This window comes from Musa acuminata, chromosome BXJ3-6 (genome assembly GCF_036884655.1).
Source record: "Musa acuminata AAA Group cultivar baxijiao chromosome BXJ3-6, Cavendish_Baxijiao_AAA, whole genome shotgun sequence".
Taxonomy (NCBI): Eukaryota; Viridiplantae; Streptophyta; class Magnoliopsida; order Zingiberales; family Musaceae; genus Musa; species Musa acuminata.
This window is the reverse complement of record NC_088354.1, coordinates 35,949,572-36,021,660: the sequence shown is the minus strand read 5'-3', so window position 1 is coordinate 36,021,660 and position 72,089 is coordinate 35,949,572. Positions and strand designations below refer to the sequence as shown.

The 72,089-nt window shown below is 37.0% G+C and overlaps 4 protein-coding genes across 13 annotated transcripts; 1 reads left to right on the top strand and 3 right to left on the bottom strand.

The window, feature by feature from the left end:
* Positions 1–14,042: 14,042 nt before the first annotated feature.
* On the bottom strand, positions 14,043–15,171 carry LOC135640301 (probable carboxylesterase 18). The gene has a single exon (XM_065154609.1). The coding sequence runs from the start codon at positions 15,128–15,130 to the stop codon at positions 14,054–14,056; it is 1,077 nt and encodes a 358-aa protein (XP_065010681.1). The 5' UTR covers positions 15,131–15,171; the 3' UTR covers positions 14,043–14,053.
* Positions 15,172–16,218: 1,047 nt separating this feature from the next.
* Positions 16,219–18,011, bottom strand: LOC135639938 (two-component response regulator ORR3-like). The gene is made up of 5 exons (XM_065153962.1): positions 17,846–18,011; positions 17,389–17,468; positions 17,064–17,141; positions 16,916–16,986; positions 16,219–16,637 (listed from the first exon to the last, which is right to left on the bottom strand). The coding sequence occupies exons 1-5, from the start codon at positions 17,991–17,993 to the stop codon at positions 16,406–16,408; spliced, it is 609 nt and encodes a 202-aa protein (XP_065010034.1). The 5' UTR covers positions 17,994–18,011; the 3' UTR covers positions 16,219–16,405.
* A 9,093-nt stretch (positions 18,012–27,104) lies between these two features.
* Positions 27,105–35,417, top strand: LOC135640448 (histone H3-like centromeric protein CENH3). 6 transcript variants are annotated; one of them, XM_065154891.1, is made up of 8 exons: positions 27,105–27,305; positions 27,413–27,453; positions 27,555–27,588; positions 27,695–27,816; positions 28,078–28,152; positions 32,838–32,913; positions 33,290–33,400; positions 34,972–35,417. In XM_065154891.1, the coding sequence occupies exons 1-7, from the start codon at positions 27,137–27,139 to the stop codon at positions 33,298–33,300; spliced, it is 528 nt and encodes a 175-aa protein (XP_065010963.1). In that variant the 5' UTR covers positions 27,105–27,136; the 3' UTR covers positions 33,301–33,400; positions 34,972–35,417. The 6 variants fall into 6 exon arrangements, with proteins under 6 accessions (XP_065010963.1, XP_065010964.1, XP_065010962.1 ...); XM_065154892.1 differs by having other exon boundaries at positions 32,819–32,913; XM_065154890.1 differs by lacking the exon at positions 33,290–33,400.
* Positions 35,418–37,036: 1,619 nt separating this feature from the next.
* LOC103989368 (uncharacterized) lies at positions 37,037–54,894 on the bottom strand. Of its 5 annotated transcripts, XR_010497746.1 has the most exons (9): positions 54,736–54,893; positions 53,621–53,678; positions 51,621–51,812; positions 50,492–50,662; positions 49,268–49,480; positions 45,729–45,818; positions 44,855–44,974; positions 37,566–37,740; positions 37,037–37,349 (listed from the first exon to the last, which is right to left on the bottom strand). XR_010497746.1 is itself a non-coding variant. In XM_065156933.1 (8 exons), exons 1-8 carry the CDS (start codon positions 54,888–54,890, stop codon positions 37,696–37,698), a joined length of 1,044 nt encoding a protein of 347 aa, XP_065013005.1. In that variant the 5' UTR covers positions 54,891–54,893; the 3' UTR covers positions 37,402–37,695. The 5 variants fall into 5 exon arrangements, 4 of the variants coding, with proteins under 4 accessions (XP_065013005.1, XP_009406467.2, XP_065013006.1 ...); XM_065156933.1 differs by lacking the exon at positions 37,037–37,349 and having other exon boundaries at positions 37,402–37,740; XM_009408192.3 differs by lacking the exons at positions 37,037–37,349; positions 49,268–49,480 and having other exon boundaries at positions 37,402–37,740; positions 54,736–54,894.
* Between the last annotated feature and the right edge of the window lie 17,195 nt (positions 54,895–72,089).

Sequence of the window (72,089 nt, the reverse complement as noted above, 5' to 3'; positions counted from 1 at the left end):
ACTTCTCCATAAAGGACTTAGGGGAAGCATCCTATATCTTGGGGATTAGAATCTATAGAGATAGATCCAAGAGGATGCTTGGCTTGTCCCAGTCCAGGTACATAGAAACCATTGTCAAAAGGTTTGGCATGGAAAATTCCAAAGGGCAAACATGAATATGATACCTTATGCCTCAGCAATAGGGTCTATCATGTATGCCATGCTATGTACTAGGCCTGATATAGCGCATGCTCTGAGTGTCACGAGCAGGTATCAGGCGGATCCAGGCTTGGAGCACTGGAAAGCAGTAAAGTGTATCCTTAAGTACTTGAGAAGGACTAAGGATCTTTTACTAGTATATGGAGGTAATAGCCTTAAGGTTGAAGGCTACACTGACTCAAGTTTTCAGTCTGATGTTGATGATAGCAAGTCGAATTCAGGGTATGTGTACACCTTGAATGGAGGAGCAGTGTGCTGGAAGAGTTCCAAGCAAGATACCACTGCTGACTCGACCACAGAGGCGAAGTACATTACTGCATCAGATGCAGCAAAGGAGGGAGTCTGGGTGAAGAAGTTCATCACAGATTTGGGAGTCGTGCCAGGTAGCGAGGAGCCGATCTCCATATATTGCGACAACAACGGGGCGATTACTCAAATAAGGGAACCCGGGTCTCATCAGAAGTGTTCTGAGGAGGTTCCAACTTATCAGAGAGATCGTAACCCGAGGATATGTAGTAGTGAAAAGAGTTCCATCCGAAGATAACATTGCAGATCCACTGACAAAGCCGTTGTCTCAGATTGTCTATGAGCGTCACAGGAGTCTGATGGGGATCAGACACATAGGTGATTGGCTTTAGGTCAAGTGGGAGATTGCTAGTCATAGGTGCCCAGCAAGCCAATCACGTGAGTGATGGCACGTGTGACTTGATACAGAATCTTTTTGCTTATTATATTTTGGCGTATATCACTTTATAACTATTGCATAAATGTATATATATATTGTGATGTCCTTGGATTTGTGCAATGGGAATCGGATCGTGATGAGATCACGATAATGAGATCGATTCACCTTTAAACACATATCCTAAATAATCCCGGTCATAGGTTACTTGAGAGGGACATCGTGATAACCGGATAGACTGGTGTGCTGTATACCCGTCCATATGATGGATGCAGCTGGTCTCATAGCTGCTCGTGTAGGGACACTAGGGATACAGTACAGGTGCTCATTGGAGAATGAGTTCACTGATTGATCCGCTTACGGAATGCTGGATGGTTGATGATGCCTTATTGTCAGACAGTGATTCCGTAGTCCTAGTGGTGTATCTGGTCCTTAGACTTGAGACACCAAGGATGTCTTGTATGAGTGCTCCACTCTTTGATACCAGACTTATAGGTTTGGCTGTCCCCAGATCTAGTACAGCTGGTCATTGGGAGTGGTAGTCGACCTTACGAGGGCTATTGAGTGTCAATAGAGGATCATCCACTCTCGGCGTCATGAGAGGAATATCCTATGTGTTCTTGCTCAGACAAATCCCTGGCCAGGGTCATTCGGGTTGAGAGAGAAAGAGTTCTCCGGGAGAATCCAATTAGAGCGAGACTCGAGTAGAAACCGTATGGGTCTGACAGCACCATGCTCGATATACGGTCTCTGGGATATTAGATGGATGAGGGACTATAGGTACATGGTAACTGAGGACAGACAGGTCTAATGGATTGGATTCCCCTGTATCGTCTGGGGACTACGGCGTAGTAGCCTAGTACGTCCGTAGTCGATGAGTCGAGTGAATTATTACAGAGATAATAATTCACTGAGTTAGAAGGAGTTCTGACATGTATGACTCACGACCAGCTCGATATTGGGCCTAGAGGGTCACACACATATGGTAGGCATTGCGATGAGTAGAGGTTTGGATATGAGATATCCGACGGAGCCCTTGTCTTATTGGATGCAGATCCAATACCCACTAGGGAAGGACCCATTAGGGTTTGACACGGGATCTCTATAAATAGGAGGGATTCACAGCCTCATAGGCTAGAGTCTTTGCTTGCCTTTCCTATTCTCCTCTCCCTCTCCACCTCAGAGTAGGCCTGGAGTTTTGAGGAGCGTCGTCGCAACCCTGCTGTGTGGATCACCGCTAGAGAGGAGGACGCTTGACCTCCTTCACCCTCTCCTAAGGATCTGCAAGGAAACAGGGATATACGATCTCCCTAGGTAACACAATCTCTATATGCAGTTTTGTGTTTTGCGGATTTTTGCGCACCAATCTTCGCACGACGACGAACATCTTTTTGGGAATCGGGGATTTTTGTTTTCTTGTTCTTCCGCTGCGCATATGATGTCGCCCCCCAATGATTTCCCAACAACTTTATGCCGTGGCCTCGGGGCCGACGCGGCTTGGTTCGGGTCCGAATGTGCTGGGATCTTGCACGGCGTTCCTCGAGACTACTGAGGTGGCCGATTACGGTGGTCCGGTCGGGACGTTGCGTCGGGAGTGAAGCTTTTCCGCAGCGCTGGGACGATGCAACCCCGCCCTTGTACCTGTTAGGATCGAGAGCACTAAGAGGGGGGGGGGTGAATTAGTGCAGTGGAAAACTTTCTGCGATTAAAACGAAACTGCGTTCGTTTGATAAAAACGATTTCGATGTAAAAGCCGATTCTAAGATTACTTTAACATAAGATTAAGCGAGATGATGTTAAAGTAAATATACGAAGGCAGTTTGCAGTTTATGATGAAAATCAGAATGCAAGCGCAAACTGAAGTGCGACGTTCGTACGATAAAACAGGTTTACGTCTAAATGCCAATTTTGAAGATACTGAACTTTGAGATATGTTTTATAAATGCGCAGAAGGCAGTTTGCAGTTATGATTGAAATCAAAACATAAACGTAAACTGAAATGTAATGATCGTACGAAAAAGCCGATTTACGTCTAAACGTAGATTCGGAAAGCTCTGAACTTAGAAACTCGTTCGTAAAAGCGCAGAAGGCAGTAGCTATTTAGGAGGTTTGCAGTAAAGATAAAATGCTCAAAGTAAATGCAAACCGAGATTTAGAGTGGTTCGGTCAATCTGGGCGGTGCCACCTATGTCAGGGGCGGTTGCACCTCTCTGCCAGAGCACGAAGACCGAGCTCAGGCGGTTGCACCTCCTGACTGGGGCGGTTGCACCACCTGCCAGAGCTCGAAGACCGAGCTCAGGCGGTGCTATCTCCTGTCAGGAGAGGTTGCACCGCCCAGTCTCGCTTGGAGACTAAGCCCAGGCGGTTGCACCTCCTGGCTGGGGCGGTTGCACCGCCCAGTCTCCCTGGGAGACTTAGCCCAGGCGGTTGCACCTCCTGGCTTAGGCGGTTGCACCTCCCACAGCAATCAGGGTCCGAATGGGTAGATCCATTCGACCCAAATTGGGTTTTTCAGGGGCCCAATTGCCCCAAGATTAAGCTAATGGGATCACCTCCCATTTCCAACTTAATCATTGTGCTAACTATGATAAATCCTAAGACAATTTCTGCAGCTTGCTCCGGTGCGTCAATCGCTTCTTCCGGCGAACTTTCGTCGATCATCCGATGAACCCTCGGTGATTCTCCTACGGACTTCCGGCAAACTCCTGGACTTGCGACGAGACACTTGGCGAGTTCCGACGAGCTTCTTTGGCAAGCTTATGGACTTCTCGGATTTGTTCCTGCAGAACTTCCGACGACAGTCCGAACTTCCGTCGAACTCTCGAACTCCCAACGTGATCGTTATCTTGATTCCAGTGCAACTCCTGCTGCATGTCTTACTTCCATCATAATTAATCTTGCACATGTAAAACAAAACTTTGATCGAGACAATTAATCCTAAGCAATTAACCAAGTTGTCCGGCATGTCATTGGTCCCTCGACGCTTCGTCCGATTCTTCGGTGCATCGTCCTTTCCTGCAGCCTATTGCCCAATCGGCCAGTTGACTCCGCAACTCCGATATCCTTGGCATAATACCTGCTCTTCTTGGCCCGATGCCCGAGTCCACGACCCGAAGCCTTCTGTCGATACGTCGACCGATCCATCGGCCCGACGTCCAATCTTTTGACATGTTCCTCTGGCACAACATGATTTTCCTGCTTTAATTGTCTCATCCTGATCGAAGCATCCTGCGTCACTCAAAACGCAGATCAAATCATAAACATATATCAAGTAGTTTCATCATCAAAATACGAGATTCAACAATCTCCCCCTTTTTGATGATGACAACTACTTGATGACGGAGTTAACCTTAACTCCCGGAGTTTAAACAAACTCCCCCTATCAATATGTCATATTGATAGAATCTTGAATTCAAACTGAATTTAAGTCATTGCAATATTCATCATGAATACTTGCAACACGTCATCATGAACTTATGCGTAAACTTATGCATAACATGTCATGTTATCAACATACTTCTCCCCCTTTGTCATCAACAAAAAGGAGAAGTACCACAATCAAGTGTTTGTGATATTGGTTCAACTCATTGCATGAAAGACATAATATCAAGTTTTATCATCATGCAGTTTTGAAGCTAGAAATTTTAGCAAATGTTACATCATGCTTAGAACATTCAAGCTATCAAGTTTTAGATATGCAAGTTTTACAACATACAAGATAGCACTTTTAGAACATGCAAGCTAGCAATGTTACAACATTTTAGAACTTGCAAGCTAGCAATTTAGAGATGTTCAAGAAGGCAACTCTTGCTTCTTGAAATATGCAAGTTGCAAGCTAGCAAATTTTTACGATATGCAAGTTTTGCTTCTTGAGATAGGCAAGATAGCACTTTTGCAATTTTTGTTTGGCAAGCTTGTGATGTTCAAGATAACAAGCTCTTTCTTCTCTTTTGAGAAGTGTCATTTTTGCTTTCTTTGCAAAGTGCAAGCTAGCAAAATGCCAAACTAGCAAGAGATAATGTTTTACATGAGGCAAGCAAACAATTTGGCAAGTGTTACATTTGCATCTTCTCTTTAGAGGAGTGTAATTTTTGCTTTCATCTTGAATTGTGTAAGCTAACTAGTTTGCCTCTTTTCATGATGTCCACACTAGAAATTCTTGCTCCCCCTTTGTCATTGTCAAAAAGAAGGGAAGACCCTTTTTTCAATTTTCAGATTATGACAAAGGTAAGTATCAATTTTATTTGTGCATCATTATATATTCAAATTAAAACATACACAATTTCAAAAGCCTTATTTTTCATGCACGATACCGAAAAATAAATCAATCATCATTAATGGGTATATCATACATGATACTCAAACATTAAAATTTTTAAGCATTTATCAACATGTTGATCATGATACCAAACATTCATCATTTAAAGCATTCATGATACATATCATATGCAATACATTATATACATCATTGTCATAAGTATTGCATGCATCATTTCAAATTCATGAATATTTCATCATTGCATGCATCTTGCCAAATCATAAAATATACAATCATCATTAATGCATGATTCCTAATCATCATTTATTTTACAACATGATGGTATCAATTTTGTCAAATTATATCCTACCATGCATAATCATTAACTTCTCATTTTTATTTCATGCATTATTTCATTTCATCTCATAAGGAATATCAAGAAGAGTTATTGGATGATGAGATAAATATTTTATGAATACACGGAATTGTATAAAAATCATATCATAAGTGTTTCATGTATTCATATTATCACATGAAGCATATTATCATGAATAACGTTATTACTATTTCATCAAAATCAATTTCGAGATTCACACAATATCATGAAATCATTAATCTCGATAAGATGGGAAAAGCATTTTCTTTTTAAGTGATTCTTTTAACACATCATAAAAAACTCATTCATAATTCAAGTGATTTACAAGATATCATAAATGAATTTATCACATGTATTTCATCAAAATCGAGAACTCTAGAGATAGAAAATGATTGAAGCATTTAACATGATTGAAGCATGATTCATATTTAAAGTGTATCTTATGTCGTAAATACGAATCAAGCATTTGTCAAATCTGAAATCATCCTCAAAAATTACATTCAATAAATTCATATATGACAAGCATAGATTTACTGAAAAATCAATAAGATAGAGGATTACATTTCAAGTGCTCATCAATTGTAGCATTTCATCATATGGTAAGATATCAATGCGTAAAATTACGATACAAGTTCTTGATATCTTAACGCATGATGCAAACATGGCATAATGCAAATTTGGCAATCATAGCATCAATTCATATAAGCATTGCAAATATGGCAATCATATCAATTCATATATCTCTTGATGATGCAAGCATGGGATAATCATAGCATAGTGTTTATAGCATCAATTCATATATTTCTCCCCTTTTTTAAGTGTTTCATCTTAAGTGATCGATTTCATGTTAGCATGCCTTTTTATTTATGTCAAATGAAAACATGCATCAATTTTTAAAGCCACTGTTATTATCATGAAAATTGATAATCCATAATTATCAAGAATCATCATACATAATTTCAAAAATATATACTCATAACTTCAAATTAAACATGATTTAATATACTCAAAATCGAGAAATAACAATGGACATCAACATGACACACATTATTACTTCTTAACCATGATTTCATATTTTCAATCAAAATCATTTTGTTTGTTTATCATAAAATATGCAATTTTATCATTTTCGAAATTACTAGCATGATCATAATATATAATAATTTTTTTTAAACATTAATTCTAAACTAAAAAGAAAATACATCATGAAAGCATCAAGTAATTTCAAAATAAATTAAGGGGTTTTCGATTACCTCATCATTGAAAGTGGTTAAGGCGTAGTTTGCCACCTCGCCTTTGTTGATTTTCTCCTCGTCTTCGGAGGAGCTCAATTCATCCCACTTTGTGTTCTTCTTCTTTGGCCTCTTCCTTCGTTCAAGTTTATTGTTTATTTTAGATTTTTGTTTAATAAACTTATTAAGATTTAGTGTTCGAAGTTCAAGTTCATCATTGTCCTCATCACTTGAGTCATCGCTCAAGTGGTATTCATTTGTCCGGAGTTTCAAATCCTTCCTGTTCTTTGGAAGGTGATTTTGTCCATCATGTTCATCATGTGCATTGTGCACCATTTCATATGTTATCAATGAACCAATTAGTTCTTCAAGTGGTAAGTTGTTTAGGTTTTTTGCTTCTTGTATTGTAGTTACTCTTGAATCCCACTTCTTAGAAAGAGAACGCAAAATCTTGTTTACGAGTTCAAAATCCGAAAAACATTTTCCAAGAGCTCTTAAACTATTGACGACATCCATGAAACGGGTATACTTGTCGCCTATAGTCTCGCTTGGTTGCATTCGAAAAAGCTCAAAATCATGCAATAAAATGTTAACTTTCGAGTCTTTGACTCTACTAGTTCCCTCATGTGTGATTTCAAGTGTTCGCCAAATGTCAAAAGCCGTTTCGCACGTAGAAATCTGATTGAACTCATTTTTGTCCAAAGTGCAAAATAAGGCATTCATAGCCTTTGCGTTTAAAGAAAAATACTTCTTCTCCAAATTCGACCATTCGTTCATCGGTTTAGAGGGAAGTTGAAAACCGTTTTCAATGATATTCCATAAATCCAAATTCAAAGAAATCAAGAAAACTCTCATTCGAGTTTTCCAATAAGTGTAGTCCAATCCGTTAAACAACGGTGGACGAAAGACCGATAAGCCCTCTTGAAAGCCTTGAAGAGCCATTTCTCTCGGGTGTAAATCCGAAATGAGAAATACCCCGCTCTGATACCAATTGTTAGGATCGAGAGCACTAAGAGGGGGGGGGTGAATTAGTGCAGCGGAAAACTTTCTACGATTAAAACGAAACTGCGTTCGTTTGATAAAAATGATTTCGATGTAAAAGCCGATTCTAAGATTACTTTAACATAAGATTAAGCAAGATGACGTTAAAGTAAATCTACGAAGGCAGTTTGCAGTTTATGATGAAAATCAGAATGTAAGCGCAAACTGAAGTGCGACGTTCGTGCGATAAAATCGGTTTACGTCTAAATGCCAATTTTGAAGATACTGAACTTTGAGATATGTTTTATAAATGCGCAGAAGGCAGTTTGCAGTTATGATTGAAATCAAAACGTAAACGTAAACTGAAATGTAATGACCGTACGAAAAAGCCGATTTACGTCTGAATGCAGATTCGGAAAGCTCTGAACTTAGAAACTCGTTCGTAAAAGCGCAGAAGGCAGTAGCTATTTAGGAGGTTTGCAGTAAAGATAAAATGCTCAAAGTAAATGCAAACCGAGATTTAGAGTGGTTCGGTCAATCTTGACCTACTCCACTTTTGGCTTCCTCCACCGACGAGGTCACCGACGTCAACTAGAGGTCTTCCTTCAATAGGCGAAGGCTAACCACCCTTTTACAGTTTCACTCCTTTTGACGGGCTTAGGAGACAACCCTTACAAAATTTTCTCTCCTCTCTTTACAACTCAGAACTTGGAAGAACAGAGGGAGAAGAACTTTTGGCCTTTACAATAATTTTGAGCTCTAAGAATCACAGAAAGATATCAAGATTTCGAGTGTGAGTTGCTTCCTTTCAATGCTGAATGGGTGGGGTATTTATAGGCCCCAACCGAGTTCAAATTTGGAGCTCAAAACTGTCAATTTTCGGAATTCCGGGATCAGGCGGTTGCACCTCCTGACTGGGGCGGTTGCACCGCCTGGCAGAGCTCGAAGACTGAGCCTCTGGGCGGTGCCACCTCTGTCAGGGGCGGTTGCACCTCTCTGCCAGAGCTCGAAGACCGAGCTCAGGCGGTTGCACCTCCTGACTGGGGCGGTTGCACCACCTGCCAGAGCTCGAAGACCGAGCTCAGGCGGTGCTACCTCTTGTCAGGAGAGGTTGCACCGCCCAGTCTCGCTTGGAGACTGAGCTCAGGCGGTTGCACCGCCCAGTCTCCCTGGGAGACTTAGCCCAGGCGGTTGCACCTCCTGGCTTGGGCGGTTGCACCTCCCACAGCAATCAGGGTCCGAATGGGTAGATCCATTCGGCCCAAATTGGGTTTTTCAGGGGCCCAATTGCCCCAAGATTAAGCTAATGGGATCACCTCCCATTTCCAACTTAATCATTGTGCTAACTATGATAAATCCTAAGACAATTTCTGCAGCTTGCTCCGGTGCGTCAATCGCTTCTTCCGGCGAACTTCCGTCGATCATCCGATGAACCCTCGGTGATTCTCCTGCGGACTTCCGGCAAACTCCTGGACTTGCGACGATACACTTGGTGAGTTCCAACGAGCTTCTTTGGCAAGCTTATGGACTTCTCGGATTTGTTCCTGCAGAACTTCTGACGATAGTCCGAACTTCCGTCGAACTCTCAAACTCCCAACGTGATCGTTATCTTGATTCCGGCGTAACTCCTACTGCATGTCTTACTTCCATCATAGTTAATCCTGCACATGTAAAACAAAACTTCGATCGAGACAATTAATCCTAAGCAATTAACCAAGTTGTCCGGCATGTCATTGGTCCCTCGATGCTTCGTCCGATTCTTTGGCGCATCGTCCTTTCCTGCAGCCTATTGCCCAATCGGCCAGTTGACTCCGCAACTCCGATATCCTTGGCACAATACCTGCTCTTCTTGGCCCGATGCCCGAGTCCACGACCCGAAGCCTTCTATCGATACGTCGACCGATCCATCGGCCTGACGTCCAATCTTCTGACATGTTCCTCCGGCACAACATGATTTTCCTGCTTTAATTGTCTCATCCTGATCGAAGCATCCTGCGTCACTTAAAACGCAGATCAAATCATAAACATATATCAAGTAGTTTCATTATCAAAATACGAGATTCAACAATCTCCCCCTTTTTGATGATGACAACTACTTGATGACGGAGTTAACCTTAACTCCCGGAGTTTAAACAAACTCCCCCTATCAATATGTCATATTGATAGAATCTTGAATTCAAACTGAATTCAAGTCATTGCAATATTCATCATGAATACTTGCAACACGTCATCATAAACTTATGCATAACATGTCATGTTATCAACATACTTCTCCCCCTTTGTCATCAGCAAAAAGGAGAAGTACCACAATCAAGTGTTTGTGATATTGGTTCAACTCATTGCATGAAAGACATAATATCAAGTTTTATCATCATGCAGTTTTGAAGCTAGAAAATTTAGCAAATGTTACATCATGCTTAGAACATTCAAGCTATCAAGTTTTAGATATGCAAGTTTTACAGCATACAAGATAGCACTTTTAGAACATGCAAGCTAGCAATGTTACAACATTTTAGAACTTGCAAGCTAGCAATTTAGAGATGTTCAAGAAGGCAACTCTTGCTTCTTGAAATATGCAAGTTGCAAGCTAGCAAATTTTTACAATATGCAAGTTTTGCTTCTTGAGATAGGCAAGATAGCACTTTTGCAATTTTTGTTTGGCAAGCTTGTGATGTTCAAGATAACAAGCTCTTTCTTCTCTTTTGAGAAGTGTCATTTTTGCTTTCTTTGCAAAGTGCAAGCTAGCAAAATGCCAAACTAGCAAGAGATAATGTTTACATGAGGCAAGCAAACAATTTGGCAAGTGTTACATTTGCATCTTCTCTTTAGAGGAGTGTAATTTTTGCTTTCATCTTGAATTGTGTAAACTAGCTAGTTTGCCTCTTTTCATGATGTCCACACTAGAAATTCTTGCTCCCCCTTTGTCATTGTCAAAAAGAAGGGAAGACCCTTTTTTCAATTTTCAGATTATGATAAAGGTAAGTATCAATTTTATTTGTGCATCATTATATATTCAAATTAAAACATACACAATTTCAAAAGCCTTATTTTTCATGCACGATACCGAAAAATAAATCAATCATCATTAATGGGTATATCATACATGATACTCAAACATTAAAATTTTTAAGCATTTATCAACATGTTGATCATGATACCAAACATTCATCATTTAAAGCATTCATGATACATATCATATGCAATACATCATGTACATCATTGTCATAAGCATCCTGCGTCACTCAAAACGCATATCAAATCATAAACATAAGCATCCTGCATCATTTAAAGCATCCTTCTGTCGATACGTCGACCGATCCACCGGCCCGACATCCAATCTTCTGACATGTTCCTCCGGCACAACATGATTTTCCTGCTTTAATTGTCTCATCCTGATCGAAGCATCCTGCGTCACTCAAAACGCAGATCAAATCATAAACATATATCAAGTAGTTTCATCATCAAAATACGAGATTCAATAGTACCTGCACACAGGTCAGGTCGGAAGCTCGTCCCGACCCCTCCGACGATCAAGTTAGACGATGTGGAGGGAGTTTTTAGTGAAGAAGTGTCCTCCCCCTCATTTAGAACTCGGGGGTATTTATAGGGCAGTTGAGTGTTACCTGACGTGCCTACCTGCAGGAGGCAGGATCGTACCTCTGATGGCGTCTGACATCGCCATTGACGTTGCATGGAGAACCGAACTGCCGCAGGGTATGGGCGTGCCTCGGTGGTCGTTCTCCTCTGCCTCGGTCGAGCGCATTGGGTCAGACAACGATGAAGTCGTTGTCTGAGAGCGAGTGATGTTAACGCACATCGCGTCGGCATTATTGCCCTCTTTCGGGCAGAGTATCGTCCGGTCATGGCTGACGTCGTAGTGCGTCATGTCGCCATTATTACCCTCATCAACATGCATATAAATTCTACTAAGTAAATGATAAATATTTGTTATATCTTTTAGCTCCCTAGGAAACAATGCATGGGGTTAGCTCACTTTGTTAGAAGCGGCAAACATCATACCGTCAACCCCTACACAGGCAAGCAGAATGTTGGGCGATTTAGAATAGATTCACACGAGCAGAACAAGTTTGACGAGTAGGACTCACATCAACAGACAGCCACTCCTTAATCCTCATCGTCAAAACGAGGACTTTTGTATCTTGGGAGGCTGCTATGGCCTCCGTTTGATTGATTATAACAGCATATGTCGAGCTTTCAAGAAGCTTAATTTGAACAGCATTTGAAGAGCAAAGCAAGAACAGTTGAATAGCAGATGATCCATCTATTTGATAACATATAAAGATTTTCCCAATTGCACGAGGAAATCTCGTAGGATAGTTAAGGAAAATCCATCCTTCCCACATGTATAAATAAGCCATTGTACTCAACTATTCATAAGTACCTTTCATCATTATAATTCAACTTATCATGGTATCAAAGTCATATTGCCTTAGAACAAGGTTTATCCTTCTTTCTTCACTGTCCGCTGCTCCATCCTCCAACAACTACAACTCCGGAGCTGCTGTCAAATCCACCGCTCAAGTGCAGCCCCACAAACAACTAGCCTTTTAAGCCATAGCTTAGACAACGAAGCCATCAGACGACCTTCAAAGTCCTCGAGCTCTATCACTATTGCACCAGCTCCAAAGCTACTATCAAATCCACCGCTCAGGTGCAGCACCACCAACATCTAGCCTTTTAAGCCATTGCTCAGACGACCTCCAAAGTCCTTGAGCTCTACCACTATCGCACTAGCTCCAACGAGCAACGACGCAACTCCTCTCCGCCTATCATGAAACTCAACGTCAACTCTACCTTCCTCCTACAATATATTGTGATAATATTGAAGCTACCTATCTATGTGTCAATCCGGTTTTCTATTCACGCATGAAATATATTATAATCGATTCTCATTTCATACGAGATCAAGTTGTTAGACATCAACTACGTGTTTCTCACGTCCATATAGCTGATCAACTAGCAGACTCACTCATGAAGCCTCTCGCTCGTAAACTATTTTCGTTACATCGTTCCAAGATTGACATCCTTGACAGGAGTTTAATCATGCGGAGTACATGATAACAGATAAAGATTTCCTTAACTGCATGAGGATAGGAAAATCCTCAACTGTATAAATAAACCATTGTATTCAACCATTCATAAGTACTTTTCATCACTACAATACAACTTATCACCACTAACACCACAAGCAAACAAACTCACTCGAGAACGCGTGGTGGGCATTATATTGTAATTACAATATGAGAGGCTTCCTATGACGCTTGTTCGATGCCGATGATTGCTATCACGCCATCGCCGGCCCGGTAAGGCGCGGCCGTCGTCTTTCCGAGCCACCGCGTCCGCTCTCAGCCATCAACTCGCTTGTCATTTTCCTCTTGGTGCCCGCCTTGGCAGACGACGATGGCGGCGGCGGCGGCGGTCCTGTTCGAGCGTAGCTTCTCAGTCTCAGAACGTCATTAGCTTGGAGAGGTTTGATGATGAAATCCTCGGCTCCAATAGCTCGGCACCTAATTTGAACACACACGCATGATCATTTAGTTTTGGAGAAGAAACATATCGTCTCTCCCGGCAATAGAATGGGCACATCTCATTCAGCAATGCACAAACCATTGGTTTCTTTGACCAGGAAAAAGAAAGAAATAGAAGCAAGGCATGAAATATCGGATGGATGCCCAGACAAGACTAATGTTTGGTTTGTTGACAGCTTAAATGATGATGGTGCATTCAGCAGATTTCATCTTTGCAGTGAACGGCATCGAAAGATTACTGCGGAAGGAAGCTACAAGCCTGTTGATTCTCTGTGGCTCGTTTTCTGATGACATTACGATCACAGGAATGGGTTTTTGGCAGCTCTGTTCCTGAAGTGTAAGATGTAGACATGATTAGCAGGAAGATGAGGCAGAATGCAGATTGTTCTGCACAGCTTTCATACCATGACAGCCTTTAGGAGGTCATAACCAGTCATCTCCGGTATGCAGTAGTCTGTGAGGATTGTGTCTACCTTCTGGTCCTACAATTATTGTCATTGTTTCAGTAACACAAAATTAAAAACCTTTTTTTTATCTTTATCGACGACTGATACAAACACTCGACTCACATCTTTCTGAATCCTTTCATCTCGTTTATATCAAAAACAAAAAAAGAGATGGTACCAATTAAGTTTGTTCCAATAAATAAAATTTTATTTTTGTATAAAAAACCAGCTAATATTTTTTGTACATATTAAAAAGCATTGTGGGATATGGCACATACAATAACCAAATACTGTGCAATCACAATTACTGTTATCTACACTCAATAAACAACTACCACTCTTCAATATTACTGTGCTTGTCACCACCACCACTTCGTTCTCTGTCCTCCTCCTTCCGAGGTCGGGGCCTGTCGACGAAGCTCTTGATCTCCTCCATGAGCACTGTGGATTGCTTCAGATCAGGGAAGGAGTAGAAGGAGTGGAAGGCCTCCGGGTACTCCACCAGCCGCGCCGACTTGCCCCTCGCCCTCAGCCCCTTGTAGTACCTCCGCTGCCAGTCCTGCAGCGGGTCGAAGCCCCCTACCACCACCATCGCCGCCGGCAGAGCCTCCTCCAGCTCCCCCACCGCCCGCGGCCCGAACACGTTCGACGCCTCGTGGTCCCGGTCCGCTCCCTCCGGAAGGAACGCCCGCCACAGCCAGTCCGTCCTCTCCACCGACACCAGCGGTGCACCGACCAGCCTCAGCTCAGCCTCTGTGCGCTCCTCGCCACCGAAGTAGGGCTGGATCAGCACCATTCCCGCCAGTCGCAGCCTCTTCCACCCGCCGTCGGCGTCCGCTGCCCAGCGCCGGGCTACGTGGTGGACGATGTTTCCGCCGGCGGAATCGCCCACGAGGAAGCAGCTGGATAGGTCGGCAAGATCTGCAGCGGAGGGGTCAGCGTACAAGAGGCCGCCGCCGTCCAGGAAGCGGAGCACGTGAACCCCGTCCTCGTACTGCGCCGGGCACCGGTGCTCCGGCGCGAGGCGGTAGTTGACGGATACCACGAGGGCGTGGACCGTGCGGCAGATCCGGCGGCACACGTCGTCGAAAAGGTAGGAGTCGGGGGACAGGAAGGCGAACCCGCCTCCGTGGAAGTAGACGATGACGGGAAGCCGTTCGCCGTCAGAAACGGAAGAGGGGACGAAGAGTCGGAACCACAGATCACGGGAGAGGTCAACGGGGACGTCGGCAGTGCGGACGCCACGAAAGGGTTTGGCGGAGGCGGCGACCCGGGCGTCGAGAAACGACACGAGGCGGCGGTTGACGGTGCCGTCGGAGCGGCAAGCTGCGTCGTTGATAGCGGAAACGGCGGCGATGACGAACCGCTTGGTGCGCGAGAGGGGGGGAGCCACTGCGGCGGGCGACATTTCTGCTGTTTAGCCGAGCTCGTCTCGGGTGAAGGGCTCGGGAGCCGCGAGAGAGCGAGTTGGAGGAGACGGGAGGAATCGAGCACCGATATATGGACTGCGAGATAGAGACAGACTGCGAGAGCACTAACGAGGTGACGTCACGTGTTACACGAACGTACGAAATCCGACGCTTATATAGTCAAAATGATAACAGAAGTATAATACATTCCGTCCCCAACAGCGTGACATCGTCCCTCTCTCTCTCACACACGTGGGGCCCCCGTGAGTTATGTGAACCCGTCCGCTCCGTCTTCGACGTCACACACGTTACCCGAGTGGGAAATCGAGTAACACGTGGTGGACCAACCGCGTCTTGCCAATCCGTCACTTGTACGTGAAGTCTTAGTAGTGCCGTATGTATACCGCACAGGATGAGGAAACATTCATGTCCATGTCTTCCAATTCATACGACAAGTCGCCACCCAAGTCGGTAAACTACTCGTGTACAGCTGCCTCGTTCGTGGTTGCATGCGGAAGTGACGGCAAAGTCGGCTGGAAAGTTCGGATGCGGTCGTCGATTCCGTATGACTCCATCACAGCATTCAGAACGGAACCTTCCTCGCCAGTTTGACCCAACGAGCAGCAAATGAAACCGTGAGATCACTGCAATGCACACGAAAAACGCAAAACCAATTTTATGTGGAGGGACAAAAAAGTTGTCTGTTCAAACGTTTTCTTTTCAATGGTTGTTCTTAGAAAGGCCAACTTCTTGACTTTGCCAAACCATCGCTCCACCATTCTCTCTCGTGTTTTGGTTTCATAAGTCTGACCATAAATACGTGTGATTGAATGTATCAAGTGGCTAAATAAACGAATAACATGCATATAAATTCTACTTTGTTAGAAGCGGCAAACATCATACCGTCAACCCCTAAACAGGCAGGCAGAATGTTGGAGGATTTCGAATAGATTCACACGAGCATAACAAGATTGAGTACGACTCACATCAACGGACAGCCGCTCCTTAATCCTCGTCGTCAAAACGAGGACTTTTGTATCTTGGGAGGCTGCTATGGCCTCGGTTTGATGGATTAGAACAGCATATGTCGAGCTTTCAAGAAGCTTAATTTGGACAGCATTTGAAGAGCAAAGCAAGAACAGTTGAATCGCAGATGATCCATCCACTTACACCGACAAGCAAACAAACTCACTCGAGAACGCGTGGTAGGCATTACGTTGTAATTACAATATGAGAGGCTTCCTATGACGCTTGTTCGATGCCGATGATTGCTATCACGCCATCGCCAGCCCGGTAAGGCGCGGCCGTCGTCTTTCCGAGCCACTGCCGCCGCTCTCAGCCATCAAATCGATTGTCATTTTCCTCTTGGTGCCCGCCTTGGAAGACGACGATGGCGGCGGCGGCGGCGGCGACGGGAGTCCTGTTCTAGCGTAGCTTCTCAGTCTCAGAACGTCATTAGTTTGGAGAGGTTTGATGATGAAATCCTCGGCTCCAATAGCTCGGCACCTAATTTTAGCACACACGCATGATCTTTTAGTTTTGGAGAACAAACATATCATCTCTCCGGGAAATAGAATGAGCACATCTCATTCAGCAATGCACAAACCATTGGTTTCTTTGACCGGGAAAAAGAAAGAAATAGAAGCAAGGTCTGAAATGTCGGATGGATGCCCAGACAAGACTAATGTTTGGTTTGTTGACAGCTTAAATGATGATGGTGCATTCAGCAGATTTCGTCTTTTCAGTGAACGGCATCCAAAGAAGTGTGGAAGGAAGCAACAAACCTGTTGATTCTCTGTGGCTCGTTTTCTGATGACATTACGATCACAGGAATGGGTTTTTGGCAGCTCTGTTCCTGAAGTGTAAGATGTAGTAGACATGATTAGCAGGAAGATGAGGCAGAATGCAGATTGTTCTGCACAGCTTTCATACCTTGACAGCCTTTAGGAGGTCATAACCAGTCATCTCCGGCATGCAGTAGTCTGTGAGGATTATGTCTACCTTCTGGTCCTACAATTATTGTCATTGTTTCAGTAACACTAAATTTAACCTTTTGATCTAACAACGAAAGGAAGGATGGAAAGTGATCAGAAAGTTTAGACCAAATGCAGCCAAGTAAATGCAATAAAAAACACATTTCCCTCCACTAGATTGTCAATTGTTTTTTCTTCACAAACAAAAACATTTAGCATTATGGTGACAAAAAAACAAGAAGCAAATGTGACAACAAAAAAGGAGTTCGAAAAGACTGCCTTACATCGACAACAGGAGACTTGGTCTTGTCTTCACTTAATCCAAGAACTTCCATTGCCCTCTTTGCACTGTCAACAGATGTAACTGAAGGAAAATGAATTGTTCGAGGAATTAAGCATTAGAAGCCATTCCAGTAGAAAACTTCGAGTACTAATGTTAACAAAAACTTGAAGACTGGAGATATTAGAAAAGAGAAAGATGTGTGTTCAGAAGAGAACACCACCGAAGAGTCACTAATACTAAGAACAGAGAGCATAGTCACTGGGGAGATGAAACAGAGGCTTGTGGTAATGGAAGTTGTAACAGAGCATTTTGTTTCTTCAGGTCAGCAACAATTGACCAAACTAAGAACTCCTCAGGAGGCTTAAAAGCTAAAGATTACAGCAAAGCAGAGTGATTACTGGGAAAAAGAATGAAAAGAAACTGATGCGCTTCAATTTGTGTGTGTATTATAGGCTCACCTTGAAACATGGCTCCACTCTTCTTGAGCAAGACCTCCACCATCCTCCTGTCCACCGGGGAGTCATCCACCACCAGCACCCTCACCTCCACCCCACCTTCCAACATGCCGTCGTGACTCTCCTCGTCTCTCTTCTCCACCTCCTCCATGAGTTCCCCGCAGCAGCAGCCAGAGCTGGGAGAGAGCAGGGGGTGAAGCTCTTATAAGGGAAACGAGGCGAAGGAAGTGCGGGAATGGCGGGACCCACGCGCGTGTCGTGAGCCGTGGGGCCCTGCAGGAAGGAACGGAATACTTTTCCATAGATTTTGTTGTCGGGAGAATCTATCCTGCCATGGGATTCGGGACATTGACCTCGAAGCCCCCCTCACATCAAGCCCACAGCCATATCTATATTCTCCTTCTCGGGTCTCCTGCGTATCCATCTTCTTTCTTTCACACTTGAATCATGCTTTAGACGATGAAGCCAATTGCCAACCTTTATGATTTTGATGTTGCACCTGCAGTTTTAGAGAAGCATGCTTCTCGAAAGCTAAATAGGATACTTGGATCTTTGTTCTTAATTCTACTACATAATCTCTTAACAAAACAAAGGCATAATCAGCCCACAGTTTCTATGCAAGCCATGACCGACTCTTTTCCTTCTCTTTATGTCTATCGTTCTGCGTTTTATATGCTCAGTCACTGATGTCCTCCAAGAACGCACAACGTCGTATTCGATTAAACTGGGGAGGATCATCAACGCCAGGATCTGCACTATGGATTGTATCCCGTGCTGTTCTGTGCTGCCAGAGGTGGTTCAAGCAGCGGCAACTTTAGATGAGTGCTTGGATTGCGATATCGTCCTTTGCTGTACTTTTGGCTCATGAGTTGTGTGACCTGATGGTGGATGATGGTTTAAAGAGGTGGCAGGGTTCGTACACAGAGGCATAATTACTGGGTTTTGAGGGATAAACAAATGCAGAAGTATTTATGCTGCTCATGAAAGTGTTGGGATTCAAATATAAATCATATCATTGCCAATACTTGATCTAAAAAAACTCGAGATATTCTAAAAACTCCAAGTAATTTATCCTTCGGATCATTTATTTAGATGAAAAATTCAAAATACTTAGCCGATTACATTAATGACAGATACTGAAATGCTGTCTGCTTTCTGCGTTCTTGCGGTGAGACGATGGAGAGAGAGAGAGGGGGAGAGATTGTGTTGCTAGAGAGAAGACTTTTCCAACACAGAAAGGAAGATACATCTGAGTGGTGGGAGTGCAGTGGTCACTTCTGGCACTGTTGAGGAATCACAAAATCTTAAAAGGGACACCATATCTTGCATGCATCTCTCTCTCTCTCTCTCTCTGAGCCACTGCCCTCTGAGAGTTGCAGCTCAGGTCACGGTGATTCAGATGATGACATCTTACATCCACTTTTTATTTCTTTAAGCTTCACATAGATTCGCTTTCTTCCTTCCTTGATGTTTAGCGATCTCGATGATCAACGTGCGAATCATGAGACTCGTCATTCTCTTCTAAATATGAGTTATTAGTCGACTCCTCCCGAGGAAATGAAAATTAAATTATTTGTTCTTTATAAACCGAGAGATACTTTCTGAAATTTTAGTTTTTCTCTAATAATCGAATACTAAAAAGGTCCAATAAATTTATTTATATTTTTTTGTACCATCAAAAGCATTTCAAGAAAATAAAACAATACAATGACCAAATGGAAAGCTACTTTTGAGGGCTTTTCAGCAATCCACTTAAAAAGGAATCAAGCCAACCAAAATTATATTGAAGTGTTCATTATATAAAGCTATTGCCTGTCGTGTTGAATTCTATATTTAAAGATGGAAAAGTCTTATAAGGTAGATGACAATCTCTTCTACATTTGAGAATATTTGGTTTTAGGAGTCTTAATATGCTGATAAGTCCTTCAAAATTAGACTAAAACATATATATATATATATATATATATGAAGATTATTGAGATTCTTTACAATTAGGGTTACATATTATATATCTGTGGAAAGAACGACAAAGAGACGTGAAGCAGTTCGTGAAGGCACGCGTCTCTCCTGGCGATAAAAAGCTAAAGCGGCAAAGTCGTCGTACAGATCGCAACCCACGCTTCCTCCATCAGCCCATTTGCTTCCATGTATGAGAAGCAAGAAAAAGAAGTCATGTCACAGTCCCAACCAAAGCATGCATATTATTCACTCTTGGAGAAATGTTCATCGAGGAAGACGACTTTAGCTTTATCTCTTGCGATTTCTGCTGAGCGAGAAGGATTTGTGTCGAGAAAGGTAGGGAGAACTGTTATCGAAAGTACTTCAGGCTTGGATTTAGATAGTCTTTGGTTTCAGGAAGTAGAGAGACATTTAACAGAAGGTGAAGGACTTCAGGTAGATCAGTGCACACAGGATAAGGCTGCTGTCAATCTTTGGTGATCACTGTGCTAACTTTTGCAGTCGCTGGCCAGATGTGATTAGCTTTTAGCAGCCAACTCTCATCTCTCTCGCACACTTTTGTCCTGCCTTTGTTTTTGTTTTTTGTTCTCGCATCTGATCCTTCTTGTTTTCCAGAAAGAAGGCCACACACCGGATTGGAATCCTATGTACGGTGATGTGTCCAAAGCATGTAAGAAAGGATGCCACACACACCGAAGCTGTAACTGGATTCCTGCAGTGTTCATTGTTGATCCAACAAGCACATAGAAAGTTGCCAAGAAGATGCTTTAGGACAACACTTGGAACTGTTGAAGGGGATAGAAAGTTGCATTTGCTTGCACCACACACTGCATGATGCTTCACCGAGATATCGTGGCAAAACACCATGAACAGATGTCAAAGCTAACGCCAGGAGAGCAGGTTGGTGTGCACTTCACAAAGATGGGCAAGTTGGCCAAGCATGCATCAAAACTAAGGAGGAGATCCGAGGAGGAGGAGGAGGAGGAGGAAAGCATGCAGAAATGATGCAAGCTGTGTGGCATGCAGGCCAGCCCTTGACTCGTGAACAGAGATATGATGAGCTATTGTTAGCCCAAGCAACGACAGCATCATTGTCTTCTCTCTTTGTTCGTCGAATGGGGACCATGCTGATGTTGCTGCTCCAGAAAGGGCTTCTCTTCTTCATGACCTGACAGCCTTTGCCTCTCCTGGGAGCTACACCTGTGAACCCCTTGAATCTTACTGATGAACACATCTGCGTTCAAGTGGAACAGGTGCACTGAATTCATGGATTTAAAGGAACCATCAGTGCTCTAAGACCAATGCTCTCCATTCCTTTGCATCAACAGTATATTGCATACAAACTGATCAGATCTGAAGCAAAGTTCTATCTAGCTGATAGAGCTAACCTTCTTAGAGGATGAATCTGCTCTTCAGGGTTGATGGAGGTAAGCCCAACCACAATGTTGGCTATTAGTTGCAGGCCCATCAACATAAAGTCCATTCAAAGGTAACCTTCTGCCCGAACTTTTAGGCATATATCATTAGCATAACAATAGAGGAAAGGTAATAAGAGAATATGATTAGTATAAGAAGCATTTAGGTATATATCAAAGGTACAATAATATTTATGAGCATATCAATGACATACGAAATATTTCAGAGCATATCAAGTGAACAAATAATAAACATAAGCTTATATGTCATACCTAATATTGCGTACATTTCATTCTTATCCAAAGCGCATATAGAAACATATAAGTAATGCTTTGGATATCATATCAAAAACGTAAAGGGTGAAGTGAGATTACACATAATATGATCCATATATTTTTAGATGAACATCAAACATAAGTCTCCCATGTTTGGGAGCTCCATCCACTCATGTTTGAGTGAAGTCATAGGGGATCGGTAGAGTATTGTGGGCTCTAAGTATAACTCCCTTTATCATTTTTAGTAAAGTTTCACATTATCCGATAAACACCAGAGTATAAAAGGACATTGTGAATAATAAAATTGGTATAAATCGGAAACACATGCGAAATAACGAAATATACATGTGCCTATATGAAACAATGCAATGCAAATAGAAACTTTAATTAATATATTTAGACATATAAATAATTTAAGGACGAGAGCATATAAAAATCCAAAGTAATAATATAAAACTCAATTAAAAAAAATTAGTAGAAATCAATTTCTAAAAGGAACGAAACAAGAATAAACGAAATCGACAAAAACTCAATTCTTGTAGAATTTGAGAGACATGAATTATTTTGATAATTAATTATACTCCAAATTACTCAATAAAGATATCATTAGAAATCTATATCAGTCTACTTTCAAATAAATATAGATTTATAAAGGTTTAAGTTTCTAATAGGGAGTTACAAATAATTTAGTATAGAGCGGTCAGAATTTATCGAATCGGTAGGATCAATTGAAATGAGTCTATTTTTAACAAAACATGTTTTACATAAATTAGAGTTTCCAACAGAGAGTTACAAGCAATTTAGTAACAAAGACTAGAAATTTCGATCTCTATCTTACTAAATTTATAGAGTCAATTCAATTAGATGTTTGGTTAAGAAAATTTTTTATAAAAAAAAAGATTTATGAGTCTCGATTCAGATCAAATAGGTTTTGTCTAAATTGAAAATTGATGCGGAGAGTTATAACTAAAATAAGGTAAAAATATTAGAACCTCAAAAAAATTTTGGATTCAAATCTTTACATCCAAACAAGAGAGATATCAGATTGTAAAACTAGAATTATTCAAATTTCTCATAATCAAGGAAAAAGTGGATATTAGAATTGCAGTACAAATGGATTAGAACACATGTCTTTCAAAGATTATAATCCAAATAAATTTTAAGCTCAAATCCTTCTTATACTCTTCCTCCTCCTCTTCTCCCTATTTTTTTGCTTTTCTTCTCCTATCCTTTTTCTTCCTCCACGATTGTAGCTTGCGCAGAATGTAGAGGGGTGCAGTCTCCCCTCTCCCCTCTCCCCCTCCTCTTCTTCTTCTCCTTCTCTGTCCCACAGCTGAAATCATAGCCCTCTTCCTCTTCTTCCTTCCCCTTCTTCTACTCCCAATCGCAGCCTCTTCTTCCTCTCTTTCTTTCTCTCCCAACCATAGACCTAGCTGCAGGCCCCTTCCACTTCTTCCTTTATTCCTCTCATTCTCTTTTTCCTTCCTCTTCTTCTTTCCCAACCGCAACCTCTTTTCTTTCCCTTCTCTTCTTCCTCTCCTAGTCAAAGCCTCCTTTCTCTCTTCTTCTTCTTCCCTCTCTTCTCCTCCTCTTCTTCTTCTTCTCTTCTCCTCCTCGATGCACCACACCTCGTCTATTTCCTCATGCGGGAAATAGAGGTGCATGGGAGGCGGTGAAATAAAAATTACCATTTTTTAATTTAAATAATTTAATCATTAAAATTTCTATATTTATAAATAGATCCTCATATTTTACAAATAGGTCCTTACATAAATTTCAAAAATAAAAGACATTACACTCTCCCCTCAAAGATAAAATTTAGCCCTCTAAATTGATCATACCTCAATCGATGAAAAGATGAGAATAAATTTTTTTTTTTATTTTCTTCTCTAACTCTCAAATAGTTTTATTAATAGAATAATACTTTCAAATCACTTTTAACTAGAGGAATGATCCTATTTCTACTTCATTCCTCAAGTAAACTAAATATGAATCTCATCGTTATCATGTTTTAATTTATTGAATAAGATTAGATTGGACCGGCATAGAATCTATTTATAAAATCTAAGGACCTATTTATAAATATAAAAATTTTAGAAATTAGGGACATTAGGCCTTTACACCTACCTCTCTTTTATACAAGACCTCACACCTCCTTATTATAACATCTATACTTAAGAAAGAAGAAGCTCAACACTTTTTCAAGAGAGTTTACAATATTTTTATGCTAAAAAATTTTTGTTCCATCAAGCAAACATGAGTGGGTTATTTATAGATCTTAAATGACTTCAAAAATAGAGTCAAAAATTTAAATCCATGAATTTTCGATGTACTAATGGTACTATCATCGACACCGGGTAGTACTACAATCGAACAAAGCTTGAGAATCTAGGCTCTAGTGATACCATTGCCAACCTAGGCGGTACTACCATCACTCGATGGTACCACCACCGACACTAGGCGGTACTATTATTAAGGTTCCTGAAAAAACACAAATAGTGATTTCTAGCTCTCAAGCGATACCATCGCTTGAGCCTAAAGGTGCCACTAGGCGGTACTATTATTGGGGTCTAAAAAAATAGTGCTTTCCGGCTCTCAAGCGGTGCCATCGCTTAAGCCTAGTGGTGCCACTGCTCAACCTAACCCCAAGTCACTGAATTGACCTTCCAATAGGCCTAATTCAACCTTAGTTCAGGTCCAAAGGGCTCTTAATCAAGTTGGCATAGTTATACCCCAAAATCAACTCAATTACACTCTAAATGACTTTGATCAACACTTAACAACTCTAATTACAATCATGAAGCCTTTAGCACGTTGTCTAGTATGTCATTTGTTCGTCCAACACTTCATCCGAACCTCTGGTGCATCGTCTTTTCTTTTGGCGCATTGCTCGATCCATCGATATGTTGACCTCCCACAACGTTTGATCTTCTTGGCGCAATACCCGATCCTTCCGAGCCGATGCCCGAACTCATGGCAAGAAGTTCATCCTCTAGCACGTCAATCAATCCTCTAGCCCGACGTCCAATCTCTGAAATGATGCTCTTTAGCCCAACGTTTGATTCTCCTGCTTCAATAATTTATCTTTCAATGATTAAAGTTCATGATCGAAGTTTTTTCTGTGTCATTTATCTCAAACGTTTATTAGTCCATAAATTCATTAATTGATTTTATCATGAAAATATGAGATTCAAATACTTTCAATGTAATTCATAAATGTTTTGGTTTTAAGCTCTCGTGATGTGAATTGATTTGACATATCTCTTACCTAGTGATGATAAATGGTTGTGGTCGTTCCATATCAAGGTTAGGTTATTGATAAGTCAGCTTTTCACTTCCTGCAATCCAAGGAGAGCACACCCTCTCATCATAGGGAAAAATAATATTATTTTGTGCAACTATGTCTTATGTTAAATTGAATAGCCGGAAGTTTTTGCACTGTCATCTCTTTACATTGGAAACGATTAGGAACTTGAAATCCTTATCCTTTGTGTACTTACTACTGAGCTATGTAAACGACTAACTGATTAGCTAATCTTCTATCAAAGATTTTTGACCTTGAATGCTCAATCATTTGGGGACTGATTGCATTATATATAATTTATTTTAGTGCATAAAAAACTTTTGTTAGAGTGTTATTGAATTGTCTATTACATGTTCGTTCTTCAATATCCTCTATAAGGAAAGATTTCATCTTTAATTTTTTTTTCATATTATTTAGTTATTTTGTTGAATTTTGATCATAAAAGGGTATATAAAATCCTTATCAACTAAGTTACTTGATATCTTTAAAAAGAAACAAACTACTCATATTTTTTTATTATTTTTTACTACTCATGTTTTTTATCAACTAAGTTACTTGATATCTTTTTATTATTTTACATGTCAGGTTTCATTAGATAATTTGATCTAAAATTTAATCTACATAAGAAAAACTAAAAGATGATTTCGATTGAAGGTTCAAAAATATAATCCTATATATTTTAAAAAAAATGCTTATTATCTTAATTGGTACAAATCTTGTTGGATCATTATGATGTCATAAAATTAAAAACATACCTTCACCCCAAACCATTTGCCAAAAAAAAAATCTACCTCACCTTAGGATTTTCTCTACATGTTTTCCTAGTCAAAATCAATAAAGATGACACTATCAAATTTTGTGTATGTAGATGTATATAGCCCATGTTTTGATTTAGTGAAAAATAGAAAATTAGTTTAACATGTCAATTTGATTAAAGGTGAAATTCCATGTAAGAAGTTTTCAAGAACATTTTTTACCAAGATTAATAACAATTATGAATCATTTAACAAATTTGGGTCTTCTCCTTTAGAAATATAAAACATAACTCAATGAGAAAAAAATTAGATGCTATGAAAGAGCTCGTGTGTTGTTTGATAAAAGAAAATTTTTGTTTTTGAGATATTTGTGTATGAGATTGAGACAAGATGAGTCAAAGGAATAGTCTTATGTAGAATAAGGATGAAAACAATTATATTACAAATACTAGGTTTGGTTCATAATCCAACGATTAGATTGAATCCGATAATTACCAACCTAATTTGCATAAGCTTGAGAAAACATTCAAACTCACATGGGTAACCATTATTTCTTTTCAAAGGAACATAGCTATGTCAGCAATCCACGTTAGGAGTACGTATGAGATCCATTAACGATATAATTATTATGATATATTCAGTTGCTCGATAAATATAGGGTTATGGAGCCAATCATGATACTATCTTAGGTTAAGGTGTCAAAAAAATTAGGAGATTCAGTTTAGATTCCTAAAAAAAAAATGACACTAAGAATGTATCCGATAAAATCTTTTCGATACCTAAGTTAATATAAACTCTAAAGATTTTATCAAACTCGAAAGAGTCTTGTAAAAATATTACATTAAGAACATATTCGATAAAATATTTTTGATGCCTAAGCTATTATGAACTCAAAAGATTGAGTTTAGAGTCTTATAAAAAAATTACATTAAAAACATATCCGATAAAATCTTTTCGATACCTAAGCTAGTATTAACTCTAAAGATTCTATCAACCTCGAAAGTAAAAAAAATTACATTAAGAATATATTCGATAAAATCTTTTTGATACCTAAGCTAGTATGAACTCCAAAGATTCAGTTTAGGGTCCTATAAAAAAATTATATTAAAAACACATCCGATAAAATCTTTTCGATACCTAAGCTAGTATGAACTCTAAAGATTTTATCAACCTCGAAAGAGTTCTGTAAAAAAATTATATTAAGAATATATCTGATAAAATATTTTTGATACGTATGAATTCGAACGATTCTATCAAACTCGAAAGGGTCCAGTAAAAAATTATATTAAGAATATATCCAATAAAATCTCTTTGACCAGTATGAACTCGAAAAATTCAAGTCTTATAAAAAATATATTAAAAATAAATTCGTTAATTTTTTTTTAATATATACGTTTGCATGAACTTGAAAGATTGGTGTCCATTCTTAAGATGAGATTGACGGTCAAGGAATTATTACGTGTACCAACAACATATCTCGGTGTCTCACTGTAGTAAGGTCGGGTTCTATCTCTCACATATCTCCCGGATCAACATGCCGCTAACGCCCGTGGTCTAGTCTCTACAAAGACGTGTGTGTATTTTTATGCCCCAAAGCCTGGAGCCAAAACCCCCCGCGACGGTCGCTCTCTTCCTCCGAGGAGTTCCCCCCTCTCTCTCTCTCTCTCTCTCTCTCTCAGTGGCAGTAATGGGGAGAACGAAGCAACTCCCGAGCAGGTCCCGCAAACGCACGAAGCAGCATCAGCAGTCGATGGGTATCTCTCTATTCTCTATCTCTTTCCTTTCCGCCTCTCGCTCTCCCGCGCGCGTGCTCGTCCGCTATCGATCAGTAAAACCCTAATCCTCCGATTTTTTTGCGCAGCGGGAGGGAGTTCACCGGCGACATCTTCTCGCTCCGCTCGTGTGAGACTATGGTTCTTTTTCTTTTTTCAGTATTCTTCATTGGCTTTGTTCTATTTTATGGGGATATATTGGCTGTAGATTTTGGGAATATATGCGAGTAGGGGAAGAGGACGAGCGAATCAGACGCGCCTCAAGGTAAGCGATTGCTTCCGGTTTCCTATTTGCTTATTATCTGCTTGCTTTCGCTGCTTTTGCTGTTAGGGTTGATACTTCGATTATAGTAAAGACCCTTACAAAGCAGGGACTCCAAGCCAATCACGGCGGCGTTACAGGCACAGACCAGGGGTTATGGCACTCCGTGAGATCCGGAGGCTTCAGAAGTCATGGAAGCTGCTTATTCCTATGGCTCCCTTTGTCAGACTTGTTAGTACCAGCCTGGAGCTCCTCTTGCTTATTATGGTTCGGTCGAATCAATGTTATTCCATGTGGCAAACAAATTTGTTAGGAATACTGACAACGCTTGTGGTTTTAAAGTTTTTTTTTTCCCCTGTCATTCAGGATTGATTATATTGATATTTCACTTTTAGACACGTTACTTTGTGCTTTCCTATTCTGTCACTGATCTGGTATAACATATCTTGTGGTTCTCGGGTATATTATTTCAAGCATTTTGTTTGGTTGTAGGTAAGGGAGATTACTAATTTCTATTCAAAAGATGTATCTCGTTGGACCCCTGAAGCTCTGATCGCAATTCAGGAGGTACTGATCAACTTGTATTACACGTTTTGTTTTTCTAGTTTCTCGTTGCTTATATGATTTTATGATAACTCTTGAGTAGGCTTTGAACATTTTCAATCAATTAGTTTTGGCATATAATATGTCGTCTGCTTCTATAGGATTATCATCTTCTATAGAGTTTTTTGTTTCTTGAGAAAAGAATGTGTTGTTTAAGCAACAAACAAGAGACAGCTAAAGGATGAAGAAACATACATTAGAGAGAAGCCAAATAGGAGAGAGAGAGAGATAGAGAGCGAGAGAAAGAGCAAAGATGAACTAAAGAGATTATTGCTGATTAATAGTCAAAACATGTGCCCAAGGAGTGCTATATCCATCATTTTGACTAGGATAAATGGAAGTATAAAAAAATAACATAACCAATTACTGAGGCTGCTATCCGTAAGTGCTAGCTGACCCCTATTGTGGTCTCTTGTGGGTGGTTGGGTCCTCCTCGGGGTAGAAAGAGAAGAGAGAGTGGGAGAGGAGAGTAGAAGATGAGAGAAGATAGATGAGAGGGTAGAAGATGAGAATAAAGAAAGGAGAGAGTTTAAGAGGACAATTATACGATATACATTTCATTTTCTTTCTTTTCTGAATTTCATTAGCAAGCCCAGCCCCTATTTATATGCTCATGTCATCATAAGTTTCATTAACTACGGTAACTCGAATCACAATTCCAAAAGGTCAGACATTCAACTAACATTTCTAAAAAGTCAACCAGTGATGTCAAGATGTTCTCGAGTGCTCACTTAGGCACTAGAGCATGGTGAGGTCCGAGCACCTCAATGGGCCCCATGCAAGGTGCCTTCAATTAGATGCCTCATAGCACCTCAATTGAGCACTAGGTGTCCTAGGCATGACTAGCTCTAGCAACCTTTACTCTGACTATTAGGCCCTCCATGCCCTATCCATTTCTCAGCCTGATACCTCCCCTTCCACCTCTCCTCCCCCAGTCCGACATCCTTCTCCTTGAACCAAAGGCTGATCTAAAACCCTAGTGACTCGAACTTGGATCCTATCTAGACCATGCTCGATGAACTAGATACCAATCCCCTAGACCATATTTTGCACGAACCAATTCTCCATGCTCAATGAAATTCTGTGTGCCCTAGTGTCTTTTCCACCTAATCCTGATTTCCATTATTATCAGTCTGCCACCATTATTTCTTCTCCCTTTGTCCATTATGATCCAACTTCCTTTTCTTTTCACTTTCCTCGTTCCTTCCTTTGTCCTCCCCTCTCTGTGGGGTTCAATTGTCGTTGCCACTAGCCCTTCCTTTTTGCATAATCATATCCATAATTATTAAAATTGGCATGTTTGATAGTTAAAATTGGCAACAAGTCTCTTGGTTGGTTGGGTTTATTAATTGGACCTTTTTTATTCCTATTGACCATCTGAATATAATTACTCTTATTTAGGTTTTAGGGGAATTTAGTCTTTTTTTAAAAAAGTATCTGATACTTTCTCAGAGCTTGTGTTTCTTGACCTCCCTTTTAACCACCCTCTTGAATGCCCTCTTTGTTCTTTCATTACTGTCCTCTCATTTGTTATCATCATCCTCTCTTTTGCTCTTTCTGACGCCCTTTGTTTGCCTCTCTCATCATCTTCCTTTCTCATTTTTGTTTTCACCACTCCTCAGAACTATTCTCTTTCACATCATTTTTTTTCTTCTCTTGTTGTCTTGTGTTTCATGCTACTGACCTATTATCAGTCATCCTACTCATGTGAGTTTGGATTTGTTCATCAAATTTCCTTGATTCATTGTATAATGAAGAGACATTTCATGACTATATTTTTGTTATAATTTTTAGATATTTTCATCATAAAGTTAAAACTTTTTTTAAAATATATAAGTATGAAGCTATCAATGGGAATATGAAGACAATAAAACATGAAGCTACTGATGGAGACAAGGAAACCATAAAAAGGTCTTTTGGGTGGGAATGATGAGAAGTATAATGAGATATTTGAATTTATTGATATAAGTTGTGAATGTCAACTTCACCATCTATTTACTTTTTAAACCCAGAATTATATTTTTAGCAATCATGCATATCAAAGAAGCGAGTTAAATACATATAATTTGATGTTTTAGTGATTATCATTTTGCATGTATAATGATATTTTAACTCACGTTGGATTGAAGTATTTGTTTTAATTATTATCTTTGTTTTTAATTATTTTTTATAACTTGCAACGTCAATGCTTTGGTTTGCTTAGCCAAGTGCCTAGCACCTATGACAAATAAGGATCTTGACACCTTATAGCGCATAGAGTGTTCTGACAAACTTAGTTCCAAGACTCTCAACGGTAGTTATAACATATATTTTGAAAAATGCTTATTCCCTAAACTTTGAAATTTGTGCCTATATTAATCTCTACTAAAATCCTTAGTTGGGGCTGTATCAAGCTGTTTTCATTCTTGTTTTCCCTGGACATGGTATACATTTCTGTATGTTCTGCCATTAATGTAAAATAGGATATCAGAAAATATGTTGCTGCTACTAGAAAAGACCAGAAAATTTGATCCTACCATTAGTGCTAATAGATGATTCTTTAAATTAGGATACAAATATTCTATGATGAATTGATGCTTTTTAAACTTGTTTTCCTATTCCATGGAGTATCACCATCAGTCACAATCATATCTTTCATGAACATGAGCTCACAGCTAGATGTAGAGATCAGGACTTAGAGGAATGTTACATTAAAAGAAACGCATAGCTTGCTATTATGTACAATGTTTCTTTTTAGCTGGTTGTATAACTTTCTTCACCATCTTGCATACACATTAAATCCAATAATTGAAACATCAGAATGTAACCATACTTTCTTGCACATCTCTCATAATTTTAATCTTTTTGAGCAAAACTGGCTCAAGGATACTGCAACATTAATAAACTTCTTGATGCTTTAAGGGCACAGGCTCATGTGTTGTGCAGGATTGAGTATTAAGATGACTCTCTTTCCAAGTTGCTACTTAAAATTTAGTTCCACTAGCTGTTCTTCTATTAGTCATCTTGATTGAAAACATTACAAAAGCTTTCCTTCTGAGGATGACTTTGAATTCTTTCCTCAAAACATTGATGAGAAGTTTCAAGGCACTAAATGATTTCGGTTATCGAAATCAATTGCTAGGAAGAACTAACCAAGCTTCTAGAATTGTTTTAGTTTGTGCTATTTATTAACCACTTCAAGTTAGTTCTACTGCTCCTAGGATGTTTATTGGGCAGTCCAGTTGCTAAGAGTATGTAATTTTCCTAGGTTGTCAATGGTATTAACCAAGGTTTGTAATTTTGTATCATATCAGAGTTTCGAGCTCAGTTACGGTATAAGTATATCAAGCGATACATTTCGGTACACCGCTTGATATATATATATATATATATATATATATATATATATATATATATATATATATATATATATATATATATATATATATATATATATATATATATAAAGAAAAAAAAAACGATGGCTCTGCCCACGCTAGGACTCCTCCCCATGAAAAAAAAAGAAAGGGAAAGGCGACGTTGCTCGGTTTCCCCGTGCAAAAAAAAAAAAGGAGGAAAGGCGACATCTTCTTAGTTTCCCTGCACAATAAAAGAAGAAAAGGGAAAGGCGACGTCTCTCGGTTTCCCCGTGCAAATAAAAAAGGGGAAAGGCAACGTCGCTTGGTTTCCCCGCGCAAAAAAAAAAAAAGAAAGGCATCGCCTCGCTTGGTTTCTTCTGTTGGGGACAAGAAATCGCTTCTCCTCGTGACGTCGCCGAGGCTTCGTCGTTGTGCCTGATCTCCAAGTTTTCTTCTTTCTTCTCCCTCTTCTTTCTTCTCCATCACCGACTGATTTAGGAACGGAAACAGTCGCAATCGATGCTACCACTCGGTAGCGGACGGTTCGTGTACTGGTCTGCTTACGGAACTCCCTGTTCGAAATTAAAATCCTTGGTATTAACTATTAAATAATGTCAATGTATCTAGGTTTTCTATTTGTCCAGTGTTTTTTAGTGTAACATTCTGTCCATGTAAATAGTATACTAGTAGGATTCTTCTAGCTGAACTCTAATGCCATCAATATAAGTGGAGAATTTTGAATTTTGAAGGATGTTTTGCTGGAAGAATCATTTCTTAACATTGGTTTTATAAGGTCACTATCGTTTGAGAGATTTGGAAGATGGACATGCATAATATAAGGGGATTCTCATACACAATCTTCTTGAGTAACTCATCGAAGCAGTATAATTTTTTTGCCAAGAGGACCAGTAACTTTCTTGGGCTTTTAAGGGCATTTCTTTATAGTCATTATGTTATTGACCTCCAGTTGACAGTTAGTTGGAAATTGTGTAGAAGATCAGACAGGTGGCTTTGATAAGTTCCTTGAATTGTTTCTATGAATTATGGCTAAGATGATTCAGTTTAAGTGTTGATCTTTATGATTTCGAACAGTTACTTTGCTTGCAGGTGGGTTCTATTATCTCCTAAAAGTGGTTATTTCTTTTCAAACATGAATTTTAACTATGCTCTGTGTATGAAAAATAAGAAAATCAAGGATCTTATTAGCAGTTGCTTTTGTGGTATTGGAACAGCTTGACTTCTGAAAATTCATTTCCATTATTAACTTATTATTGTAATTATACTTCTCTTAGATTTGTCCAATTGCTTCAGGCAACAGAAACTTATATACAAGGGTTGTTTGAGGATGCATATCTGTGTACCATTCATGCTAAACGTGTTACACTGCGTAAGTTACTGTCCTACAAACTAAGGTCCTTTACTGCAATAACTTCTAACAATGTTATATTTCTGGTTAATACTACTTTTAGGCAATGTGCTTGCTCTGATCTTTTTTCTGATATAACATGCTGTTATTTAAGCTCAAGATAATTGACACATTCTACATGAAAGAGTCTAATGTCAACTTTCACTTGTTTTCTACTGTGATTTTAGACTATCACAATAGAGAACATCTTCAAAACAGCTAAAATAGATAAGTTCAGGAAAGTGTTTTTTCAACTTATGGCAATTCAAATTAACAGTTGTTTGATTCAGTAGACATGGGTATATATTTGCATGGGCATGCATACAATAGGCTCAAACATGTATGTTTGTTTGTGTAGGCTCTGCTTGAATGTAAAATAACCGGATCCACCCCCACACCCATTTGAGTGTGCCTGATCCTGTACATAGACACCCAAGAGTATCCCTGATGATAAATATGTTTACATAAGGTACAGACAAAATTATGTATATTGCAGAATTGGAGTTAATATTCAAGTGAGTCATTGATTCCTAATTTGCGATTCTTTTTCATGTATTTTGTTGCGAGCTTCATGAAAATTTCTCTTATGTGTGCTTACAATTTTCTGGTGAATTTTTCCGAATAACCTGAGGGTCTTTAATTTCTCAAAGTAGTAGATCATATAACGAATCAATAAATTTTTTCACTTATAGTTATCAATTCAATTGTATTACAGGTAATTGTGGTCACATTTAATTGTTCCTAGATGCATGATCAGGAATATTTTAGGTCAGATAAGTATTGATTGTCTGAAACATCAATATGTCAAATGTTTATCCCACCTTAAGTGTAAGTAGCCGGATATTTATTACTGGTTTAAAAGTCCGATAATTCTCTTTGCTTGGACGGTCTTTAATGCATATCTAGGTAGGTTTTGTGCAAAATTTAGCTTTAGGAACAATTCTGGAACTTTAGCAGTGCAAAGATTTAGTAAAGAAATTAGTTTGAAGTTGGTTTTTAACTTTATCATTTGGAGAGAATGCCTGAAATGGGATTTCCTTGCATAAAGAAAGTCATTATACTTTACTGGATAGCTAGGAGTCATAGTCTTCCATAAGTTGCATAAGTTCATGACAGCAAAAATTCAACGACCTAAGGGGAAAGTTTTATAGAGGTTTATGACTTTGATCTAAACTGTTTCATACACACAAAAAAATGCAAACTGCACTTATATATGAAAAGGATAATGATTAGTGACAAGGGTAATTATGTCAATTTGTCAAGATAGAGAGTAGATGGGCTAAAACGTATGTCAGAAGTTGATTAAAGACGTAGGGTTGCAAAGAGATAAATTCAACGACAAGGAGAAAAAGACCAGTTGGCATCTACTAAGATTTATCTTCTCGGTCATGTAGGAAAGTGATGGAATCAGAAAGCAACAGCTCACAAGTCCTGATACTCAGGAAACAAGCTAAGCAGAAGATGACATTCAATCATCCATTATCCCATTGCCAATTTGTGAAATCAAATTTTCTTTTTGAACTGTTTGGCTTTTGAAGTATAGTACAGAAATATATGCTGCATGATTCTTAAGTATATGTCTTTTCCAAATTAGCTTCATTTTCTTTGTGGTGATTAGATAAAGCAACAATATCGAAGTAAGCTATGTCAATGTGTATTGGAGAATGATTAGGAGGCAACTTAAATTAAAGTCATTTATATCTGGAGGGAGGGGAAGGATGTTGCGATTTTAAATGTCAAACTTGGAGGGTCATGCTGCTTTATCAGTCTGAATTTACTTGTTGCTAATATAAATGCCAATGAGCTGAACATGTTACGTCGCTAGGAGTTTCACTAGCTATATATTGAGACCAAGCATTAGAGAAGGCTGACTATGCAATTGACACAATTATGCTCTGATCGAAATTTTATCAATAATATTTGAATTATTTATTCCCATTGAACATTCTTGCAACAAAATGAACTTCCACGGTGTTTGCTGTCCTTCGCTTATTTTCCATCTCGCTCGCTCTTCATATACTGATATCTATGTATCGACAGAGCAAAAGGATTTACAGCTAGCAAGGCGGATCTGTGGCAGAAGACACTGGTGAGACGAGAAAAACAAGTTCTTCACTTTTTTGGCCACGTGAAAAGAGGATGCTTACAGAATCAAATAGACGGCTCTCAAGAACTAGCGGTTGGCCGCGTTTGCTATCGATCGATGCCATGAGGCTAAAAGTAAAAAACTAGCCTAAGCTGATTGATTTCTGACTCCTGAAACTATTTTGTGGTTTGAGGTGAACTTGTGGAGTTTTGAGTTTGTTTGAGCTGGACGAGGTTTGTGAGTTTGAATATATATATATAGGAACTACACAAAATTTAAAAAAGAAAGAATTATCCGAGATAATCATTTTTTTTGGGGCCTCTGAAATGAATATAAAGTCGATTGTATATAATTATTTTGTTTGAAAAATAAAAAAGGATTACGTATTCTTTGTTTTCGATGGACAGATGGAATTAATGCCATAATTTTGTAGTTGGGCCAATCCTTTATGATGGTATAACACATTTTCTGTTATATTTTAAGCAAACGAGGCTCATGAGCAGCTAAACAAACTCGTTCTTCCTTTCTTTCTAAATGTGGGATTTGATGAAAAACTTTGACAATTAAAGGTATATATGTTCTTTCTTTGTGTCCATCCAGCGTGCAAAGAAGGCAATAGCGAACCCTTTGAATGAATTAACGAACAATAAAGATTTTTATCTTCTCACCTTCTCAATCCCTTTTTTCCAAAATCAACTAGCAACATCATTATTTTATGCATGTCACGTAAGATTTATATCATGAAGCTCAAGGATCCACGTGTAATTTTTCATTTGGGACCTTGTTGTATTAATTATGGAGGATTTGATGACTAATAGATGTATGATAATAGTCAATTTTTTTTCTAATTTAGTCATTCTTAGATACAGAACAGTGAGTTAATGGTGTAAGCAAAAGTTTTGGTATACTATAACCTCTAGATGTCGTCCCAATTGTAATTACCTCAAGAGGCTCCTTAGACACGTGTCGCTAATGAGGATCACACAAGAATTGTTACGACACTAATACATACATCAATTTTAATATATAGAATCAAGACCTCAATCCATTGATTATAGAGTCTTTCATATTGATAGTAGAAACAAATACATACTAGATTTTACTTAATTTGTTGAAATCATAGAGCTTTGACACATAATCTAATATCACAATTTATATCTTTGTAGATGTATCAAAATCAACTAAACAACAAAGGACCGTGGAACAAAATTTAAAAAAGATAAATTCACACTCTCATCCTCAAAACCAACAATTATTCTTTTGCACTCTTTTTTTTTTTTTGAAGTAGAATCAAAATATCAATTAATTAGAATAAAAACCCCTAATTTTTTTCAAACTTTTTTGACCATTTTTAAGTGCATAGTTATGAATTGTTTGGTTCTTGTGAACCACTTGGCACATTGTTTTGTACTTGGCAGTCTGGTCTTGTATCCCTAAAAAGTTTCTCCCTTGTAATGGCGCTGGATTAATAAATCGTTTTACTCGCTTGTCTGATGCCATCTTCTCGCTTGTTTTAGCTTTGGCCTGTCATTATATCCCACCCCAACCTTACACCGCAGGGAGAAATCTCTTTGGACGCTTCTGATAAGGACAGCTTTAGCGCACACACCCAATTCGTGGTGTGTATCGGCATCCCAATCCCATAGGTCGAAGGAATTTAACTCTCACTTTGTCTCGTGCCCTCAATATTCCTTGATTAGATTTCGAATCAAGGTTCTCAATTTCATCACATCACTCACTATGAGAAGTAATCCAATGAGAAGTACATACCAATCCAAGAAGATATCAATACATAGACCATCCTCTATCCTCTATCGGACAATGCCAATATTTTGATTGGTACCAAGGCATACCGATCGATACCGTCTCAAATTTTTATCGTTATCGAGACATACCGATTGGTACACCCTTACATGATATATGAAGATAATTTTAAGGTGTACCATCAATATGTCCTAATGTACCGACGATATATACCGATACATATCTGCTCTGTACATCGACCGATATTCAAAACCCTGGATCTAATGCACCCAAGTGACACCAAAAATTAAAAGAATAGAAAAGACAGCTTTCCAACTACAAGAGACTCGCGAATTAAGAGGGTAGCAATGCAATCAACGAATGGAATTCACAATTAGAATGCAAGCCATCTAAACCCACGATGCAGATCTAGGATCTAAGGAGGTTAATGATGTACGTCTCAGACACCCAAAGTGAGAGGAAAAAAATAGAATGACAGCCAAAAGAAGCAGCAGCTCGGTGCCCATTGTGGTAGGCTCAGTTCAGCTCCTGTGCATGATTAACTATGCATCCCAGTCGTTGACGACTCCTGCTCGATGGAATGCCAAGTTGAGAAGGTAACCACATTAGAACAGCCTATCTAAGTCAGTCCCTAACTGGATTATGCCACAAGAATTGCCCTCTCAAAATGGCAAGGGTGAGATTCAAAAAAAAAAAAAAAAATCATATACTGGTTTCATATAATTAGGTTCAAACTACCAACTCAAACACCATTGTGACCAATATCTTCAGTAGCTGACTTAACTGTGTTCACGCCAATTGTGTGATATAAGTTGCAGAAATGCCAACTGATGCTGGCATCTGGTGCATATGGATAGTCCAAGTGCTGCCCATCAAAAACTCCAGTAAAAGATCAACAAATTTGAGAGTCCACACTATTGTTTCGGCTTTTTCACAGAAGGTTCTGATGACTGCTCCACCTGCCATGGCTTTGTGTATCACAAAAGCTTGAAAACAGCATGCTACATATGTCCAGCATTCTAACTTGACTTTGCTTAATCACAAGTGGAACAAAAAAAAAAACACTCAAAGCACAAGGAAATTTTCATTTCAACCAGGAAGAAGGAACCAACTTGAAAATTGTAATGAAACAGAAATACAATAACATACACGTCTGTATTCGCCAGATTGCTACCATGCCTATGATTATATGGGGCTGACAAAATAAATGTTCACCAAAAGACGAAATTGCAATTATCAACATAATATTACCTTGATCGATTTAGCTATAAGATTAAATGAACCACAAGAGCTCTGATATCACTTAAGATCAATAAATCACACAAGAAGAGAGTAAACCAAGCAAAACTTCTCTTTCTTCTTTTTCCCCCATGATAATCTATTGTACGAGTTCTTGACACCAGAGATAATATAACATTGGTGGGGAATAAATATTGTGTCAACTTTTATTTATTGATAATGTCACTTTATTTCGTTGATCCTTTCGTTACACAAAATGGATACAAACCCAAGGTTTCAAGGTCATAGCAGGTTTAGCTCACAAAAATGCAATTACCATAACTACTTCAAGATACCCCTTAAATTGAATATGATCAATGGGACTTGCTTATGAGATTTGAAATATGTATTCTAATCAGCTTTTCGAAGGCTGCCCCATTCTCAACCCCGACCCACAAAACCAGTGATTTTATCACCCACATTCGGAAAAGTTCTGGTAGGTTCTTATCTTAGTAGTAGTCAGTGACCTTTTCTTCTTTACTCCACATAGCTTTTCATCTCCTTGATAACTGGAAGTTCTCCAAAATATGAAAGGCCAGAGCAAAATTATGCATCAAAATTCAGGAGTCAAATATTCAGTTTCGTTAAGCCTGGACTAAGGCTTTTTTCATTTTAGGGACTTTGTGTTAACATTATTTTGGGTCTTATTATTTGTTCACTTGAAAAAAAATGATAATTTAGGAACTTTGTCTTTAGGAAATTTTAGATGAATTGGATGGGAGAACAAAAAAAGAAGTCTTCACTTATCAAATCTTACTATTATTTGAGTTGTTAAATTAAAACAATACCTTCGGATGGCTTAAACTTGTGCGATCATGACACCGACATGAGGGTTGTTGGATAAAAGAAACCATGTCGTTTTAGGCCTTGTGGCCAGACATCTTTCTTCTAGGCTACATTGTTTGTTCACAGAAACAAATGTTAAGATGAGCTTTAGGAAACTTTAGATATGTTTAAGCTGAGGTATGATAAAATAGTCTAATCCAATGTTAGTGGTAGTTGAAATGTTATTATCTATAAACAAAGGCTTAGATTGAAAATTGTACGATCCATTGAAGTCATCAGGCTCTCGAGCCCTCGAGCTCTCAACTAGGCACCCAAACAAGGCGTGGTGAGGCCCAACTGCTTGGAAACTGATCCAGGCAGGCACCTTCAATTAGGCGTGGCCCAAGCACACTTGGGCCCAAGCACTGAGCAGGCCAAGCTCCTGCCTGATTTAAATCAAACCTAGGTCGAGATTAATCCATTTATGTTCACTGATTCTGATTCGATTAAACCAGATCAATGACTTCACACCCCCCTCGCATGCGCACAAGAAACCCATGGAAACCTAATTGTAGTGTCTTCCTCTGCATTGGCGAACGACGACCGCATCGTCTTCCTCTGCATTAGTGAACAACTATGGCGTCTTCTTCTCTTTCAGCAAAGGTAGACGTCTTCCCCGACCTCTTTTCTTCCCCTTGCCACACACGTCTTCCCCCTTCTCTGCAACCCTCTCCTTCTCGTTGCAACCACAAGCCAGTGTCTTCCCCAATAGCCTCCTTGTCCTTGATAGCTCTTTGCCCTATTCCCTGCCCCCGGACCCTAACAGCCCCCCCTCTCTCGTTCCTCCTCCCTCTCCCCTCCCAACCAACACAACCCACAACCACCCACCCCCTCCCCATACCCTAACAAACTCCTCTCCATCATCCTCCTCCTCCTCCTATGTTATTTTTTTATTAACAGAGCTTGTGAATGTTATATAAAGGATTGAATTTGTCATTGCTACTTCCAAGTGTTTTGGATTGTCACACTTTAGGATCTTGAATCATGGCTCCAGTAGGAAATACTTCAAATGAATCATTAATAAGAAACTAAAAAAAAATCTTGGATGAAGGTTACAATTATTTAAAGGACCCAAAGGATCCTAAGGTATGCTTTGGGATAAGGCAACAACAGGTGGCATATTTCATGCAAAACAACATCAAGTTGAAATTTTCAAAAATGCATATGCATGCAAAGCGTGTCCTATAAAGGTCAAACTAACGATGGAGGCATACATGAATGAGAAAAAGAACCAAAAGATTGAATTAGGTAGATACTTACCTGAAGATGATGATGTATAGAAACTTAGAGATGAAATTCAAGAAGAAGATGATCGTATGGAAGAGGTAAATGCTAATGGTAAGAGAGCATCAAATATAAGAGGAAAGGAAGTTATTACTAAGAAGTCAAAATTTCCATAAAAGAAAGGACCAACGGATTTGTATATGTTTCAAGAACCAGATAAATCAATGCAAAGTAAAAAAAGAGCAAGATTAAGACAAACAAATATAAATGATGCTTGTGATGAGAAAGCAAGAGCTAAAATAGATCAATACATTGCTAGCTTCTTTTATCGAGTAGGTATTCCCTTTAATGCAGCCTATTTAAGCAACTTTATGCACATAATTGAAGTTATTGGAAGATAAAGTCCTAAGCTGAAGCCTCCAAGTTACCATGGGAGAGAGTTTTATATTTGATAAATGAGTTAGATTACACAAATAGCTTGACAAAGAATCATAGGGATGCGTGAGCAAAATATGGTTATTCTATTATGTCAAATACATGGACCAATGGAAGACAAAGAAGTATAATTAATTTTTTGATCAATTGTTCATTTAAAATAATGTTAAGTCAATTGATAGATCATCTTTTATGAAATTTAGAGAAAAAATATTTGAATTACTTGACAAGTTTGTAAAAAAAATTAAAGAACAAAATGTGGTTAAGAAGATAATAGACAATCGAAGCAACTATGTTTTAACTGGTATGATTTTTCTTTAAATATTTTAATTATATTATTTTTATGTTTTCAAACACTTATTAATTATATTTATCTTTTTTAAGCAAATTAGGTGAAATAATTAATGTTAATGATACAAAGAGAAATAAAGGAAGACCTAAACATGCTTAATAAAAAATATAAATAAATATTTAAATATTCTGAACTTAACTAAACATGACTTTTTACATATCTCAATGGTGACAAAATATCTATGTAGCCAACCCCAAATAGTTGAGACTTATGGCTTTGTTGTTGTTGTACCTTTTTCGATAAATTGCTCCAAAGCTGCACTTGTATTAGATTCCATGTGCGACACATTGTATTAATATAATATTAGAAGATATTCTTAAGATTGCAAACATCAAGAAGACTTTAGAAAAGAAAATCTTTATTTTTGGGTTTATATATAATCATAGTGAGACTTTGATCATGATAAGAGAATGTACAAGCAATAGGGAATTGATGAGGTGCAGTATCACGTGATTTGCCACTTCATTCATGACATTGTAAAGTATACACTAACAAAAACACAACCTTATAAATATGTTTTAACTCGGAAAAATAGGTAAAGTGAATGGGCAAAAAAGACGAAAGTCAAGAGGGCAAGCGATATTATCTTGATGCCATCATTTTGGTATCATATGATCTATGCATTAAAAGTAATGGGCCCTTGTTCAAAATCTTCGGCTCACAAATAATGAGAAAAGCTGCCAATGGGATATAATTATGAGGCTATTAATAGAGCCAAGAAAACAATTCACAAAACTTGATGAAAATGAAAAAAGTGTAACAAAAATCTTTACAATCACAGATAAAAGATGGGGATGTCAGCTTTATCATTCATTACATGTAGTAGGGCACTATTTAAACTTCATCATCTATATCAACAGTTTTGGATCATATCAGCACATTGCAAGATTAGTTGTCAACATTAAAGTTCAATACAAGATAACAAATTAATTATCTTTATATAAGAATGATGAGTGTCATTTTTTAAATTCTTATGGCAATTCGATCAAGGGCTATTAAGTCTCCAAGTATTATAATTTCATATAATTAACATCATGTGAATTTTTAAAGCATTGTTATTGTTAATAGTTAAGTTTAAATTTACAACTGAGTGATGAGACCAATTTGGAAATTCTACACTGAACTTACAATAATTAGCTATCAAAATTTTGAGTTTGACTTGTCGTGCCAAGAGTCGTAAGAGATATTAGAGTTTCTTTGAGAATGTAAGTATATAAGAATATTTTAGTTTCAAGTAATTTATTTTTTTTAATACTACTTGCACCTAAATGGACCTTAATCAATATAATATAACAGATTCATACAAAGGAAAAAAAATGATTAGAGCATCAATGACTACAAGATTTTATCTACAAAATATATTCAAGCTCTAAAGGCTTGTTATAATTTGTGAGAAACAATTGGTCTAATTTCGATCTAATTTTGTTAAACGAGACTAATGATTCAAACGAATGGTTGGTGGGAGCAATGGGTGCTTACTTCGAAAATGCTGAAGATGAGTTTATCTTTGATGATAATAATTTGATATGGGCAAATGTAACAAGAACTTCATATGGAGCTTTAGGTGTTAGAGAAATGAAAACATACACAAGACAACTTATGAGTATAAAGATTAATGCAAAAGCCTGAAGTCCATTACCTATAATTGCAGTGATTTGAAAAGGCACTCGAGCGCTCGCCTAAGCGCTCAGGTGAGGCGAGGCCCGAGCGCCTCATTTAAGGAACAAGCAGCGCGCTTCAATGAGGTGCCGCTTGGGCGCTCACCCAAGCCCAAGCGTCGAGCACTTCAGGCGAGCACCCGGTTGATATAAGGTAACTAAACCGCTTAAATTTGCGTTAGTTGATTTGATTGAATCAACTAATGCACGCAGTTATATCAGCGCACGACCACGACTCCCAACCCTACGCATGCTTCTCTCTCTGTTTCCACTACTGATGATTTCTCCCTCTGCATTCGCCACCGACGATTTCTCCCTCTACCTCCACCGCCGACGATTTCTCCCACTACCTTCAAGTCTTCCTGTATCGCCAACTGAGTCTCCTCAGCTTCCGCTATTGTCCACTGCCGCTATCCACTGCCTGCTATTGTCCGCAACACGGCTCCATTGCTGCTACCGTTGTCCGCTGCCTTCCTGCTGTTTGCGACTACATTGCCGTTGTTGTTGTCTGTTGCCTCCTGCTGTCCACGACTCCGCTGTCGCTGTTGTTGTCTGCTGCCTCCTACTATCCGCGACTCTACAGCTTCTATTGTTGTCTGCTACCTACAACTCAGCTTCTCACCACAACTTCTCGTCGCCTTCTTTGGTCACTACTCTTCCCTATTGTTGTTAACAGTAAATATACTAGTAACAGTTAATTATTAATTACTGTTCAAAATAATCTTTATTTATTAGATTAATAATATACTATTTAGATTTTAACACTACTAATCTTTGTTTTTAATTTAATATCATATTTTTATTTAAATAATTATATTTTAATTATATTATATATTTTAATATTTTTATATTTTAAAGCATCTCGTTTTGCTTGAGCGAGCGCCTTGTTTTGCTTAGGCGAGCACCTAACGCCTCAGGCATTTTGGGACCTTAGCGCATAGCGCTTTTTAAATCATTGTATAATTGTTGAAGAGGAAAAAACTTATAATGATGAAGATGAATAAAAGGAATATAAATCAACTAAAGAGGAGGATTATGACAAGATTGAGAATAATTAAATGGGTTTTGATGATCATTTAAGCTAATCTTGTCTGTTTTTATCATTTTTGTTATTATATTTGCACAATATAATTTGGTACTTTAAATGAATACAATTTGATGTTATTTTTATTTTAGTGATTATATTTATCAATTATTTATATTTTTAAAAATTTAATATTCGTGAGCACCTCGTTTCATTCGGAGTATTAAAATTTTAATATGGTCAAGTGCCTTGTTTTAATATTAAAATATTAATATTTATGAGTGCCTTGTTTAGTTTGGGCATATTAAAATAATATGCCTGAGCACCTAAAGCCTCGGGCATTGGGCATCTTTACACCTTTTACCGCCTAGCGCCTTTGACTACACTGGTATAATCATGACAATGACATGATGAGTTATTGGAGGGAAATAACCATGTTTGTTTAGGCTTTATGACCACACATCCACTTTCTTTTCTGTAATGAGTAATTTCTTCCGACACATGCATAAGTTCTTTGTAGAACGGTTCACTTAACCACTCTATTTTGACTCTGATTTTATAAATTTAGTTACCTTTTAGTGATTTGTTGTTTTACTATCTTAGAGCATGATTGATGCTATAACATTCCTCAATCATCTTTCATTTTTTAACTTGACTTTTCCTTTTCTTAGATTCAATTCTCAATCTTTTTTTATTGTTAACTTATAGATTCCTTTCTTCTTCTTAGATAATTGGTTGGTGATATAGAAATACATAAGATATTATCTAGTGGTAAATTATTACATTTGTAAAGAAACCAAACCAACAAAGTATTAGAAAGATAAAAAAAAAAATCCTATATCATTATGACGTATAACTTGGAGCATATGAATCACGATATTCTCCACATGACAAAAAGTTCTAGGTATTATAATGTCAATCATTTTTTAGTGTAAGGTTGTAAATGTATATTGACGCCTTAAATATGTTAAATCTAGATGAAATATTGCCAACATGTCCAAGTTAACACACACACACAGAGATGGCAAGAATTCCAGGTCATAACCTAATTTGATCACCATCAACCTCTCATTACAATTAACACTATAGTTCCCAAAAGTTTCCTCAAATTTTTTTTTACACTTAGTTTTATAAGCTTGATTTTACATGTGCTGCTAACAGAGGTAGTATTGTATATCATAAAGTATTTCCAGCATAACCAGATAATACAAAATCAACATGGAACTAAAGAAACACAACATATTGTAAATTCAGCAGAAATGAGTTAACAGTCTTACAGAGCTTGATAGCTGTTCACTGATGTAGGTCATTGTCCTCAACATGGCTTCCAATGTGTCTTTGGAAAGCTGAAATTTAACTTCTAATTCTCCAGAAGTAGAATTTGTATAATCTTGCAGCTGAATACATATGCAACTAGATGTCATAAATTGAATAGAAAAAAATGACTATGTGCCCTGATCCATACAATTAATTAGCAAAAGCTAGCAGGCAGTCAGATTTAATACATATAAAGCAGGTAATTGACCAAAAGATCACAGAAATTTATAGGAATAACAAACAGAACTGAGCCTAAATTTGTGCACTAAAAACTGCTGCTGTGCATTTTAGCAATACATGGATGGAACTTACAAGGAGCCTAGAAAATACCAAACAGAGAAATTTTTGCCAGATATTGTTGTAATCAGGATCAAAGCCATTGTTTCGTTGGGAGATTACAGCTTGTCATTATTGTTGTTGTTGTCCACTGCGGTTGTTGTCGAAGCCATTACTTGATAATTCTCCTTATCATAATTCTTATTTAGTTCCAAACAATTATTATAATGTAAAGAGCAAAATGTCTGACAAAATAATTACAGAAAGCTAAATGTAATGCAAGCATGTAGCTGTGGATTTTATGTTCTTATGGAAATTTAGTAGATCAAAACAGCCACGGAAACAGTTAATGTATTTGCACCTAAACTGTTTAAAGAAAACAAGCTTTTTTTTTTCAAATTACTAAGAAAATGCAACTCCACAAATCTTCACTTAAATTATTCCTAGCATTATGGAGCCAAGTACTAGATTGTAACCAGAAGAGAACTTCAATATATACTGTTAGATTATTATCAATTATGCATATACACTTCATGCACAAAAAATCTGGGTCAGTACCTTTAAAGTGATGACAGCTACTCGGTTTGCAGGTGCCGAGTTACGGTTCTGCATGATCCATGTCATTGACTTCAGTCGAGGAAGAGTTTCCTGCATATTATTATAAACATGTAAGTTATAGCACTGATGATAGCAACATTTGATTGTAAGAGGCAAATTAAAGCTATTAGGAGGTCTTACATACTATAATATGTAGTGCTTTTACAAGAACTAACAAATGAAAAATATTCATGAACAATGAAATTACTTTTTTCCAATAATATGAATGAATGTAAAACTGATGCAAGGTGATGTTCACAATCAACACAATTTTTCAGATAATCCAAATTCATTCTCAATCTCAGGTAAGTGCATTGTCTGATTGTATTGAAGAAAACAACTCTGCTATGATGCAAAATCTAGGTGATATAATGCACTCATCTTCAATTGTTAGATTGTTGTCGACATTGCCAAAAAGCTTTACACTAGCCACTATGTGATCCGCCAAGGGGAAGCCATGGGTGGCCAGGCCATGGGCCCAGCCACCCTCCAGCTCTATGGATCGCATTCTAGGCTTGGGCAGTGAAGGAAGGACTTCGTGACACCATATTAGCAACCCTAATGCCTCCATGAACTATAATTGCAGATTATGTGGAAGTTTAACTAGCTTGGCCAACGTTTGATGGGTCAATGGACAAACACCCTAATTTACTTAATCAGCCTAGAAGACGGGCAACATATACTAGAAGGAAGGAATTAGGGTTAGACCTCCTTTAGAGTCTCACTAGGAGAAGAACATTGATCGTTCCAACTAGGGATTGGTTAGCCATTGGATGGTGACATCGAAACCGAAGGGGGTCAACAATCCATTGGTGTCCCGACAATAACGTCAATCAAGGTTGATGGCCAACAACTTCTGAGGATACTCCTGCTCTAACAAAAATCATATAAGGCTTCACGTCTTGGTCGTAACCGAGGATTGAAATATCGTATCGTACTGAAGTTTTGACATTCTCTCGGTACGGTACTGTATATATATATATATATATATATATATATATATATATATATATATATATATTTATAAGTTTTTTTAAAAAAAGTGCGACGTCGCCTCTCTTCTCCCCAAGGGGGGCGACGTCACAAAAAAACATGGCGACGTCACCTTTATATATATATATATATATATATATATATATATATATATATATAATACTATCCGATAGTGAGCAGTCCGTGTACCGGTTTACTATCGGACTGGTACGTATCGCCCGGTACCATTCAAAACTGCATACCTTGGTCGTAACAATGACTATAGCCCCTTGGGCACAAGTCTTGACTAATTTCTGATAAACAAATTCTCAATAGTTCCTCTACCTTCTCTCTTCACCTTTTTTATTTCCTTTAATATACTTCTTTTCTATTTGGTCACTTCTGGAGGATGTCTCCTTCCTTCAAAGAAGAAATAGATCGATGATAGCAGACTAACTTAATTTGGTATTTAGTTAAGACTGAATATCTATATTGCCTTCAAGATGTTGAAATTCTCCTCAACCAATTTGCAAGTGCAAGAAAAAGAACTCCAGGATTATATGATGGGCATCATGTTACAAATCCAACAAAAAATTGTCACACTTCGAGTCTTCGACAATTTGGATGCACAATTTCGACAACTTAAAGCACGGATTAATTGAGTTAAAGATGAGAGGAAGAATCTACGGTAACATTGACATCTTCATCGGATTTCTCAGAAGAGAGATCGAAAGAGGCACAATTTACTCAAATTCTGTCGAAGCCCTCTCAACCTCACCCCCGAGAAAAGACTATAGAGTTATCAACACAAAATAACAAGTGAAGGAGGTGCTTTCACCAAATAGCTAGTAGGGTCCAAATACAGACAAAGAGCACGCACAATAGTCTAATGAAACAACTCTAGCACTACCACATCAAGTGGCTCAATTGCTGCCCCAGGACACAACCAACAACAACCCGGCCTATTGGCCTATTACCATGGACATCAGGCCATAGGATGACCAGCAAGGTGGTGGAGGTAAAGGACGATATCTACTCAAATATTCTCCAGAGGATGATATCGCTTTTGAATGGCTCCTTGAACCTCTCAACTTAAGGACAACCTTATTAACTCTAAAATGCTCTTCAAAGATATCCCCTTATATTTGCCTGAAAAAGCTATAATGGTGACAACAATCCTTCACAAATTTCTCAATCATCTATGTGGTTTATGGAAGGCACAATCCGCTGCACATGTAGTCAACCTTCTTAAATTTAGTGGCAAAGACCCCACCACTTGAATTTGAAATAGTTATTTTATTATGTTCAATATGTAGATAAATTAACTTCTTCGCACCTTAAAAACAATCCTCATACTGGTACAAATGATATCTGCATAGCATAAGACAACAGCTTGGACTATGTTTAAGATGGATTGCTTATGCGCTTTTGTCATACAAGAATGATAAACCACATGACATAAATCAGCCTTCTTACACAATGGACAACTATATGAAATATGAAGCAGCATTCGTAAAAAAAGGTAACGTGCTTTTACAAAGTCCTTGCTTAGAGCCTTCAAAATCTAAGAAAATGAAAAGGCTATTAACCTAACGCCATTAAAGGGAGATGTGCAGAGTTAAGGTAGAGAGAAGCACAATCTACGCAAAAACACATCAACAAGCCATAACTAGTTACATCGGCAATTAACAATTATTCACCTTGAGGAATCTAGAGACAAGGTGAAACCAAGGAGGAAATTGTTAAAATGAAAATTTTCTATGATTCAAGGCACTCATCCTCACATGTTAAATGTTATTGACATGGACAAAAAGGGTCTACATCAGTTATGTTGTGGCCAATCAAGCTATGGGCCCATTTGCCTTTATGTTAGGGAACATGATGGGCCTAGACCAACGAAAGTAGGGTTCATGATGCCACATCAATGATTTCATCAAGCATATATGCCCTGATGGACTCTTATTCTAGTTTATGCAAAAGTTTGACTACTTTGGTCAATGTTTAATGGATAGTGTGACTAGTTCTTAGAATTCGAGTTGATGCAATCCAGCTTAAGGATCTTCTGAATTTGGTCCTAATTCCATCCAAAATCCAAATTTGTTCATGTCTCTTGATTAGCCTAAAGGAAAAACATATGCTAGAACAAAAGAAAAGTTTTGACTGTTCCTTATAATAAAATCCTCCATTGTTCCTTTTTGTCTTCTCTCATCTCTCTCTCTCTTGAATCTATGTCTTATAGCTCTCCCTATTATGATAATAAAATTCTTTCCACTCTCTCTCTTAGGGGCTACCTAGATCCCTCAGAGAAAAGAAGGTGATCAATAAGAGGTGACTATCCTAACAAGAGTATATATAAACTATAATGAAACTAATACGCAACAAACAAAATGGAATCACTAAACAGAAAAAAGTACCGTAAGTTCATATCATAAAGAAAATTGAAGTAACGAATCTTAAAAGCGTAAGAGTTATTATGCTTCCAAATGTTGAATAACTGAATTCCAATTCCATACAGTTAAATCTAGTACCATATTTCTGGAAGAGCTAGTATCTTGATGAACAACCATAGTAGCCAACGGTGGAGGATGTGAATCAACCCTGATTTGATTGGATGTTCGAAAATTGTCATTATTAATAAAAGTTACGTCTTGCCTTGGCCAAAGCGATGGCAATTTCTCTGAAGCTGGGGAAGATGCACGACCAAGAGTTGCATTGAATTTGGCCTGACCTGACACCCTTGCCTGTTGCCAAAGGGTATAGGAAAATACAATAAATCATTTAATGGTTATAACATAAAAACTGAATATGTTAGCCAATTACGGGTGGAAAGTGAAAAAGAGATGCACATCAGCCACGTATGTCGTTGGAAAAATGATAAAAGCAAGATATGCAATTTCAAATAATACCGCCCGGTACGGGCGGTACATACCGATCCGTCAGCTTACCGGTACACGGACCGTCCCTTACCGGATGGAACGAAATATATATATATATATATATATATATATACAAATGAGACGACGTCGCCCCGCGTGGGAGAAGGAAAAGGCGACGATGCCGAGGCGATGCGACGTCGCCTTTTATAAATAAATAAATATATATATATATAAATAATCTTTTATATATATATATATATATATATATATATATATATATATATATATAAACGAGGAGACATCTCCTCGGTGACGTCGCCCCGCCTGAGATAAGAGAGAGTATATATATATAAATATATATATATATATACCGAATGGTATACTGCTCGGTATACAGTTTCGTACCGTACCGAGCAAACGTCGAAACTCCAGTACGGTACGAAATTGCATACCTTGGATAAAAATATGATCATATATGATGATTTGCAATTTTACTGAAAGAAGTCTTTCACAAAATTATTCTTGGAACTACTGCATAGCATTTGGAACAACAAAAAGTGAAAAAAAAAAAAAAAAAAAAAAAAGGCCAAAGAAGCTAGGTGCTTCTTGCTAATTTCCATTTTGTGGTTAGGTCTCCAAATTATCACTTCTGCAGCACTCGTCAAAGTTTACAAATAAAAATCCCATCTTTTCAAAGGTGACAAATAAATCCCACCATAAAACTCAAGGCTTCAAAAATCTCCTGAACTTAAGAAAAGAATCACTAAGCAAATTTCAGCTGTTAGTATGCACATTTTTACACAATATTGATATCCACTTTGATCAGACTGCCAGATGTCGTTACTACAAATTAACTTTTAATTCACATGCATATACCTGGTCACTTGACAATTCTTCATTCCACTGATTGTGATACTTCTGAAATAAAAGCACGAGACTGCTCTGAAGTTCAATAGAAAGGTCATGAGGAAACAATTTTTTGATGTCATCTCCTGTTAGTTTCTCATGTACACACTTTCTAACAAGCAACCGAAGGCAAGCCAAAATCTAGCATCGAAATACAAGGTCGGTAGTTAGAATGGACAAAAAACAAAAGTACAAGTAAATAAAAAGTTAGGCACTAGAGTATTGTACAAACTAGCAATAAAGATAACATAATAGAATAAATATTAAACAATTAGGAAAATAAAGCATAAATTTTAAACAAGATTTGTCATAACAATGAGAGAAACGTTTGTTAGGAATTGTCCTCCTCATATGGACCATTTATTTAAAAGAGATAATAACCTCCAAACTAGATAAATAAGAGAACTAAACTAAGCTAGATAAGTGTATAAAATTAATAAGAATACTAGTTAATATCATAGTTTGCAACATCAGGATTGGTATTGGGATCGGCTTTTTCTACCCTTATTTTAATTCAAAGAAATTTTCAACATATTTCACTTTAATTATAGTTATGAGAATCAATCGTACCCTTTTAGTCCTGTGGTTTCTGAACCAACAGCATATTGCTCAGATTATAGGAGAAATAAACTTCTCCCAAAAATCAAATTACCCCCCCGACTCAACAACAGCAACCTGATTTTTCATAGCAATAAAATAATGGCTGACCTGATTGCCTCCTGTGACCACCAAAATCAGAAATGAGAAGAGATGTATCAAGAGAACTAGACATTCTCCATAAATTAAATGGCCCTAAACCCACACCATGAGGGTACAACACTATACCCTCTAAGGTATAAGCTTATCAAGTGTTATGCCCGCAAAGATTACTTCATTATTCCTAGCAAACGTGTGCTCCAGTTCTTCACGGTTAAACTAGCAAATTCTCGTTGTGTTCACTCCGCTACCAGTCACCTTTATACACACGTTGGAGATATTTAAAAAGGAAACTTTTTTGCAACAGGAATGCAGCAACAAGCAAGGGTAGCATAAGAATGGACGAAGACCCTAGATTTTGCAGCAAGAAAGAAGCAATCGAGGTTGGGCAAAGGTGACTCACTGGGTCGAGGTCCTGGGCTGCGGGGAGGATGAGAAGGGACCGGATCCGAGACTTCTCGAGGGAATCGAGGCCGGTCCTTCGGTTCTTCCACAGGGTTTCGAGGACATCGGCAAGGGTTTCCCCGGAGGTCGCTGGGCGTAGTTTGAGTAGGTGGAGCAATACAGGGCCGTCTTCCATTCGCACTCCTCCCAACTGATACCATACGGGAGGAAGAGGTCCCCCAGCAACCCGATAAAAATGAAAAGAAACTAGTCATAGAATAAAGCTAAGTGAAGAGGAATATTAATCTCACCATAATCTTCATCTGTTGGCATCTTATATTTGACAAAAGTTCAAACAAAATCATCAGTGATCTGGAACCAATTATTAATGTAATATTGTTTCCTAGTGATTATTAATCACAAGCCTCAAATAAGATCAGTTTGGACTAATCTGATACATTTAAGCATGGATATTAAATATATCATTAGCTGTAGTAAAATTTTAGAAGAATGTAGAACAAAGGAATCAAGAAGAAGATGATAAACATTTCAGATAGAAAAAGCTATTAAAGAAATAGAATTCTAGAAGAGAATAAGATCAACAGAATCAAGAATAAAAAGAAGGATTACGACAGAAAAAGAAAGGTGAAATAGGGCACTGCCACTCACAGAAATTATATTATTTTTCTTAGTGGATCTTTTTCTCCTACTCTTTGGTTAGACTTTTTTAGTAATGGCAATTCTATGAAGTAAAAGTTCCCCAAAATGAAAAACCCAGAATAAAGCTTCCTGTACTTCCAATGAAAAAAATCAATTATTAAAATATAAACCTATCGTCATGTAAGTTGTATATGTAATGGAGCTCCAAACCAACAAAATGACCTGGAAAACAGTGATGAGAATCTAAAGATAATCATAACACAAAGTTATGAAGGATATTATTGATTATCATAAACATAAATTTGCTCAATCTAAAGAGTCATTTGACAAATTCCTTTATCACTATATTCAATTAAGCCTAGGCTATGTGGCAAGAGTTTAGAGCCAAAGTTGGCAATTATTCAAAAAATTGATAACTCAAAGCTAAACTTATGAGAAACAGGTTATCACAAGAAGGAAAAAAAATTTTGATAAGGCAACAAAAAAATGAAACAAAGAAAGAAAGAGAAAAGAGATGACACATGAAGAACAAAAATAAATAAATAAAATAATAATAAAAAACCTCATGAGAACACACAATATAGTACGGGTTGAAGGAAGAGCAAGGGAGACACCCATTTCTATCAAAAAATCATCCAAAAGACAAGAATCATCCAACAGCTCAGCCTAAACCTTGCATTTTTTATGTACGTGCATCAATTGTACACTGTGTGCGCCCTGATGCAATCTCCTTCTTTTGTGAGTATATTGCTTTCGATGCAAATAAATTTTAATGCTAAAACACAAAAAACCCTGATTTAGTTTTGCAGCTTTAAGTTTGATTGACCAACTGAAAAGGCAGAGAAAAAAGATAAATTTAACTGAATAGAAATAATCTCAAAGTAGGATTATGACATACAACAGATTTTATATGAAGTTGGCACCACAAAGAAGCTACTCCCATAGTTAAAGAGATAACTGGTGCAAAGATTTGTTGATCGTTGCTACACAAGATTAAGATAGAAGATTCCACATTTTAACTATTAACAAGTAAATACTGGCAGAAGTAGGAAGCCTGGTTTATGACATAGCTTCGTACCCACTTTCTTGAAGAAAATCTTAGGAAATAGAAGAGCTAATTCTGAGCATTCAACAATATAACTTTTCCACCTATCACACTCCAATTTTCCAACCTATCCATTCTACTACCACTCCTCTACATACAAGTGTTAATGCAAACAGAAAGAAACATTACAAACTGGTTGAAGTTAGAAACATAGCCTATATAAATATTCACATAAAGTAAACAACAACTGTCGACTGATAGTAAATAGAAACATAGTATCTATAAATCTAGCAACTTCAGGAATGATGAATTACCTTTTCGTCCTCGTAAACCACCTTGGAAGGAATTTCCTTGTGTATAATTTTATCGAAGCTGTATTAAAATGACAAGTTTAATTATTAAAATTAGCTACTTGATCAAGATGCTTTTGTAACAAAAAAAGACATACAAGTGTTGCTCTGTTAATTGCATGACATGTCCTAAATCTGAAAATTATTTCTTGTTCTTGATGCTTAGGTATCAGTGTGGTCTCCAAGAAATTGTTACAATACAGTGGCACATTTCAAGAAGCACATACATATATTAAGAAAACAGTGATGCATTTATAATTGAAAAAATATTTTAAGAATATAGAAAAAAGAAAGGAATACACAATTTAATAGAGAGGAAACAATGCTTAAAGTCTCAAGCAATAGCTTGATTGTTCAAGAGACCATGGTGGGGCAATAATCTCAAAAAGTAGTTAGTGTGAAAAGAAAATGCATAAAGCTTAGCATAAGTATGTACTAGCGAGAACTTTAGAAGATAAAAGATGGGAGAAAAATAAAACTACTTTTGGCAATGGAGTCAACTAAATGGTCCTTGTTTATATACGTAGGTTGGAACTATAACTCGGTTGATCCCTAAGTAAGAGGGGAAGATTTTTTTTATCCTCTGGAATCATCTAGTGTTAATGGATAGGAGTTCAATTTAAATAGCATTTGTACTCAATGTTAGGGAATCCAATTTCATCATGTAAACTGTTGTGCTCATGCAAACTAGCGTATCTTCCAATAACCGATTTGGACTTGAGACAACAATGAGGAAATACAGGCAAAATAAGCAGTTCCCTAAGAAAATAAAACCAACGTAACAGGATAAGAAAACGAAAATAAGAAAGTCGATGCACCATATAATCTCTTGAAAGCCTCGATCGGCATCAAAATGACCACCTCGCCCCAATCAATTCCACTCTAGGTTAGTAAAGGTACATCATTAAAGCACTAAATGCGATCAAAAACCCCAAAACTAAGAAGTGCGATCATATATCGTCCACAAAATCAAGTCTCTTTAGGCATCCGCTGATAGTTCACACAACCAAACATGATACCGAAAGCGATCCGAACTGCAAGAAGAAGAATCGAGAAGGATGAGGAGACAGATGCCTCACATGGTGGGCGCGTCGGATGGGGTTGCGGCGAGCGCAGCATCCGTCTCGGAAGAAGCCATTCGAGAAGGTGGAGGAGGGGAGTGCAAGTGAGAGCTTAAAACCCTAATCCTGCTACTGGTCTTATCGTTGGATGCTTCTCGGTTAGTCGCCCTCATTCATTTTTCCCTATTTCCTATTTCTGTCCCTGTGCCAGTGAGTCAACAAGCTCTTTGTGGTACGCAAGAATGCAGTAGTCGCTTTCTTAGCAAAGGTCAGTTCCGTCATTCAAGTTTATTTAGAGTTTTTTTTTAAGACAACTCTCACCTTTAAAAATTAATAAAATAATATTTTACTTGTAATAATATTTTTTTTCTCATCTTACCCACATCCTCTACCATCATTTTTTATTTTTTACTTATTAAAATAATATTTTTTTCTCATCTTATTATACTCTCTTTTTTTCATCTTATTATAATATTTTTTATTTTATTTTCTCCTAACGTACCTCCTCATGGCTATCGTCAATTATCATTTATCCAACTTATGTCTATTGTTTATTATAGCCCTTCAGCTCATGCTCCAATCTTGTTTATCATTCCCTCGATATTAAAGAAGAGATTTATATTTATTTATAAAAAAATAGTTTTAAAATATTATTTTTTTTTAAATGATAGTTGTAAATAATAAATAAGGATTTTGGTTATAAACTCACTTCTATGTGGTTACATTAGAATCAAACCAAGAATATTAAAACTAATAGAAATATTAAGATTAATAAAAACTTTGGAATAATAAATATTGACAATATTAAAATTAATAATAATATTAAGACTAGTAGAAACTTTGAGCAATCTTAAACACTAAGGAGGACTAAAAGATTATAATGAGTAATTTACTAAAAAAATAAAGGTTTTTACCAAATAATATCCCTATATTTAGTTTTTACCAGGGGCACTTTTTTTTTAGCTTTGATTAAAAATATCCTTAATGAAATTATAAAAATATAATGATATGAAGATGACTATTCAACTAATCTTAACTATCTAATTTTGATTTAATTTTATCCTAACTATCTAGTCTTTACTCCTTTCATGTTCCTCCTCCACCTTCTGCTTACCCTTTATCTAGTAATGACGTTATACTCGAGTTATATTCATTCACAAAATATATCAATTTCTATATAAAATTATCATAATCTTATCATATTAATTTCTATATAATATTACCCTAAATTACCTAGAAAATTTTGTCCTAATTTCTATATGAAACTTGAGTTATCTTGAAAGTTATACTTATTCACAGAATATATTAAAAATATTAATTTTTATGTAAAATTATCCTAAATTCATCATAAAACTAATCATAAAATTTTATATTTTTTATATTTTATGTTGACTTAGTTGTGCTCGAAATTGAACTAACTTAAACTTTATTACTTAACCTATTTTAAGATTAATACTTTTTTATTTCTAGATAATTTTAAGATAATTAATTATCAAAATTTGAGAATTCTATTAGAACATCATTCTAACAAAAATTATACTTATGTTTTTATTTTATGATAAATTTATATAAACATTAATATATTTTTAATAGGTTCTACGAATAAATTGTAACCCGAGTATAATTTGAATGTAATAGTATTTTTCTAGACTAAACTATGAGAATGAGGAGGTAGAGAAGGAGGGGAGGAAGGGAGCAGTGGAAGAGTAGTAGAAGGTGAAGGAAAAGGAGGAGGATAAAACTAAAGGAGAGGAAAAAGGAGATAACAATGGAGATAGAGTGGGAGGAGGAGGACGGGAATAAGGGGGAGGTGGAGCAGGAGATTGAGTGAGAGGAGGAGGTGATAGGGTGGGAGAAAGAGGAGGCGGTGGAGTAGGAGGAGGATAAGATAGAGGTGGTTCATGGGTTAATAGAAGAGATCTGACTCGACACGATTTGATCTGAAAAGATCTGACTTAGATCAAGACATTTCCATTATACTGAACTGATCCATGGATCAATTTGGCTTGAAATAACATAATTCAAGGGCATTATCAAGATTTTTAATAGGAAAGATATCCCCAAGTAAAAATTAAATACAGGGCACCATCTAGTAAAATCCCATCACTAGAATTTCTTTCAATAAATTATCTAAAAATATTATAAAGTAATATTGATCATTAAGTATCAAAATTTTTAAAAATCCAGCATATAGAGATAACCTCAAGAAAATTCATCAGTAATCCATAAATTTATTTATTTTAGCATGGTATTTATTTAAGAGAAGAAAAACTATATTTTCTTAACTATATAATACAATTAATGTTCTGCTCACCATAGTATAAAAGAGTTTTAAACTATTGAGGCCAACATGAGAAGTTAATAAAAACTAGAATATGTTAACTGTATATGAGAAATCTGTAATTTGTTAAAATAATACAAAAAAAAAATTCAGATAGAGATAATAAAAAGACCAAAGGTTAATTCCTCCACATAACCACCGACAGACACTGTAGACCGACGCGACATCGTACGCCTCCAGAAGATGCATGTCACGTTAAGCTTCAATGGTACAACTGTGTGGCCTGACCACCCCAAGAGCTGGGGGCGGTGCCGTCTGCTGTTAGGGCAGTAGCGTCTGATGCCGCTCAAACACCCCTGAAGATGTTATCTCGTCAGATAGGTTGTTCCACCCCCAGAGTTAACGACCATGCCAGATCAGGGCCCGACCAATTCCTGCATGCAGGTATAAATACCCCCGACGTGATCCAGAAAAAGGAGAGAGAGGAAAAAAGGGAATAAAAATCAATTTAACTTGCTCGTCGAAGGGACCAAAGTCGGGACACACCCGACGAAGGCCTTTTTGTAGAGAGGTGGTCGTCATCAAGCCGCAAGCGCCTTCACCCCGAAGTCGTCTCCATAATATATAGTCGAATCTGGTTTAATTTATGGACCATATGAGCTAGAAAACTAGGTTTAATTTATGGACCATATGAGCTAGAAAACTACAGCACAAATTCATAACGAATTAATGGCTATTGTAAAAGTAATCTATGTTGCTCAACAAGATAAAATCTAGAAATTAAAAGTTGAGGCTAATGCTACGGAATTTGTTAAAATTTAACACTTCGATCTTTCGAGAGGAGTCCACACAAGATTATAGCCGCATTTCTTTTCTTTTTCACTCTTAATACTTGTGTATGTTAACCAAGGATGAGAGGGGTTTATAGGCTTCAAGTTAATTCAAACTTGGAGTCTAAAAATGTCTCATCTTGGGTTTCCCGTGTCCTGGTGGTACCACCGCATTGGGCGGTACCACCTCTTGTGCTGGGCGGTACCACCACCTGCAACACTGACTCTGGGCGGTATCATTGCTTGACAATCTCTCGGAGACTATGTCTGGGCGGTACCACCGCCTGACATAGTCTTGAAAATTGTGCCACGACAGTTTCACCTGTTTGGTCACTATTTGGGCCTTCCACTTGGCCCAACACAGCCCAAACCATGGGTCACTGAATGGGTCTTTCTATTGGCCCAAAATAGCTCTATTTTGGGCCCAATTGGCCCTTAATTGAGTTAGCTTAATTACATTCTAAACCGACTCAATTAGACTTTAAACTGACTCGATTAAGACAATCGATTACAAGTGAATCCTTGTTGTCTAATATGTCATTGGTTCTACCGGCGCTTTGTCTGATCCTTTGGCGTATTGTCCTCTCCTTCGGTGTATTGCCCAATCGACATGTTATCTTCTCACAACATCCGATCTTCTTGGCGTAATGTTCGATCTTCTTGGCCCGATGCCCAAATTCACGGCCTGAAGCCTTATGCCGACACGTCGACCGATCCTTCAGCTCGACGTCCAATCTTCTGATATGTTTGCTCCGACCCAACGTCTGATTCCTCCTACTTTAATCAATTTATCTTTTCTGACCGAAGTTAGCCCTGCGTTACTCAAAACGCTCATTAGATCACAAACATTATTAATTGGTTTCATCATCAAAATATGAGATTCAACAGAATCGCAATAACCTATTTTCTTTAATTGTCATTAGGTCAACTCAAACTCTACACTAACCCTAATACTAATTCAACGAACTATGAATTTTCCCTTTAATCACAATAGTCATGACTAAGACTTTCGTTGGCTTGACTTAGCAAGTCTAGGCACTTACCAGATGGTACTTATGAGAGGAGGGAGAAGATCGAAGAATGTCATTGTTTTAGCCTGGACTTTAAGATTAAACTATGAAGCAAGAAAATTTAGGATTGAAGTCTAAATTTATCATAAATCTAGAATGACATCATGTACCTTTTAATACTATTATTAAATTTGATATCTCGGACATCGTGAAACCTTATAAGATTTAAATATGAAATTAAGACCTTGTGGGACCATTATAATTGATGTAACTAAAGAACGATTGATAAAAAAATCTCAAGAAGGCCTTATGATTATATAAATGAGAGTAGAGAGTATGATGAATGATAATATAAGATAGTTCTGCCATCATGGTACTCCCAAGATTAGGATTCTCTTTTTTTTACCAATTACTTTGATCACAATCCAATTAAACCACTAATAAATCATACCCTATGTTATTGGGCCACATGATCTAACATTCTTTTATTAGGCCCGTTGAGTAATTAAGATATAAAATAAAAGGCTAAAAATCATAATAAGAAACTATATTTCTTTTTAAAAATAAATTTATCCAATTAGATTATTAAAATTTAAAAAGTATTTTATGTGTACAAAAAATTTACCTTATGTCCAATAGATATAATAATACTATATTAAGCCTAACTAATAATTTGAGATATAATGGTTGTGTTATTCATGTCATACATTCTCCGTTGTTCTACAACAATATTAGCCTTTTCTAATATATTATATAGTGAACCAATAATTTTATCATAGCAAAATAATTTAATTATCATATTCAACAATACTATGTCCAAACTTCAATTATATACATCTTATTTTTCTTTTATTAATACATCATATTGACCAAAATAAGGTAATTTAGTTATGTTAATCTAATTTAGCATCTAGATTTTGGCCATGAGAATTGAGCAGCAAAGAGTTAGTCAACTCGAATCAAGCCTAACACCCAACTTGGTCAAAGTCCAATAAGCTAGTCAATGTTGAGCTTGACAAAATTAGGTAAAAAATAGGCATTTGGTCCAAAATTAGATTTGATTGACAAAAATAGGGTCCCATTGTGTTTAATATATGTCAAAATATAAATTGAGTAGTCAAAATTCAGTTTGGGTAAAAATATCCATTAGTCCTTATGATTATTACTATCAAATGACCTAAGAATTTTCCCAATGCTCGGGAATTAGGTTCGCATGCTAGTTCTAGCATGACTAAGGCTTTCATTTGTCTAACTTAATAGATCTAATCTTTCACTGGATGATGTTGTCTATCATTCCTATTCCTCTTAGAGTTGGACCAACATATTAGTACTCAAAACTTTTCATTGTTATAGCCAACTACAATTCCCAAAACACCTCGATATTGACCAAAATTGAACTCGGAGAGGACCAAAATTGAACCTCGATTTTTGCATAATTTTAGAATCTGAATGCAACATATTTAGCCACCATTACATAGTCAGCTAGCATATGAGCTGAATCGCTGTGCTCACTGTCTATGTTAGACGTTAACTATGTTGGCCTCCTTGACCAACCATAGTCTATAAGCTGAGTCATTGTCCAATTTCTATTTTGTATATTTCTAATGATTTATCATTTGTAAAACTAATTTCTATCATTGTTAAGTAACTATTCAAATTTTTAAAATTTAAATTAAAAAATCCTTATTATCATGAGATGAGACCCTATGTTTTAATTTTGTTGCCACATGGCATATTTAGAATATTTTCAAAACCCTTTTTGTGATAAAATTATGTTGAGAAAACTTCTCAATTCAGAAAATGGATAATATCTCATCATAAATGACAAGCCAAATCACCTATTTTCGATATCAAAGATAAACACAAACACAACAGCATTGATGATAAACCTTAATTCTGCAACACAGATTATTATTGGGTAGGTTAAAAATGTTGCATTAGCAAACTTATTACAAATGCTTTTTGGAATCATCATGCAGTAATGCAGCAGCAAACTGTGCCTCGATTACTGCCAGTTGGATCAGGAACACAAAGGACTGCCGTCGGGGAGTGGCCGGCAGCTTCGCATGGCTTCGCGCAATCTGCTTTAGTCTTGCATGGCCCAAGAATATCGCAATCACCATCTTCATGCAAGGAGTAATCTACAAATCCCCGTCATATCGGACTTATTAGAATAAAACCATCGAAGAAGAAAACACGGTAGCCACTTAGACATATGTAAAATGTTAGAACTAATACAATTACGTACTGGTAGACTGAGCAGTCATAATGAGGCAACCAAGAAGGAGAGCAAGCATCATTGTGGAGTAGCGAGATGCCATTGTTTCTAATGTGGATTCTTTTTTGTGCATGTAAAAAGAGGGATAGTGGCCTTTAAATAGAGGAGAATATAATAGGTTTAGAGAACATATCATTCGAGAATTCGCTGATGTAGAGCAAATTCAAAAGTGGATTTGGTAGAAGGAAAAGGGAGCATATTAGTTCAAAACTAGTCTTTTCTTATTTTTATATTTGAAAGTAAAATTATTGTTTAATTGCTTACCAATTAAGTGGGAACATAACTGATGTTGAGATTCGGCTCCCCTTGGTAGTGATATCCTGATATCTCATAGTAAAGTTAGATAATTAATGAGCCAAAGTATTTGTGTCTCTAATTATCTAACTATACGATGAAAATTAGTTACATAAGGACAACATCCAATTCCAAGTAGAACACAATAAATATTCTTTGAAGCCTCAAACATTTAGATAATATTTCTTAAAATATTCAGATCGGAGACGATTGGCTACAAAGAATAAATTTTTCGTTGTTGTACTATACTTTCTTCTCACTCCTCGTACCACCACTTTGGGACTTTCTTAGGTGTTTGAGGGATTTTTTTGAGAAGCACTCTTATCCAAGGTCGTTGCTATTGGAGGGAAGCAAAAACTAGATAGTCTCAAAAGTTAAACTCTACATCCACAACTTAAAAAGATTCAACCGATTAATTAATCTCACATTGTGCTAAGGTTCATTTTTTTGATCAAACCACTCTATTCTTAACTTGGAATACTTTATTGACACTTGAGATAATATTTTTTTACTCTAGAAGGGCTTGTTTGAAAACTTGGGGGGTGACATCACATGCGTAGTGGAAGAATATTAAAAAATAAAATCTCTAATTTTCAAAAGATGTGTTTGACATCGTGCAAAGATTAGAGCATAAAAATCATGAAACATAAAATTATGTATATAAAAAATTTGTGTTACCAAGTGAGATCGTATATCCCTAAATCACTATAGATTTATAGGAGAGGGTGAAAGATGTTAAGCGCTCATCTCTCAAGTAGTGATCCACAGAGCAAGGCTACAACGATGCTAATCAAAACTCCAAGCCTACTATATGAGGAGGAAAAGGGGAGGAGAATTGGAGAGGTAACCTAAAAAGGCTCTAACCTATGAACCATTGGTTCCCTCCTATTTAAAGAGGTCCCCTATCAACTTAACCCTAATGGATCGTGCCCTACTGAATATTGGATCTCCACTCAACTACTCAAGCCTCTTAGATTAGTGCATCTCTATCCAATAGTCTCTCATTTAATCTTATTTGATCTTATCCATAAGATAAAATAATTCAAGGGCTTATTGGATATTCAATAAGATAGGGGCTCTGATAGGTATCTCATATCCAATTCTCTACTCGTCCCAATGCCTACTATATGTATGTGACCCTCGAAACCCAATATTAAGCTGGCCATGAGTCATACTAATCAAAACTCCATCTGTCTTAGTGAAATATTATCTACATAATAATTCAATCGACTCATCGATTACGAATGTACTAGGCCACTACACCGCAATCCCCAAACGGTACACAAAAATCAAATCCTTTGGACCTGTCTATCCGTAGTTACTGTATACTTAAAGTCCTTCATTCATCAAATATTCCAAAGATCGTATACCGGGCATAGTATTGTCAGACTCATACGGTTTGTACTCGAGTCTCGCTCTAATCGGATTCTCCCGTAGAACTCTTTCTCTCTCAATCCGAATGATACTAGTTAGGGATTTGTCTGAGAAAGAATATATATGAGATATTCCTATCATGACACCGAGAGTGGATGATCATCTATCGATACTAATTATTTTCGTAAAGTTAGCTACCACTCTCGATGACCGATTGTGCTAGATTTGAAACTTTCAGACCTATATATCCGGTATTAAAGAGTGGAGTACTTATAAAGGACATCTTTGATGTCTTAAGTCTGCGAACCAGATACATAATTGGGAATACAAAATCACTGTCTGACAATAAGACAGTATCAACCATCCAGCATTCCAAAAGCGAATCAAATAGCGAACTCATTCTCCAAAGAGCACTTGTATTATATCCATAATGTCCCTATACGAGCGGTAGTGAGACTAGCTACATTCATTAAATGGACAAATATACAACACATCACTTTGTCTAGTTATCTCGATATCCCTCTTGAGTAACCTATGACAAGGATTATTTAAGATATGTGTTTAAAGGTGAATCGATCACATTATCGTGTGAACTAATCATGATCTGATTCCCTTTTCACATATCGATGGATATCACAATATATTCAGGAATATAAAGTAATAAAATGTCAAATAATGTTAATAAGCAAACAGACTACGTGTCAAGCCACACGTGTCATCAGTCACATGATAGGCTTGTAGGGCACCTATGACTAGCAGGGCTAACATGTCTTTGGATAATTAGCCTCTCAAAATATTGCATAAGCATTTCTATGAGAGAACCTCACTCCTAAGCATCCTTCAGTAATTTCACTATCCTTTTATCGCAACAAACCTATTTTCTTTAATTGTCATTGGATCAACTCAAACTCCAAACTAATCCTGATGCTAATTCAATGAACTATGAATTTTTACTTTCATCATAATAGTTATGACTAAGACTTTCGTTAGCTTGACCTAGTAGGTCTAGGTGCACACCAGATGGTGCTTATGACAGGAGGGAGAAGGTCGGAGAATGTCATTGTTCTAGTCGAGTTTTTAAAATTAAACTATGAAGTAAGAAAATATAGGATTGAAGTATAAATTTATAATAAATCTAGAATAATATCATGTATCTTTTGATAACATTATTAAATCTGATATATGAAAAACTAGACCTTGTGGGACCATTATAATTGATATAGATGAAGAATGATTGATGAGAAAATCTCAAGAAGGCCTTATAATTAAATAAATGAGAGTAGAGAGTCTAATAAAAGACAATATAAGATAGTCATGCCATCATGGTACTCCCAAGATTAGGATTCTCTTTTTTTTACCAATTACTTTGATCACAATCTAATTAAACCACTAATAAATCATATACTATGTTATTGAACCACATAATCAAACATTCTTTTATTAGGCTCGTTGAGTAATTAAAATATAAAATAAAAGGCTAAAAATTAAAATAAGAAACTATATTTATTTTCAAAATAAATTTATCCAATTAGATTATTAAATTTTCAAACATTAGTTATATGTGTACGTAAAGTTTACCTTATGTCCAATAAATATAATAGTACTATATTAAGCCTAACTAATAATTTGAGATATAATGGTTGTGTTATTCATGTCATACATTCTCCATTGTTCTACAACAATATTAGCCTTTTCTAACATATTTTATTATGAACCAATAATTTTATCATAGCAAAATAATTTAATTATCATATTCAAACATACTATGTCCAAATTTCAATTATGTACATCTTATTTTTATTTTTTTAATTCAACATATTGATCAAAATAAGGTAATTTAGTTATGTTAATCTAATTTAGCATCTAGATTTTGGCCATGAGAATTGAGCAGCAAAGAGTTAGTCAACTCGAATCGAGCCAAATACCTAACTTGATCGAAATTTAATAAGCTAGTCAATGTTGAGCTTGACAAAATTAGGTAAAAAAATAGGCATTTGGTCCAAAATTAGATTTGATTGACAAAAATATGGTTGCATTGTGTTTAAGATATGTCAAAATACAAATTGAGTAGTCAAAATCTAGTTTGGGTCAAAATATCCATTAGGTCAACTCAAACTCCACTAAAATCCTTATAATTATTACTATCAAATGACCTAAGAATTTTCCCAATGCTCGGGAATTAGGTTCGCATGCTAGTCCTAGCATGACTAAGGCTTTCATTTATCTAACCTAACAGATCTAATCTTTCACTGGATGATGTTGTCTATCATTCCTATTCCTCTTGGAGTTGGCCAAACGCGTTACTGCTCCAAACTTTTCTTTGTAGTAGCTAACTACAATTCCCAAAACACATCGATATCGGCCAAAGTTGAATTCGGAGGGGACAAATGTATTAGATAATACTAAGTATCGATTATGGTGCGTGGCTAGAGATAGTTAGATATTTTTGCAAAATTTTAGAATCTAAATACAACATATTTAGCCACCATTATATAGTCAGCTAGCATATGAGCTGAGTCGTTGTGCTCATTGTCTATGTTAGAAGTTAATCATGTTGGCCTCCTTGACCAAACAAAGTATAAGCTGAGTCATTGTCCAATTTCTATTTTGTATATTTCTAATGATTTATCATTTGTAAAACTAATTTCTATCATTGTCAAGTAACTATTCAAAATTTTAAATTTTAAATTAAAAATCCTTATTGTCATGAGATGAGACCCAATGTTTTAATTTTGTTGCCACATGGCATGTTTATAATATTTTCAAAACCCTTTTTGTGATAAAATTATGTTAAGAAAACTTCTCAATTGAGAAAATGGAGAATATCTCATCATAAATGACAATCTAAATCAACAATTTTCGATATCAAAGATAAACACAAACACAACAGCATTGATGATAAACCTTAATTCTGCAACACAGATTATTATTGGGTAAATTAAAAATGTTGCATTAGCAAACTTATTACAAATGCTTTTAGGAATCATCATGCAGTAATGCAGCAGCAAACTGTGCCTCGATTACTGCCAGTTGGATCAGGAACACAAAGGACTGCCGTCGGGGAGTGGCCGGCAGCTTCGCATGGCTTCGCGCAATCTGCTTTAGTCTTGCATGGCCCAAGAATATCGCAATCACCATCTTCATGCAAGGAGTAGTCTACAAATCCCCGCCATATCAGACTTATTAGAATAAAACCATCGAAGAAGAAAACACGGTAGCCACTTAGACATATGTAAAATGTTAGAACTAATACAATTACGTACTGGTAGACTGAGCAGTCATAATGAGGCAACCAAGAAGGAGAGCAAGCATCATTGTGGAGTAGCGAGATGTCATTGTTTCCAATGTGGATTCTTTTTTGTGCATGTAAAAAGAGGGATAGTGGCCTTTAAATAGAGGAGAATATAATAGGTTTAGAGAACATATCATTCGAGAATTCGCTCGTGTAGAGCAAATTCAAAAGTGGATTTGGTAGAAGGAAAAGGGAGCATATTAGTTCAAAACTCGTCTTTTCTTATTTTTATATTTGAAAGTAAAATTATTGTTTAATTGCTTACCAATTAAGTGGGAACAAAACTGATGTTGAGATTCGGCTCCCCTTGGTAGTGATATCCTGATATCTCCTAGTAAAGTTAGATAATTAATGAGCCAAAGTATTTGTGTCTCTAACTATCTAACTTTACGATAAAAATTAGTTACATAGGGACAACATCCAATTCCAAGTAGCACACAATAAAATATTCTTTGAAGTATCAAACATTTAGATAATATTTCTTAAAATATTCATATCGGAAACGGTTGGCTATAAAGAATAATTTTTTTGTTGCTGTACTCTAGTCTCTCCTTACTCCTCGTACCACCACTTTGGGACTTTATTAGGTGTTTGTGGGATTTTTTTGAGAAGCACTCTTGTCAAATGTCGTTACTATTGGAGAGAAGCAAAAACTAGATAGTGTCTCAAAAGTTAAACTCTACATCCACAACTTATAAACATTCAACCGATGAATCTCACATTGTGCCAATGTTCATTTTTTTTAACCAAGCCGCTTTATTCTCGACTTGGAATAACTTATTAACACTTGAGATAATATTTTTTAATGCTAGAAGGGTCTATTGGGAAATCTGGAGGGTGACATCACATGCATAGCGGAAGAATATTACAAAATAAAATCTTCAATTTTCAAAGATATGTTCAACGTCGTACGAAGATTATTGCATAAAAATCATGAAATTTAAATATATATATATATATATTTATTTATATACATATAATTGTATTACCTAGGGAGATCGTATATCCCTGAATCCTTAAAGATCTATAAGAGAGGGTGAAGGATGTCAAGCGCTCTCCTCTCTAGCGGTTATCCACACAGCAGGGCTACGTCGATGCTACTCAAAACTCCAAGCATGCTATCTAAGGATGAAAAGGGTCGGAGAATTGGAGAGGTAACCCAAAAAGGCTCTAACCTATGAACTATTGGTTCCCTCCTATTTAAATAGGTCCCGTGTCAACTTAACCTTAATGGATCCTACTTTGTTAGATATTGGATCTTCATTCAACTACTTAAGCCTCTTAGATTAGTGTATCTCTATCCAATAGTCTCTCATTGACTCTTATTTGATCTCATCCAAAAGATCAAATAATTTAAGGGCTTATTGGATATCAAATAAGAATATGGGCTTTGGTAGATATCTCATATCCGAACCTCTACTCATCATAATGCACTTACCATATGTGTGTGACTCTCTAAACCTAATATCGAGCTGGCCGTGAGTTATACTAATCAGAACTCCATCTGCCTTAGTGAAAGAATCACTGTCTGACAGTAAGGCATTATCAACCATCCAGCATTCCAAAAACGTATCAATCAGCGAACTCATTCTCCAATAAGCACCTGTACTGTATCCCTAATGTCCCAACACGAGCAGTAGTGAGACCAGCTGCATCCATTAAATGGACATGTATACAACACACTAGTCTGTCCAGTTATCTCAATATCCATCTTAAGTAACCTATGAAAAAATTATTTAAGATATGTGTTTAAAGGTGAATCAATCTCATTATCAAGATCGCACCACGATTCGATTCCCTTTGCACATATTCATGGACATCATAATATATTCAAACAATAGGGAATATAAAGTGATAAAATGTCAAATAATGTTAATAAACAAACAGACTACGTGTCAAGTCACACGTGCCATTACTCACGTGATTGACTTACAGGGCTGACATGTCTTAGGATAATTAGCCTCCCAAAATATTGCATAAGTGTTTCTATGAGAGAACCTCACTCTTAATCATCCTTTAGTAATTTCACCAATCTTTGATCGCAAGAACCTATATTATTTAATTGCCATTGGATCAACTCAAACTCTAGACTAACCCTCATGCTAATTAAACGAAATATGATTTTTTTCCTTTCATCATAAAAGTTATGACTAAGACTTTCATTGGCTTGACCTAGCAGGTCTAGGTGCTCACCAGATAGTGCTTATGATAGGAGGGAGAAGGTTGGAGAATGTCATTGTTTTAGTTGATACTTTAAGATTAAACTATGAAGGAATAAAATATAGGATTGAAGTATAAATTTATCATAAATTTAGAATGATATCATGTACCTTTTGAAAACATCATGAAATCTAATATCCTCGGACATCGTAAAACCTTGTAAGATTTAAATATAAAAAACCAGACCTTGTGGGACCATTATAATTAATGTAACTGAAGAACGATTGATGAAAAAATCTCAAGAAGGCCTTATAATTATATAAATAAGAGTAGAGTCTCTAATAAAAGATAATATAAGATAGTCATGCCATCATGGAACTCCCAAGATTAGGATTCTCTTTTCTTTACCAATTACTTTGAACCATGGTTTGCCGTACCGAACAGTACCGCCCGGTACGGGCGGTACGTACCGGTCCGACAGACTTTCGGTACGCGGACCGCCTCTTACCGTTCCGGTACTGTAGCAGTACTGTAGCACTGTAGCACTGCTACAGTGCTCGGCACACCCGGGTGTACCGCTCGGTACACCTCGGTATACCGGTCGGTACACCCGTACCGTACCGTACCGAGCGCGGGTCGAAACGCCGGTACGGTACGGTACGACGAACCTTGCTTTGAACCACTAATAATCCTATATTATTGACCCACATAATCAAACATTCTTTTATTAGGCTCGTTGAGTAACTAAGATATAAAATAAAAAGCTAAAAATCATAATAAGAAACTATATTTATTTGCAAAATAAATTTATCCAATTAGATTATTAAATTTTTAAATGTTTGTTATATGTGTACATAAAGTTTATCTTATGTCCAATAAATATAATAATACTATATTAAGCCTAACTAATAATTTGAGATATAATGGTTGTGTTATTCATGTCATACATTCTCCATTGTTCTACAACAATATTAACCTTTTCTAATATACTTTATAGTGAACCAATAATTTTATTATAGTAAAATAATTTAATTATCATATTCAAACATACTATGTCCAAACTTCAATTATGTACATCTTATTTTTCTTTTTTTAATACAACATATTGACCAAATTAAGGCAATTTAGTTATGTTAATCTAATTTAGCATCTAGATTTGGCATGAGAATTGAGCAGTAAAGAGTTAGTCAACTCGAATCAAGCCCAATATCCAACTTAGTCGAAGTCCAATAAGCTAGTCAATGTTGAGATTGACCAAATTAGGGAAAAAATAAGCATTTGGTCCAAAATTAGATTTGATTGACAAAAATATGGTTGCATTATGTTTAATATAAGTCAAAATACAAATTGAGTAGTCAAAATTCAGTTTGGGTCAAAATATTCATTAGGTCAACTCAAACTCTACTAAAATTCCGATGAATATTACTATAAAATGACCTAAGAATTTTCCCAATGCTCAGGAATTAGGTTCGCATGCTAGTCCTTGCATGACTAAGGCATTCATTTGTCTAACCTAACAGATCTAATCTTTCACTGGATGATGTTGTCTATCATTCCTATTGCTCTTGGAGCTGGCCTAGCGTGTTACTATTCAAAACTTTTCTTTGTTATAGCCAACTACAATTCCCAAAACACCTCGATATCGGGCAAAATAGAATTCGGAGGGGTCAAATGTATTAGATAGCACTAAGAAACGATTATGGTGCGTGGCTAGAGATAGTTAGATATTTTTGCATAATTTTAGAATATAAATGCAACATATTTAGCCACCATTACATAGACAGCTAGCCTATGAGCTAAGTAGTTGTGCTCACTGTCTATGTTAGAAGTTAACCATGTTGGCCTCCTTGACGAACCATAGTCTATAAGCTGAGTCATTGTCCAATTTCTATTTTGTATATTTCTAATGATTTATCATTTGTAAAACTAATTTCTATCATTGTCCAGTAACTATTCAAATTTTTAAAATTTAAATTAAAAATCCTTATTATCATGAGATGAGACCCAATGTTTTAATTTTGTTGCCACATGACATGTTTATAATATTTTCAAAACACTTTTTGTGATAAAATTATGTTGAGAAAACTTCTCAATTGAGAAAATAGAGAATATCTCATCATAAATGACAATCTAAATCACCAATTTTCGATATCAAAGATAAACACAGACACAACAGCATTGATGATAAACCTTAATTCTGCAACACAGATTATTATTGGGTAGGTTAAAAATGTTGCATTAGCAAACTTATTACAAATGCTTTTTGGAATCATCATGCAGTAATGCAGCAGCAAACTGTGCCTCGATTACTGCCAGTTGGATCAGGAACACAAAGGACTGCCGTCGGGGAGTGGCCGGCAGCTTCGCATGGCTTCGCGCAATCTGCTTTAGTCTTGCATTGCCCAAGAATATCGCAATCACCATCTTCATGCAAGGAGTAGTCTACAAATCCCCGCCATATCAGACTTATTAGAATAAAACCATCGAAGAAGAAAACACGGTAGCCACTTAGACATATGTAAAATGTTAGAACTAATACAATTACGTACTGGTAGACTGAGCAGTCATAATGAGGCAACCAAGAAGGAGAGCAAGCATCATTGTGGAGTAGCGAGATGCCATTGTTTCCAATGTGGATTCTTTTTTGTGCATGTAAAAAGAGGGATAGTGGCCTTTAAATAGAGGAGAATATAATAGGTTTAGAGAACATATCATTCGAGAATTCGCTGATGTAGAGCAAATTCAAAAGTGGATTTGGTAGAAGGAAAAGGGAGCATATTAGTTCAAAACTCATCTTTTCTTATTTTTATATTTGAAAGTAAAATTATTGTTTCATTGCTTACCAATTAGGTGGGAACAAAACTGATGTTGAGATTCGGCTCCCCTTGGTAGTGATATCCTGATATCTCCTAGTAAAGTTAGATAATTAATGAGCCAAAGTATTTGTGTCTCTAACTATCTAACTTTACGATAAAAATTAGTTACATAGGGATAACATCCAATTCCAAGTAGAACACAATAAAATATTCTTTGTAGTATCAAACATTTAGATAATATTTCTTAAAATATTCAGATCGGAAACGGTTGGCTATAAAGAATAATTTTTTTGTTGATGTACTCTAGTCTCTCCTCACTCCTCGTACCACCACTTTGGGACTTTATTAGGTGTTTGAGGGATTTTTTTGAGAAGCACTCTTGTCAAATGTCATTACTATTGGAGAGAAGCAAAAACTAGATAGTGTCTCAAAAGTTAAACTCTACATCCACAACTTATAAACATTCAACCGATGAATCTCACATTGTGCCAATGTTCATTTTTTTTAACCAAGCCGCTTTATTCTCGACTTGGAATAACTTATTAACACTTGAGATAATATTTTTTCATGCTAGAAGGGTCTATTGGGAAATCTGGAGGGTGACATCACATGCATAGCGGAAGAATATTAAAAAATAAAATCTTTAATTTTCAAAGATATGTTCAACGTCATACGAAGATTATTGCATAAAAATCATGAAATTTATATATATATATATATATATATATATATATATATATATATATATTTATATACATATAATTGTATTACCTAGGGAGATCGTATATCCCTGAATCCCTATAGATCTATAAGAGAGGGTGAAGGATGTCAAGCGCTCTCCTCTCTAGCGGTTATTAGTTCAAAACTCATCTTTTCTTATTTTTATATTTGAAAGTAAAATTATTGTTTAATTGCTTATCAATTAAGTGAGAACAAAACTGATGTTGAGATTCGGCTCCCCTTGGTAGTGATATCCTGATATCTCCTAGTAAAGTTAGATAATTAATGAGGCAAAGTATTTGTGTCTCTAACTATCT

What these genes read in the sequence shown, in the direction of transcription:
- LOC135640301 (XM_065154609.1), bottom strand. Translation starts at nt 15,130, where the DNA reads ATGTCGCCCGCCGCAGTGGCTCCCCCCCTCTCGCGCACCAAGCGGTTC.
- LOC135639938 (XM_065153962.1), bottom strand. Translation starts at nt 17,993, where the DNA reads ATGGAGGAGGTGGAGAAGAGAGACGAGGAGAGTCACGACGGCATGTTG. An exon ending in GAGTGGAGCCATGTTTCAAG is followed by an intron (nt 17,469 to 17,845) that starts GTGAGCCTATAA and finishes ATTTTCCTTCAG; the next exon opens with TTACATCTGTTGACAGTGCA. An exon ending in CCAAGTCTCCTGTTGTCGAT is followed by an intron (nt 17,142 to 17,388) that starts GTAAGGCAGTCT and finishes CAATAATTGTAG; the next exon opens with GACCAGAAGGTAGACATAAT.
- LOC103989368 (XM_065156933.1), bottom strand. Translation starts at nt 54,890, where the DNA reads ATGAGGGCGACTAACCGAGAAGCATCCAACGATAAGACCAGTAGCAGG. An exon ending in CCATCCGACGCGCCCACCAT is followed by an intron (nt 53,679 to 54,735) that starts GTGAGGCATCTG and finishes ATTTTAATACAG; the next exon opens with CTTCGATAAAATTATACACA. An exon ending in GTGAACAGCTATCAAGCTCT is followed by an intron (nt 37,741 to 44,854) that starts GTAAGACTGTTA and finishes AAGCCATGGCAG; the next exon opens with GTGGAGCAGTCATCAGAACC.
- LOC135640448 (XM_065154890.1), top strand. Translation starts at nt 27,137, where the DNA reads ATGCCCCAAAGCCTGGAGCCAAAACCCCCCGCGACGGTCGCTCTCTTC. An exon ending in TGGCTCCCTTTGTCAGACTT is followed by an intron (nt 27,817 to 28,077) that starts GTTAGTACCAGC and finishes GTTTGGTTGTAG; the next exon opens with GTAAGGGAGATTACTAATTT. An exon ending in CTCTGATCGCAATTCAGGAG is followed by an intron (nt 28,153 to 32,837) that starts GTACTGATCAAC and finishes CAATTGCTTCAG; the next exon opens with GCAACAGAAACTTATATACA.